Raw genomic sequence first — 72089 nt, forward strand, 5'->3', positions numbered from 1 at the left:
TGCTCTGGTTTCCTCCCACATGCCCGGGCTGGAGTTAGTGAATTGGAGACATGCTATGTTGGTACCAGAAACATGGGGACCCTTGCGGGCTGCCACCAGCACAATCCTCACTGATTTAATTCGAACGACTCGTGCTTACTGTATGTTTCAGTGTAAATGTGACAAATAAATTTCATCTTCATTCACGCTTACTGATGTAGGTTGTGTGAGCTCCTCACTCTATAACTACCAGGGTGTACCCTGAAAGTCAGCTCAGGAAGATACTCAGGAAGGATAGCAAAGGATTTAATGAGGTGAAAATTATTTAAAAAGAGAAAGATTAGTTGTTCGCGAAACGGAGCCTCACACTCCCAACTCTCCAAAATGTCACAAATAAATGCAGGGCCAGAAGAAATGAGATTCTGCAGATGTTGGAAATGCAGAGTTCACTCACAGAATGTTGGAGGAACCCAGCAGGTCAGGCAGCTTCCACGGAGAGGAGTAAACAGTCCACACTTCATCAGGGCTGGGGAAGACCCCAGAACAAGGTGGGCAAAGGGGAAGAGGACAAACTAGAAGGGGGTAGATGAAGCCAGGTGGGTGGGAGAGGGAGGATGAAGTAAGAAGCTAGGAGGCAATAGGTTGAAAAGGAGGTGATAGGCAGGCGAGTAGAAGAGGTAAGAGGTGGGCCAGAATGGTGAATTGAAGAGGGAAGGGGAAGGGGGAATATTTATCAGAAGTTGGAGAAATCGATGTTCATGCCATCAGGTTGGAGACTACCTAGACAGAATATAAAGTGTTGCTCCTCCAACCCGAGAGTGACCTCATCATGGCAGAAGAGCAGGTCTGGACTGACATGTTGGAACGGGAAAGGAGATTGGAATTAAAAAATGGTTGGTCACCAGGAAATGCCACTTTTAGCAGATGGAGTAGCAGGATAAGTTGTATGCTGTTATGGTTCAACCACACCTGGAGTATTCTACTCTGCTCAGGCTGCCTCATTAGAGGAAGGATGTGAAAGCTTCAGAGAGGGTGCAGAGGAAAATTACCAGGTTGCTACCTGGATTAGAGAGCATGTCTTACGAAGATAAGGTTAAGTGATCTGGGCTTTTGTCTTTGGAGCGAAGGGGGATGAGAGATGAATTGATAAAGATGTACAAGATGATAAGAGTAATAGATCGAGTAGATAGCCAAAGACTTTTTCCCAGAGAAAAATTACTAATACAAGGGGGCAGAACTTCAAGATGATTGGAAGGAAGTATAGGGAGGATGTCAGAGGTAGGACTTTTTTACATAGAGAGTGAACAGTGCATGGAACGTCCTGCTGGGGTGGTGGTAGAGACAGATACGGTAAGGACATTTAAAAGACTCTTAGGTAGGCACATGGATGATAGAAAAATGGAAGGATATGTGGGAGAAACGCTTAAAGGTCAGCACAACCCACGGACCATGGGGCCTGCCTGCCCTGTTCTATGTTCTAAAACAGATCCTTACTCTTCACTAATTACTAAGTGGGAATTACTTTCCCTTCACCTGAAAGAGACAGCCAAATTACATTTGTTAAATCAGGTGTACAATTTTATTTTTTCCACTTGAACATAAACTCCTCTATTTTAAAAAAAAAACATTCTCCTTGGTTTCAGCACCCATAAGAACACCAATTCGTGTTATTTAAATTTTGGCGTTTTCATCTTATTTGCATTTATATTAAGCAAAGTGCATTTTTAATTGTCTGGTTTACACATTGCACAATACATAAATAATGCTATAAAATGTCTTCATATTTACAAGTAATATAATATATTTATATATAACATAAAATACACTTTTCTTTTATTAAATCTCATTACTTTTCATTGAAAGCATCTCTCCTTTAATAACACTGCTCTATCGACTATCGAGGAACACCTCCAGCCAACAAGGGCAGCTGGTTATGAACTGTCTTGTGTAACATTGGCCCCAGCCTTTTACAAAACTAATCTGAACACTGAACCCGGACCACGGCTCGTGCGTGAAATCATGGTCATTGGGTCTCTGCAAGGTGTAAGACTTCTCGTAGTCGAAAGCCTTGATGGAATAGCCCGGGAATACTTTGTGCACCAGTAACGTCCTGGAGTCCGGGTTGTCCAGTGTGACCGACTTAATGAAGATTGGGTAGTTGCTGCGATTGTAGACCCACACGCCGTCTGGCTCTTTGCTCAGCTGAATTCCGTAACCGATTTTACTCCGCACTTTGGTCACCAATTGGCTTTTGTTGTCAGAGTTCAACTGTCCAAGGCAGAAACCATTCCCGTGAGGTAGATCATAGAAAATATCCAGGGAGGGTTCCTGGACAGTGTAGAGACGTCCCACTCGTGTCCTCTCCTCCCAGTATGCAACAACGCACCAGTGCGATTGACTTCCCAGCTCCTGACTTATTCGCGATTCTGCAGAAGAAAGGAAAAGGAAAACCTTTAGCCTTTTTACCTTAAACCAACATCCAGAGTCATAGAATTTGCTCGTTATTTACAGAAATAAAACATCATTGAAATAGCCATGCACCAGGGAAGAGGGGAGTGGAGTTGGATAGTCTTCCGGAACCAATGGCAAATCCACTGACCATTAGCACCAAAACCCAACCTAGAGTTATAGAGCACTACTGTACAAAAACAAGCCCTTCGGCCCATCTAATCCATGCCAAACTATTTCTCTGCATAGTCCCATCGACCTACACCTGCACCGTTGACCCCCCCGTACACCTCCCATCCAAGTACCTATCCAAATTTCTCTTAATTGTTGCAATCAAAGCCTCATACACGATTTCCACTGGCAGCTCATTCCACACTCTCACCACCCTCTGAGTGAAGAATTTCCCCCTCAGATTCCTTTTAACCTTTAACCCATGGCCTCTAGTTCTAGTTTCACCCAACCTCAGTAGACAATCCTGCTTGCATTTACCCGATCTATACCCCTCATAATTTTGTGCACCTCTATCAAATCTCCCCTCAATCTCCTCCACTCCAGGGAATAAAGTCCTCACCTATTCAACCTTTCCGTATAACTCAGGTCCTCAAGTTCCTGCAGCATCTTTGTAATCATCACACACCTGAAATCATCAAAACGCTAAAGGCCGTAGATGAAAGAACAGGATCTTCTGAAACTGAGAAGCTACACCACAGAATGCACACCATGCACACGCTCCGCCTCTGGTTTCTGTTCTATCAAGCTAAACTATACCGAGCTATAGTTTTGAAGGTTAGCTTTATGAGCCGCGGGTACATAAACATACAGTGAAATGCATCATTAGCGTTCATTAAATCAGTGACCAGTGCCAACGGAACAAATCCACAACTTGCTAACCCGAACTGGTACTTCTTTGGAATGTGGGAGGAAACTGCAGCACCCAGAGGAAATACACATGGTTACGGGGAGAACGAACAAACTCCTTACAGACAGTAGCAAGAATTGAACCCCGGCCGGTGAATGCTGGCACTGTAAATAGCGTCATGCTAAACACTGCACTCATTAGTATCACCTCCCGCTTTTAGTTAACTGTTCATTACAGATTGTCTCTGAGTCAGAAAGCTTACCAGTACTAAGACAAATACACACCTGTAACTAATTGGAATCTAGGCTAAATTATTAACATCTAGACTGTATGCTGACACGTGAATGTTTTATAAGTGCTGGGTTTGTTTACAGTAGTGATTCTCTCTGCTCTCTCTCTCTCTGTCTTTGGTTAATCCAACAGCCCACAACATTAGCTCTAATATTGTCATCTGAAAATTCGGCAAACTTCTGCAGGTGTGAAGTGGAGAGCGTTCAGAATGCCTGCATCACACCCTGGTACAGAAACCGTAATGCCCTTGAACAGAAAAGACAACAGAAAGCAGTGGATATGGCCCTGTCCATCACAGGGAAAGACCACACAGACCGTGCTCTCTTCTCAATACTGCCCTCTGGAAGGAGGTAGAGTGCCTCAGGACTCACCCCACCAGGCTCAGGAGCAGTTATTACCCCTCAACCATCCGGCCCCCGAACCAGAGGGGATAACTTCACTCACCACAACACTGAACTGGTTCCACAACCTAAGGGCTCTTCATCTAATTTTCTCAATATTTATTATTTATGTATTATTATTTGGGGGTTTTTGTATTTGCACATTTTGTGGTCCTTTGTGCACTGGTTGTTTGTCCATCTCCATTGTGCGCAGTCTCTCATTGATTCTACCGTGTTTCTTTATATTTACTGTGAATGCCCACAAGAAAATGAATCTCGGGGTTGCATACAGTGACATATATGTACTTTGAACTAATACATCTATTTTGAACTTTGAGTCAGGCACTGGTAACTGGCCAGTTCACTCACCTTGCTCAATACTACAAACTTAAAAGTAAATTTGCTATCGATGTATAGGGTATGTTACTATATACTGTACAATCCTGAGGTTCACTGTCTTGCAGGAATAAAGAACTGCAATAGAACTTATGTAAAACTATACATAAACATACAAACAAATGACTGGCAAAAGAGACAAACTGCAAATGATCCCGGGAATGAGAGGGTTAACGTGTGAGCAGCTTGTGATGTCTCTGGGCCTGTACTCACTGGAGTTTAGAAGAATGGGGGCAGGGATATCTCATTTAAACCTATCGAATACTGAAAGGCCTAAATAATGTGAAGAGTATGTTTCCTATTGTGGGGGGGGGGGGGGTCTAGAACCAGAGGCACAGCCTCAGAATCGAGGGACTTCCCTTTAGAACAGAGATGAGTCTGTACCCTCTGGTCCTAGACTCCCCTACTGTAGGACACATCCTCCCTACATCCACTCCAGCAAGGGCCTTTCAATATCTGGTGGTTTTCAACGAGATCCTCACTTATTCTTCCAAACTCCCATGAGTACAGGTTCCAGAGTGAGTATGGGTGACGGGTATGAGGATGTGGGGAAGGACGAGGAAAAGATGGAGCCCAATTTTACAGCCTGAAGGTGCGTAAAATTGCACAAAAAGGCCAACAGTGAGTGTAAAATCTTACAGAGGCACACAGATGTCTACTCCTTTTGACTCTGCCCTCTGCAATATGGCATAGATCTAGGCAGTGGGGGGGGGGTGGTGTGTGTGTGTGTGTGTGTGTGTGTGTGTGTGTGTGTGTGTGTGTGTGTGTGTGTGTGTGTGTGTGTGTGTGTGTGTGTGTGAGATAGAGAGAGAGAGAGAGAGAGAGAGAGAGAACAAAGGGTTTCTGCCATTCACTGTGGTGACTGGAGCCTCAACAATAAAATCCAGCGAAGGAAAGCAAGCCCTGTTCCTTTTGTCTAACAAAACCTGTCTCCTGTGACTGGGGCGGAACAGATTACTGTGCATGGGACAGAGTGCAGATTACTGTGAATGGGACAGAGTGCAGATTACTGTGAATGGGACAGAGCGCAGATTACTGTGAATGGGACAGAGCAAAGATTACTGTGAATGGCTACACAGCGTTTATTCATTGTCAAAAGTTTCTCATCAGCCATGCAAATTATAGGCTGCAACGCTGTCTGCAGCAATTACTGCCTTTGCCATTCAAAGTAAGTGAAGCCCTTAAAGGGAGAGCAGAGGAGTTACAGCATAAAACAATTTATTCCCAGACAGAATGTAATTGTCTTTGGAGTCTTCACATCCTTTATTTTATGATGCGGTACATGTAGATGATTATTTTATGCAGTTAAGAGATTTAAGTATAAATTTAGAAAAGAGGCCAGATATAAATTTCCCACAAAGATACATCCAAATGTTAAAACTAAGATTTAGGAACAGAATTAGGCCATTTGGCCCATCGAGTCTGCTCCACCATTCCATCATAGCTGATTTATTATCCCTCTCAACCCCATTAACCTGCCTTAGACCATAAAACAAAAGGGCAGAATTAGGCCATTCAGCCCATCGAGTCTGCTCCACCATTCCATCATGGCTGATTTATTATCCCTCTCAACCCCATTCTCCTGCCTTCTCCCTGAAATCTTTGATGCCTTGACTAATCAAGAACCTATCAACCTCCACTTTAAATATACCCAATGAGTTGTCCTCCACAGCTGTCTAAGAAATTCCTCCTCATCTCAATTCTAAGTTATTATGCCAAGGATGGCATTTTATCTAAAAGCTAAATCCGTGGTGACACTTGCAGCTGCCCAGCACAACCCTCACTGATCTGATGACACAAACAACGCACTGCACTGTTTGTTCCAATGTCCGTGTGACAAATGAAGCTGATCTACCCTTTACTCTGGGGGGGGGGGGCATAGTCACTCAGTGTGCTGTACCCATATGTGAAAACATATTTAGTACCCCCCATGGTCTTCCAAGTTCAAAGTTCTAAGTAAATTTATTATCAGAGAACAAATGTGCCACAACCCCTGAGATTCCTTTTCTCGTGGGCATACTCAATAAATCAGTAATAAAATCAATGAAAACCCGCACCAACTTGGATGTTCAACCTATGTGCAAAAGACAACAAACTCTGCAAAACAAAATAGTAAATAGATAAGCAATAAATATTGAGAACAAAGTGAGTCCACAGGTTGTGGGAAAGTTCAGTGTTGGGGTGAGTGCAGTTGTCCCCACTGGTCTAAGAGGCTGATGGTTGAGGGGTAATAACTGTTCCTGAACCTGATGGAGCAGGTCCTGAGGCTCTGGTACCTCCTTCCTGATAGCGGCAGCGACAAGAGAGCATGTCCTGGGTGCTGGCAGTCCCTGGTGGTGGGCACTGCTTTCCTGTGACAACATTCCATGTCGATGTGCTCAATGTTGGGGAAGGCTTTACCCGTGATGGACCTGGCCGCATTCACTCATTTGTGTATGATTTTCTGTTTAAGGACGTGTCTGAACCCTCAAGCGTGTGAAGTAATGGAGGGGAGGAGTTATAATAATAAATAAGCAAGCGTGATTTTTTAAAACATGGTCTACAGCCAACTTTTGTTCAAGATCCATAGAATTTGGATGAGGTAATTGAAAGAGAGCACAAGAAAAGTCAGGTAATAAACGTGAGAGATTCTGCAGATGCTGGAAATTCAGAGCAACACACACAAAATGCTGGAGGAACTCAGCAGGTCAGGAGGGAGCATCCATGGAGAGGAATAAGCAGTCGATGTTTTGGGCCGAGACCCTTTATCAGGACTGACTTCTCTAAGAAAGGATGTGCTGGCACTACACAGAATCCAGAGGAGGTCCACGAAAACGATGCTGGGAATGAAGGGTTTAATGTACGAGGAGCATTTGATGGCACTAGGTCGACATTTGCTGAAGTTTAGAAGAATAAATGGGGATCTCGTTGAAATCTCTCAAATGAGGGTGCTGAGTCTGTGGAGTTCATTGCCAAAGGTGGCTATGGAGGACATGTCATTGGGTATACCTAAAGCGAGATTGATGGACTCTTGATTAGTCGGTGCATCAAAGGTTTCAGGAAGAAGGCAGGAGAATGGGGATGGGATGAGAAGGATAATAAATCGTGATGGAATGGCAGTGCAGACTCGATGGGCTGAATGTCATATGATCTCATGTTAATGAAGGCAATAAATTATTTACATGAAAGGCATTAACAGCTTCACTAAAATGACAAGGCAATTATTGTCGGCTGAAAAAGGGCAGGAGGTAGAGATTAAAAACTGTCACTACCGTCAAATCGGCAAAGTAGCTAGACAGGCTTTCGAAGAGGGACAGTTGTGAAAGATTTATTCAGGTAATGGAACTTGTTTCTTTAAACTCACTGATTTTGCCACCATCACAACAGCAGGATTCGAAGCAGGCGGGTGTTCTGATGAAGGATCCTACGCAGGAAAGCTCAGCGATGCCTCTTCTGTTTGAGGAGGCTGGAGAGAGCTGGCCTATGCACCTCCATTCTCACAACCTTCTGCATCACTGTTTGGTACAGAAACTACCCTGCTACGGACAGGAAGCCTCCATAACGGAGAGTCAAAACTGCCCAACGCATCACCAGCACCAGCCTACCCACCATCAACAACATGGAAAAGAGAAAGGGGCCAGTAACATGATGAAGGATCCCACCCACCCTGCTCATGGACTCCCATCAGGGACAAGGCTACGTATTATTCACGCCAGGACCACCAGACTCAAAAACAGTTACTTTCCCCAAGCAGTGAGCACTGCTTTATTATTCCCTGTCAGTCACCCATGTACAGCCTGGCGACACTGGCTATCTTATATATTCTTACTTTTTGTGTATTTGGGATTATTGTGCTCTTCATCTTATTGCGGTTTTCTTTGGTGCTGCATTGGAAACAGAGTAACAATTATTTAGTTCTCCTTCACAATTGAATACTGGAAGTGACATTAGGCAGTCTAGCCTGAACCATTCTCTTGCATTGCCACTGTTGAGTTCCTCCAGCGTATTGTGCGGGAGAAGACTGGTACAGTAATCATTTCACACCGTTACCTCAGTGCCGGTTAGTTCTGATCCACGCCAGTGCATGAGACCAGCTGAAGGCCTCTGATAGATAGAACCAACTCCCTCAGGGTGAGCGAGCTTGGGGCATTCTTTGGTCTCTTCCTGGAGAATTTCGGGAGGCCGCTTCATTTTTATTCAGAGATTTAACGAGTGAAGAGGGCCCAGCAACCCATCAATTTAACTCCAGCCTAATCACAGAACAATTTACAATGACCAAATAACCTACTAACAGGCAAATGCTGGAGGAACTCAACCTACTGACAGGTATGTTGTTAGACTACCGGCGGAAACCCACGCAGTTACGGGGAGAACGTACAAAAGTTCTGACAGAGGGCACCAGAACTGAACTCTGAACTCTGAACTCCAATGCCCCAGCTAATTGCTTCACTACCGTGGAAATGCATACTGACTAAATCATTATAGAACGAGCTCAGAGTAGGTAAAACAGCTTCAGCCCCTCACCTCATCTACCCTCCCCCACCAACACCCAACAACATTTTAAAACATGGAGTACAGCACAGAAACAGGCCTTCAGCCCACAATGTTATGCCAAACCGTAATTAATAATCAAATGGCAACTAATCCCTTCTGCCAATGTCCATATCCTTCAATTTTCCTCACATTCATGTGTCGATCTAAATGTCCCTTAAAAGCCTCTAATGTTCCTGCCTCTATCACCACCCCAGGCAGCGCATTCCAGACATCCACCACTCTCTGGGTAAAAAAACTTGCCCCTCACTTATGTTTTGAAATTACCCCCTCCCACCTTAAATGCATGCATGTCCTTTTTATTAGACATTTCTACATTTCTACCCTGGGAAAAGATATTGTCTACCTAGTCTATTTATGCCTCTCATAATCTTATAAACATCTCTATTTTGAAAGTGCTAAGAAACACCCTGTGGTTATGACAGGCACCACATGAATAAACAGAATCAGGTTTAATATCACCAGCATGTACTGTGAAATTTGTTGTTTCGTGGCAGCAGTACAATGTAATACATAATAATAAAAACTACTGAATTACAGTAAGTACATTTATATTTTAAAGAGTTACATTAAATAAGCAGTGCAAAATAAGGAAAAAAAAGTGAAATCTTCACGGGTTCATTGTCCATTCAGAAATCTGATGGCGGAGGGGAAGAAGTGAGTTTACAACTTTCTGCAGCTTATTTCGAACGTGTGCAGTAGCCGCTCCATACCAGACAATGGTGCAACCCGTTAGAATGCTCTCCACAGTACATCTGTAGAAATTTGCGAGTGTCTTTGGTGACTTACTGTCTTGCCTTCTTTATAGCTGCATCGATAGGCTGCAGTTACAAAGAAGGCATGTTAAAGTGCCTCCATCATCTTACAGAAAGAACTGTCATTTGAAGTAACAAGATAAACGCCAGACATTACCTCTCTATACCTCTCTATCTTTTCATCTCATTTTGCACTGCTTATTTATATTTTATGGCTTTTATTATAATTCATTGTACAGTATATTTGATGTCTTGCAAAGCAACAAATTTCACAACATTCTGAACAGTAAAGCAGTCTTAACTTAGCAGTTGCAACGTTCACCAGCCAGTTTCTACATAGAACAGAAGAGCACATGAACAGGCCCTTCAGTGCCCAGGTCAGGGCTAACCAGAGATAGTTTCATCAAAACAATCTGCAAGGATTAGCCAGGCCAGAACAGCCACTCCTGGAAGGACATACACCCCATATTCCTGGACTTCTTCACCTGGTCAATGTGAATAGAAAAATATTGCACACTCAAGTTTATATTTTACTGGGAACTACGCTGGGTGCTAAGGCCAAAAAGATTAAAGATTAGCTCGTACATTGAAACATCAAAAGTTCACTGAAAGTGTTAAGAAAAGCCCACAACACATTGCTTTGAGTCAACAGTCCAAGGATGTGTTGGAGGCAGACCGTCGAGTGTCACTGCACTTCCCCTGCGAACATAGCATGCCCACAACTTACTAACCCATACATCTTTGGAATATGAGCGGAACCAGGAGCACCCAGAGGAAGCCCACATCACACGGGGAAAACATACAAACTCCTTACAGACAATGCAGTAAATGAGCCCCAGTCACTAGGGCGGTAAAGCATTATGCTAATCGCTACGATCCTGACAACGTAGTTGTATTTCCTGGTTTTTCATTAGGGAGGTGTAAGCATATCTGTCCCTGAGTGTGTAGCAGTGACCCCTTTCCCTCTCCTCACCTTATTCTGGCATCTGCCCCCCTCCTTTGCAGTCCTGTTAAAGGAGTTCAGCCCGAAACAAAGCTGTGAATTGCTCTCCATAGTCGCTGCCTGACCTGCCGAGTTCCTCCAGCACTGTGTGTGTGTGTTACTCTGGATGAATGAAAATGTCAGGCCTGCTCTGGAGAACACACCTCCCCTTCAGCTTCTCTGAAACCAATTCCCTGTCATCTACAGGAATGTTCAGTGTGGGGTTAGGTGAATCAGGTTTTCTCCCAGTTTAGGAGATACTCAAATTCAATATTGTCCTGGGGCAAGTTTCACAATCTAGCTAATTGTTATGCCAGCAGTCTGTGAGATGGAGGTGGATAGGAAGGTGAATTTATTATCAGAGTACATACGTGACACATATACCACTCAGAGAGTCACTGTCTTGAGGGTATTGACAGGGAAATTAGAATCAGCATCCAGTTCAATATCCCTGGTATGTGTCGTGAAATTAGTTGTGCTGTGGCAGCAGTACGCTTCAATACATAGTCATAAAAACTATCAACTACAATGGGTAGATATGAAATAAGTAATGCAAAAATATCCAAATACAATCAAATTTATGAAAAATTACACATAAGCAAAGACTGACAAACAACCAATGTGCAAAAGAAGACAAATTGTGTCAATAAAAATATAAATAATACTGAGACCATGAGTTGTAATGTCTTTGAAAGTGAGTCCGTAGGATGTGGGAACAGTTGAGTGTTGTGTGAGTGAAGTTATCCACAACGGTTCAGAAGCCTGTTCCTGAACCTGGTGGTGTGGGTCCTGGGGCGCCTTGTCGAGAAAAGACCATGTCCTGGATGGTGGAGGTCTCAGATAATGGGTGCTGATTTCTTGTGTCAGTGTTCCTTGTAGATGTAGTCAAAGGTAGGGAGGGCTTTACCCGTGCTGACTGAGCTGCATCCACTACTTTTTGTACCTGAGAATTGGCGTTTCCATACCAGATAAGTTCATTTCCTTAATGAACATGCTTTAACACAGCCAGGCCTGGAAGGACACACCCTACGTACCCGGACCATGTCCCATGGTCAATATGAGGACACACCCCATGTACCCGGACCATGTCCCATGGTCAATATGAGGACACACCCCATGTACCCGGACCATGTCCCATGGTCAATATGAGGACACACCCCATGTACCCGGACCATGTCCCATGGTCAATATGAGGACACACCCCATGTATCTGGACCATGTCCCATGGTCAATATGAGGACACACCCCATGTACCCGGACCATGTCCCATGGTCAATATGAGGACACACCCCATGTATCTGGACCATGTCCCATGGTCAATATGAGGACACACCCCATGTATCTGGACCATGTCCCATGGTCAATATGAGGACACACCCCATGTACCTGGACTGGTTCTCCTGGTCGATGTGAAGTTAAAAACATTACACTCATAAGACCATAAGAAATCAGAGCAGCATTTGACCAGTGAGCCCAATGAACCTGTTCCATCATGATTGATTATCACAGAGACACAGAAAACCCCCAGCACAATACAGGCCCTTCGGCCCACAATGCTGTGCCGAACATATCCTTACTTTAGAAATTACCTAGGGTTATCCATAGCCCTTCTAAGTTCCATGTTCCTATCCAGGAGTCTCTTAAAAGACCCTATCGTATCCACCTCCACCACCGTCATCAGCAGCCCATTCCACGCACTCACCACTCTCTGAGTAAAAAACTTACCCCTGACATCTCCTCTGTACCTACTTCCAAACACCTTAAAACTGTGCCCTCTCGTGCTAGCCATTTCAGCCCTAGGAAAAAGCCTCTGATTATCCACACGATCAATGCCTCTCATCATCTTATACACCTCTATCAGGTCACCTCTCATCCTCTGTCACTCCAAGGAGAAAAGGCCGAGTTCACTCAACCTGTTCTCATAAGGCATGCTCCCCAATCCAGGCAACATCCTTGTAAATCTCCTCTGCACCCTTTCTATGGCTTCCACATCCTTCCCGTAGTGAGGCGACCAGAACTAAGCACAGTACTCCAAGTGGGGTCTGACCAGGGTTCCATATAGCTGCAACATTACCTCTCGGCTCCTAAACTCAATCCCACGATTGATGGCCAATGCACCTTCTTAACCACAGGTTCAACCTGTGCAACAGCTTCAAGTGTCCTATGGACTCAGACACTAAGATCCCTCTGATCCTACACACTGCCAAGTGTCTTACCATTAATACTATATTCTGCCATCGTATTTGACCTACCAAAATGAACCACCTCACACTTATCTGGGTTGAACTCCATCTGCCACTTCTCAGCCCAGTTTTGCATCCTATCAATGACCCACTGTAACCTCTGACAGCCCTCCACACTATCCATAACACCTCCAACCTTTGTGTCATCAACTTCTCAACTCCATTCCCCTGCTTCTCCCCATACTTTTGATGCCCTAACTATAAACAAAAACCTATCAACCTTTGCACTAAATACACCCGATGACTTCACAGCTGTCTGTGGCAATGAATTTCCCTGATTCACCACCCTCTGGCTAAAAAATGCCTCCTCAATTTTGTTCTGAGTGGCTATCTCTGAGGCTGTGCCTCTGCTCCCCACTACAAGAAACATTCTCTCCACACGCCTTCTATTAAGACCTTTCAATATTTGATAGGCATCAATTAGATCCCCCACCCCTACACCCATTCTTCTAAACTCCAGCAAGCACAGGCCCAGAGACATCAAACACTTCTCATACGTCTTTCACTCCTGGGATCATCCTGGTGACCCTCTCCGATATCAGCACATCATTTCTTAGATAAGGAGCTCCCAACTGCTCATTCCAGTCTGACCAGTGCCTTATAAATCCTCAGCATCACATTCCTGCTTTTATATGCCAGTCCTCGAATGCTAACATCACCACCGACTCATTAACCCACAGGAGGACACCAGAACTGCTCACAGCTATGAGGCCAACAAGAGATTCTCTTCTCAGCCGCTCCCCTTGCCCATTCCTTGACCCCTCAACCCGTCCAACCAGCAGCCAGCTTCACAACTCACATGTTTGTGTCCCCATCGCACTTGCGGGGGAAAACAATGCCAGCCGGCAGACTGGAGACGGAGAGCAGCCGGCAAGAGTTAATCATTACTTCTGTCTGGCTGTGTGATCGCATCACTTCTGTTCTTGGTCACGTGGTGCTCCTCCCTAACACAGGCACATGCGAGGTTCCAACTTGTGACACTTGCCAACACCAGCCTCTGGGTAGGTCTCCCGCACCTTCAAAGTGCTTAAGGTTTTTACTTGCCAGTAAGCCAGTTGTCACAGGCACCCCCGTCTCCTGGCCCACACTTATTCCAGCCCCAACAACACACGTACAGCTGTCTGTGTAGAACGGGGTCTCAGCATGCTGCTCTGAAGGACGTAAGCTCACTCTGCATGCTCTATTCCCCCTGCCGTCTAGCTGGAGCCTCGCTCAGAACTGCTAAGTCATTATATCCATGGCCAGGAGACACAATTCATTAACATTAGAAATTCAGCACTAAACAGCAAGCTCAGTCAAAGAATTCACCGCAGTTTCTGAGATGACCCTATGGATATTTTCAAACTTGAAAATGTGGTGGCATTCAACATATCTATCCCCGAGTAAATTAACCGAAAAATGAGAATTCATCAGAGCCGAGTGTGAAAGAGGAAGACGTAGGGAGGGGGAGAGAGGAGAGAGGGGGAGGGGGAGAGAGGAGAGAGAGGGGGAGGGGGAGGGAAACACTTTTTTATTTCCTTGGCACCTGACCACATCACAAAGCACTGCTGAACTCTGATAATGCAATGCCTCTCTTTGCAACCCAGGTAGACCAGGCCCCTGGCCCCTGCTCCCAGAAACACTCCGGTGAGAGCCGGGCAACAGGTTTATATCCAGCATTGGGATATGTTACCAATTAGATCAGAAAATATTCACATACAAGTTACCAATAAGGGTCATTACCAGTTCCTAGAAAGAAGCACTCGAGGAGGAGGTGGGCAAATGAGAACCTGTTAGGCGGTGGTCAGACACACTTGGGAGTAATGTGAGCAGTTTGCAGCCCCTTATCTGAGAAAGGATGTGTTGGCAGTGGAGAGAATTGAGGAGGTTCATGGGAATGATTTTGGGAATGCAAGGATTCACGTAAGAGGAGTGGTTAATGGGTCTGGGCCTGTACTCGCTGGAGTTGAGAAGATCTCATTAAAACCCATGTTCTGCTTAGTATTTGTTTACTTTGCTATTGTTTGTTTTGCATACATTAAATATCCCGCATATATCTACCTCTACCACTAGCCCTGGCAGTGTATTCATTTTAACCAACTCCAAGATCAATCTAACCCTCCTCCAACACAGCTGCCCTCCATTTCCCTATCATCCACGTGCCTATCTAAGAGTCTGTTAAACGTCCCTAACGTATCTGCCTCGACCACCACCCCTGGCAGCACATTCCATACACCCACCACCCCCCATGAAAAAACCTCTGACATCCCCTTCTACTTTCCTCCAATCACCATAAAATTATGCCTCTTCGTACTAGTTATTTTTGCTCTGGGAAAAGGTCTCGGGCTGTCTACTCAACCTGTGCCTGTCACCATACCTCTGTGAAGTCCCCTCTTGACGTCTGATCTCCTGTCTATGGCTGTTCAAATGAACAGAGTCTAATGGAGGGCCACTGAGTGAGTCTAACCCTTGGCCCCTGTGGCAAGTCCCTAACGGTACCGCCTCTAATCCAGTTCCCGCTCTCTCACTACAGTTTCAGCATCTTTCGTTCCCTGGAAAACACTCAGCAATGTGGGAATATTAATTTTTCCTGATCCATTTTTCTCTGAAAAATAGTCAATTCCTGGCGACCTTGGGAGGATTCACAGAATGAGAATAAACCTCAAACTGTCCAACCCCCTCGCTCGCCCCTCGGAGACTTCATTCAGCCAAGTTGGTAAAGAGCCAGCTCCTTCCCAGTTATTAGCTCAAAGTAAACTGTGTCATTAATAACAGCCGTACCCCACCCGTCACAAGTAGAAGCAGCAGCCTGCAGAAACACAATGTGTGAGTCAGGCCGAGAGTTTTGCCTCGTCTCAAACCGGAACATCATCAGCCTTGTAGGATGTCCGTGTGTCAATGTAATCTCATGGGGGAAGTGACACAGAAACCTGAAAAGTCTGTGAGAGAGAGAGAGAGAGAGAGAGGGAGAGGGGGAGGGAGGGAGAGGGGGAGGGGGGGAGAGAGAGAGAGAGAGAGGGAGGGAGGGAGGGAGAGAGGGAAGAGAGAGAGGGAGGGAGGGGGAGGAGAGAGAGGGGGAGGAGAGAGAGAGGAGAGAGGGGGAGAGAGAGAGGAGAGAGGGAGGAAAGGGAGAGAGAGGAGAGAAAGGGAGAGGGAGAGGAGAGAGAGGGAGAGGAGAGAGAGGGAGGAGAGAGAGAGAGAGGAGAGAGAGGGAGAGGGAGAGGAGAGAGAGGGAGAAGAGAGAGAGTGGAAGAGGAGAGAGAGGGAGAGGAGAGAGTGAGGGAGAGAGGGAGAGAGAGAGAGAGGGGGAGAGAGAGAGGGGGAGAGAGAGAGGGAGAGAGAGGGGGAGAGAGAGGGGGAGAGAGGGGGAGAGAGAGGGGGAGAAAGAGGGGGAGAGAGAGGGGGAGAAAGAGGGGGAGAGAGAGGGGGAGAAAGAGGGGGAGAAAGAGGGGGAGAGAGAGGGGGAGAAAGAGGGGGAGAGAGGGGGGAGAGAGGGGGGAGAGAGAGAGAGGGAGGGAGGAGAGAGAGAGAAAAAAAGACAGAGAGAGGGAGGAGAGAGAGACAGAGAGAGAGAGAGAGAGAGAGAAAGAGAGAAGGGAGCAGATAGGGAGAGGGCAAGAGGGTGGGAGGGAGAAAACAAATGCTGAATAGAGGTGAAGAGTCACATAATTCAGTAGAACTCATATGTCTTTAGCTTTCTTTGGGTAAAATGTGAAACAGTGACAGCCTGATGGAATTCGCTGTGACGAGCACTAAAGTGCTCAGGAAGAACCAGGTTGTGGAGGAATTGAGAAAAGGGGTGTAGATCAGGAGGATGAAGTAAGAAGCTGGGAAGTGATAGTTGGAAATGGCAAAGAGCTGAGACGAAGGAGAGGAGAGTGGACCATGGGAGAAAGGGAAAGAGGAGAGGCACCAGAGGGAGGCGATAGCAGGTGATGGGGAAGAGTTAAGAGGCCAGAGTGGAGAATTGAAGAAGGGAGAGAGGGAGAAATTACCAGAAGTTGGAGAAACCAATGTTCATGTCATCAAGTTGGGTTATAGATGAAACATGAGGTGTTGCTCCTCCAACCTGAGAGTGGTCTCATCATGGCAAACATCTCCATTGAAAATGTCACAGCTAAGGTACGCGGCCCTGTTGTATGAGTAAATTATTTCTGTTTGCAACGACAGACTGTAGGACGTGGTTGGAGGAGGTGAAGGTGGATGCAGACTCCACCCAGTACCTCAACCTACCACAGCCAAAGGCTACAGAAGATGGACGCTCCACCACGGACAGTCCCAAGCAAAAGGAAGAGGGTTGGCTGCTGGAGGAACTCAGCAGGTCAGGCAGCATCTGCGGAAAAGAGTCCAGTTGATGTTTCGACAGGATGATCAGTTGTACCCCATCCCCCGAAAGCCCCGTATTACATAAGCTCCAGAGACCTCACTACTGGGATAGAGAGGAACTTCAAAGATATGCTATAGCTGGGGATGATTTGAAAACCTGACCCAGGACAGAGGTCCCTGGTGAACTGTCAGCAGTCTATGCCCCAGTAGGGGCAATGGGCTTCAAAACAAGAAAAAGCCAGTCCACCTTTAAGGAAATCACCACTGCTAAGTCACAGCTACTGAGGCTCTTAAAATTACCAGTCAGCTCTGGAGTTGACCCTCAATTCTGCAAAGCTGTCACTAAATCCTTTGAGTTGAAATGTCTACAGGCAATTGAGAGCAAATGATGCAATTACTAAAACTCGTGTGACAAATATTTTAGCAAACTGTAGGTAGTGTAACTGGCAGGCCTGAATGTGTATGGAGCAAAAGGCAGGCCGTATGGTAAGTGTGACAATTCAGATGAGAGCTGACCTCATAGAGGCTCAGATCCAGTGGACAGTTAGACTTTTTCCCAGGGCAGAAGTGGCAAATACAAGAGGGGTCAGTAGTTTAAGGTGATTGGAGAAAAGTAAAGTGGGGATGTCAGAGGTAAGTGCTTTTTCTACACAGAGAGCGTTGAGTGTGTGAGAAGTCTTGCCAGGGTGGTAGTGGTGGCAGGTATAGTACATCAGAGACACAAGGAACTCTTGGTTGACAGAGAAATGGAGAGCTATGTGGGAGGGAAGGGAGTAGGTTAATGCATTGCAGAAAGGCCCTTACTGTTTTATGTTAGCCATATTAGCTGGTTCCACCCAGGGTAAAGTCTCTAACTGTCCATCTAATCTACGTCTTTTATCATCTTGTACATCTCTAATCCTCCTTTGCTCCAAAGGGAAAAGAGCTCGCTCAACACTCAGCCTTTCCTCATAAGACAGGCTCTCTAATCCAGGAGCACTCTGGTAAATCTCCTCTGCACCCACTCTAATCCAGGAGCACCCTGGTAAATCTCCTCTGCACCCTCTCTAATCCAGGCAGCATCCTGGTAAATCTCCTCTGCACCCTCTCTAATCCAGGCAGCATCCTGTAAATTTCCTCTGCACCCTCTCTAATCCAGACAGCATCCTGGTAAATCTCCTCTGCACCCTCTCTAATCCAGGAGCACCCTGGTAAATCTCCTCTGCACCCTCTCTAATCCAGGCAGCATCCTGGTCAATCTCCTCTGCACCCTCTCTAATCCAGACAGCATACTGGTGAATCTCCTCTGCACCCTCTCTAATCCAGACAGCATCCTGGTAAATCTCCTCTGCACCCTCTCTAATCCAGGCAGCATCCTGGTAAATCTCCTCTGCACCCTCTCTAATCCAGGCAGCATCCTGGTAAATCTCCTCTGCACCCTCTCTAAAGCTTCCACATCATTCCTATAATGAGGCAACCAGAACTGAACTCAGAATTGATACTTTCTTCTTTGAATTAATCTAATTTGCTTTACAAGATTCAACTCGTCTGCTTGACAACCAGTTGTGACAAATATCTCCCGACCTCCAGTGTGTCTTTGCAAACTGCCAATTCAAACTTAAGGTTCAAGACGACAATGAGAATTATTGTTAAAGAAAACTCACTATCAACAATGTCCGGATTTAATAAATTATTGATCCCAAACCTACATACAAGGGAAGTGTTAGACTGATCTTAGAATAGGTTATAAGGTCAGTACAGCCTGTAGTTGTAGTGTTCTATGTATATGAAGCATTTCAGGCAAGAAGTGCCCTTATCACAGCTCCATAATAATCATGGTTCCTTAAGGTTGTTATTACTGGGAGGTGGGGACAAGCTCCCACTACCTATTAAATGCTCCCAATGCTGTGGTTCTCAGCTAGCCTCTGACAACTCCTGGCCTTCACATGTGGCTTAGCTAGGCCCAGCGGAACCGTTTCTACTGACAGGAGAAGGGACAAAGACGGGTTACCGCTGGTTTAAAGTCAGTTGTTCTGGGCAGATGCCCACTCATCTGCTGTGCTTGGCAACTCATCTAGGTGAAGGAAAACTCTGATCTCAAACCTCCACAGCCTTAAGGCTATACCTGCTCATGGGGAAGGCTTCGGGAGTAAACCCGAGGGGAAAATCTGGAGCTGGAGGTCCTAAGGCAATCTCACATTGTGTTCGATGCTGACTGGCGACTCCTGCGATGCTGCTGGTAACAAACTGTATCGGCCCCTTTGGGTTTACTGGATGTGTGGAGACTGTTGAATGGGCAACAGCTTGTGCTGCATATAACACCACCCTGGCTGGTTTATGGGAAGGCAGATAGCTGGGACACAACAGGCGTGGTCGACCCTGACTAATGGAAGGCTTGGTGGAGGGGGGAGGTGTGTTTCTGAAATTTCCCTCAAGAAACAAGCCAGGCTACAACACCTCTAGACAGTGGAATTTAGTGTCAAATACACAGGGTCATTCATTCTGCCTACCAAGAATTTGTTAGACACATCAAATCTGTTGTTGCCAAACACGCAGACAATTGTCAATAATTTATTCCAAGTGGCTCCTGTATATTCTCCACCGACAAAGACATTCCTGCCCCATTGCTCATCGCAAGAGATGATATTTGCCTTCAGAGAGATTGGCGGCTGAAAGTATGCAGCGTTAATACTAAGGTGGGGCTCATTTTAAAGATGTGCTATCTCTGAATGCCAGAAGGACTGACTGTGGTAAATGCCAAGGTCATGTCGAGGTTTCTGTAAACAATGCCCGTCTACAAATGGGCAGACACTTGCACATTCCCAGCTTCGGGTTGGAGATTTATTTCCAGATACAGTGTGGAACAAGCCTGTCCACAGCCCAGCAAGCCACAGCACGGAGCAACAATTTACAATGACCAACTTGTTAGTGCAACGCTATTACAAACTGTGTTCGGAGTTCAATCCTCTGTAAGAAGCTTATCCGTCCTCCCCATGGAATCCCTGGGCCTTCCAGCTTCCTCCCACCATCCAAAGATGTACTGGCAATTGTAAATTGTCGCTGATTAGCCTAGGGTTAAAGTGGTGGGTTGGTGGGTAGCCGGGCTCGAAGGGTCAGAAGGGAGTGTTCCGCACCGTATCTCTAAATGCAATGAAGAAATGAGGCACCGACATTTCTCATCCTCTGCCTGAAGTATTTTCTCACAGCAACACAGCCGCACAAGACGAAGGCAGGCAAAAGAACCAGAATGAGCGTTTTATACACAGAACGTTGAACAGTACAGCAAAGTACAGGCCCTTTCGCCCACAACATGCCGCCATAGCCTACAATTAAAGGCTTTCTGTTGGTCATCCTTAACGAATTTGAACATAAAACACTACAACACAGTACAGGCCCCTCGGTCCGCCATGCTGGGCTGACCTTTGAACCCCTGTATCTAGCCCTTCCCTCCTTTCCTCTGTCATCCACGTGCCTATCCAAGGGTGACTGGATGCAGGTGTCTAAGACGATAAGAGGCACAGATCAAGAATGCGATCTCAGGGTTGTAGGATGTACTTTGACAACAAATTTACTTTGAACTTTGAGTGGACTTTTTCCCAAGGGGAGTAAGACTAATATGAGGAAGCATAATTTTAAAGTGATTGGAGAAAAGTAGAGGAAGTAACGGCAGAGGCAGAGTTTTACACAGAGAGTGGTGGGTGTGTTGAAAGTGCTGCTGGGGTGGTAGGAGGGGTATTTAGGAGACCCTTAGATAGGCACATGGGTGATAGAAAAATGAAGGGGTAAGTGGGAGGGAAGGGGTAGATTGATCTTAGTGTAGGTGAAAAGGTCGGCACAACATCGCAGGCTAGAGAGCTTGTAACTGCTGTAGTATTCCACCATATCTAAACCACAAATGGACATGAAGGTACAGGTGTTAAACTATATTTAATTTTTTTGAGATACAGCATGTAACAAGCCCTTCCGGCCCAACCAGCAGCTCACCTATTTAACCCCAGCCTAATCACAGGGCAATTTACACTGGCCAATTACCCTAACCCGGGCACCCAGGGGAAACCCACACGGTTCAGGGGAGAAAGTGCAAACAGGAAGTTAACTCTGAACTCTGGAACTGCGCGAGCTGTAACAGCATCCCGCTAACTGCTACGTTACCGTGGGTCGGGGAAACAGATTCTTACCACGAGGGCCAGCTCCTCCTCCTGTCATGGAGCCAGCTGCTGGGTCTTTGCGTTGCAACTCACTGAAGACATGACTCTGTTGCTGAGCACTGAGCACAACTGCAGGAAAGCAGTGTCCATCGTCAGGGACCCCCACCTCCCAGGACATGCTCTCTTCTCACTGCTGTCCAGGAGCCTCAGGACCCACATCAGCAGCTTCAGAGACTGTTCTTACCCCACAACCATCACAACTTCACTCAACCTCACTCCCGCAAGCCAGGAGACAGGTGCACGCTTTTCAGATTTTCAGGTGAGACCAAGCCCCATGAGAGTTGGTGAGACAGAGACAGAGAGTGAGCAATTATTAGCCCTCAACCGACAGGCTCTTGAACCAGAGGGGATAACCTCACTTGCCCCACACTGAACTGTTTCCACACTTTTAAGGACTTCATTTTTTGTTTTCGGTATTCATTGTTTATTTGTTTTCTTATTATTTTTGTTTATTTGTATTTACTGTGAATGCCCGCAAGTAAATGATGTCAGGGTTGTATATAGTGACATATCTGTACTTTGATAACAAATTTACTGTGACTTAGACTTTGCTGGGAGGTGAACACTGGGGAACCGAAAGTTCACACATCGACAAGCAGAACAGTTCAGCTGGGGCCGCAAGGCAGGAAGGGAATCTCAGGGTTGAATATGGTGACATCCATGTACTTTGATAATAAATTTACATTTTGAACTTTCAAGAGTGCACCTTATCACATTTTCAGAACGAAAGTGAAGAAATCTGTTGTGTTTTCCTTTCCCCTGCAATCTACGGCCTTTTAAAACCCAGACAGGGCCTCAGCAAATCACACATTGATGATCCAACTGGCCTGCTTTTTTCCAGCAGTCTGTTTGTCTTTGACTGAAGGCGATCAGGACTGGGAATCGGTTGCTGCAGAATGCACTCTCCACCCTAGCACAATATGAATTTAATTGGGGGGCACGAAGGACAGGGAAGGGATCCAGACAAGGGGGCCCGTACATGCTGGAGTTCAGAAGAATCAGTGGGGATTTCATTGAAAGTTATCGAATATTCAAAGATAGACTGGATGTGGAAAGGATGTTTCCTACAGTCGGAGGATACGACCTCAGAACAGAGGGACTCCATCCCTTTAGAACAGAGATGAGAAGGAAATATCTTGCCCAGAGGGCAGTCATTGCTGATGGCTGTGGAGGCAAAGTCACTGGGTTTACTTAAAAGGGAGGTTGAGAGGTTTTTGAATAGTCAGGGTGTCAAAGATTCTTCCCCTCCACCATCAGACTCCCGAATGGATAATGAACCCATGAAGATTACCTCAGTACTTTTCCTCTCTTCTTTGCACTATTATTTAATTGTTTTTAACGTTTCTCATTTTAACTTAGTAAAAAAACACCTATTCAATGTACTGCCACCACAAAACAACAGATTTCGTGACAGTGATGTTACACCTGATTCTGATTGCGGAGAATGGGGAAATAAATCAGCCATGATAGAATGCCAGAGCAGACTCGATGGGCTGAATGGCCTAGTTCTGCTCCTGTGGCTTAATGTGCTCTCCGTTTTATCAGAGTATTTAATTTCAGTGGGGTTGCAAAGGGATCCAGACGAAGGTGTAGAGTTTGAGCTGACGACTCTGGGTGGGGTTCAGTGCGTAAGACCCAGAGGTCTGGGACCCAGCCCAAGCGCAAATCAAAACCAGTCCTCAGCCAAAAGCTTCCTTGGCTCCAGAGCCGGGCAGGAAGCTGCAAGAGGAATGAAATATCGACAAACAAGAAGCAGGCGACCACATCCCTCTGGGCACTGCTCATGGCCCTAGTCAAATGAAAGAGAAACGTTACCATCCCACCATCAGGAGGCAAAGAAAAAATATTAAATAAATACAACACAGTACGTTCATTGTTTGTTTTCCTCTCCCATTGTGCCGTGAAAATTTCTCTCGTCTGCCCGCTTTCTTCACTTTCTCTTTGCTTTATTTTCCTTTTTTCCTTGGTACAGTGGTTCAGATTTCTTCTCACACTCTCACCGCAGCTTTGAAGCTGCCCGGGCAGTTGGCCCAGTATATTCTGCCCAACATTCCTCCCTGCACCAATTAAACACATTAACTGATTCATTCCGTGGATGCTTACGGGAGAACTGGCGTGCAGAAAATTGTTACTGCAGATGAATACTAGCAAAGGGCAGCAGCAAATCAAAGTTGTTCCTGCAGACCTGCCCAACAGAAGCAATAAAACAATAAGACTTTATTCTGTGTGAGGCCTCTGAGATTTAATGATTCATTGGTTAACCAGCAGGGTTTTTCAGCCCTATACCTCTTCCACCTATCCCCTCCCCCTCACCTATAATACATCTGAGCAGAATTAGGCCATTCAGCCCATCAAGTTTGTTCCATCATGGCTCATTCATTATCCCTCAACCCCAGTCTCCTGCCTTCTCCCCAAAACTTTTGATGCCCAGACCAGTCAAGGAATGTCAACCTCCACTGTAAATATACCCAGTGACCTGCCCTCCACAGCTGAATGTGGCAATGAATTCCACAGATTCACCACCCCCTATTCTGAGGCTGTGTCTCCAGTCCTGCCAAAGGGTTTCAGCCCGAAACGTCGACTGTACTTTTTTTCCGGAGGAGCTGCCTGGTCTGCTGTGTTCCTCCAGCAATATGTATGTGTGGTTCGGATTTCCAGCACCTGCAGATTTTCTCTTGTCTGGGCCCTCTGGTCCGAGACTCCCCCACTACAAGAAAAATCCTCTCCATGTCCACTCTGTCTAGGTCCTTCAATATTCAATAGTTTTTAATGAGATTCCTCCCCCCCCCCAGTATTCTTCTAAAATCCACTCCAGACAAGCCCAGGGCTATCAAATGTTCCTGATACATTAACCCTTTCATTCCTGAAATCATGCTGGAAAACCTCTTCTGGACCTTTTCCCAATGCCAGCACATCATTTCTTCGATGACAGGCCCTAAACTACTCACAATACTGCTAGTGTGGTTTCACCTGGTCTCACCTATCACCTGCCAGCTCGTACAGCTCCCCCCCCTCACCCATTTTTCTCATTCTGGCTTCCTCCCCCTCCCTTTCCAGTCCTGAAGAAGGGTGTCAGTCCAAAACGTCATCTCCACAGATGCTGCCTGGCCTGCTGAGTTTCTCCAGCATCGCCTGCGTGTTGTTGCAAAGTTATATTGAATTAGATTTTCAAGTTTTAAGCAAGTCCAGTGTGAAAGATGAAATGTTTAAGGGAAAGCTCTGTGGGCCAAAAGGCCTGTACTGTTCTATGTTCAATAACACACACACATCAAAGGAAGCATCTCCATGACAGCAGACTGGGAGCCAATTTAGTGGCTGTGGGGTCATTTAATCCTGAGTCCTGCCAGAGACAGCACAGAGTTAGTTATCTTTTACACAGAGAAGCACAAAGGTCAGTACGAGACGGCACCAGCAGGAATTTCAATGTCCTCTTGGTGTAAGGCAAATGCTGATAAGTGTTCTCCGACGCCCCACTCTCCCTTCCCCCACCTCAAACACTCCTCAGTCAAGAGGTCAGCCAATGCCTATTCTCAAGCAAAAGCCACAGGGCCCAGCCACCCTCACATTTGTTGGAGAGGCAGGGTCTCCACTGACTGTTGGCTCAGCGCAGAGTCTGTCTCATGCTTCTCCTGACCTCTCTACCACTAGGCAGAATGCCAAGTGTAAAGGAAGCCAGACACACGTGCCCTCTCAAGACACAAGTCAAAGTCCAGTGAGCTTTAGACATTTCTTCAGAAAATTGCAGATGAATTGGCAGCAAAACCCAGAATACAGATTAAAACAGATAACTACTGCTTCAAGAAAGCTGCACCCAACACCCAAGAACCCCCTCTATCCAGGACAGAATCAGAATCAATTATATATATCATGAAATATGTTGTTATGCAGCAGCAGTACAGTGTCATACATCGTAATAAAAACTATAAATTACAGTAAGTATATATAAAAATAAATAAGTACTGCAAAAAAAGAGGGGAAAAATACTGAGGTATTGTCCATGGGTTCTTTGTCCATTCAGAAAGCTGATGGTAGAGGGGAAAGCGAAGAACATTCGTCACGATACATCTATAGAAATTTACATTATAGCCTGCCATGCCTTCTTTGTAATTGCATCAATATGTTAGGTCCAGATTAGATCTTCAGAGATGTTGACACCCAGGAACCTGAAACTGCTCATTCTTTCCACTGCTGATCCTCCGATGAGCACTGGTCTGCGCTCCCTCGATGAGCACTGGTCTGCGCTCCCTCGATGAGCACTGGTCTGCGCTCCCTCGATGAGCACTGGTCTGCGCTCCCTCGATGAGCTCTGGTCTGCGCTCCCTCGATGAGCTCTGGTCTGCGCTCCCTCGATGAGCACTGGTCTGCGCTCCCTCGATGAGCACTGGTCTGCGCTCCCTCGATGAGCTCTGGTCTGCGCTCCCTCGATGAGCACTGGTCTGCGCTCCCTCGATGAGCACTGGTCTGCGCTCCCTCGATGAGCTCTGGTCTGCGCTCCCTCGATGAGCTCTGGTCTGCGCTCCCTCGATGAGCACTGGTCTGCGCTCCCTCGATGAGCACTGGTCTGCGCTCCCTCGATGAGCTCTGGTCTGCGCTCCCTCGATGAGCACTGGTCTGCGCTCCCCCGATGAGCACTGGTCTGGGTTCCCTCGATGAGCACTGGTCTGGGTTCCCTCGATGAGCACTGGTCTGGGCTCCCTCGATGAGCACTGGTCTGTGCTCCCTCGATGAGCACTGGTCTGCGCTCCCCCGATGAGCACTGGTCTGGGCTCCCTCGATTTCCATCTCTGAAAGACCACTTCCTTTGGTCTTGCAGCCTCCCCTTCTTTGGCCTCACTGACATTTGCTGCAGCACCAATCCACCAGCTGGGCGCCCTCACTCTTGTACACCTCCTCACCGCCATCTGAAATCACTCTTCTACACCTCCTCACCGCCATCTGAAATTCCGCAACAATAGTCCCGTCACTAGCAAATTTAAAGATGGTTTGATCTGTGTCTAGCCAAACAGTTGTGGGTGTAGAGAGTAGAGCAGTGGGCTAAGCACACATCCCTGAGGCGCACCAGTGACATGGTAATGTTATTATAATCAGCAGAGACTGTGGTCTTCTGGTGAGGAAGTCAAGGATCCAGTTGCAGAGGGAAATACAAGACATGTTCTCTTCTCTGCTGCAACAGGGAAGAGGTACAGGAGTCTCAGGGTCAGGAACAGTTAGTACCATCAGGCTGTCAAACTGAATCAGAAGGGACAACTTCACTCACTCCAACACTGAACTGTTCCCACAACTCATGGACTCACTTCCAAGAACCCTTCATCTTACGTTCTCGATATTTATTATGCTTTTTTTGTTGTTTATTTACATTTAGTGTGAATACCCACAAGAAAACAAATCTCAGGTATAAGTATATATGACATATATGTACTTTGATAATAAATTTACTTTGACAGAAAGTTGTTCAGTAGAGCTCTGCTTGAAGGGAGAAGTCTAAGAGTTGTCGGCAGATTGCAGAGTTAAGAGTTCCATGTGGGCAGGAGGAATGAGTTCTGAAGATCTCCTGGGTTCGTGGAACAGAGAGACAAGAGTTTGAGGCCTAACGTTTGGGGTGTCACAACAGTGCTACACCTGTCTCCGCGGCTGTGGCCTGCAGCCATCAGGCTCCTGAACCGGCTCCATGGCTATGGGCACCGCAGTTCATGTTCTCGGTGTTACTTGTTTACTGTTTTTCATTGTTTGCATGATTTGTTCTTTTTCATACACTGGATGTTTTGTAGTGTGTTTTTGTGTGCATTGTCTTGTGTTTCTTTGTTTTGTGGCTACCTACAAGATGATGAATTTCAAGGTTATGTATGGTCTCCATAGTTTGATAATAAATGTACTTCGAACTTTGAAATCTGGAGTTTGAGGCCTAGTCTCTGGTGATTGGTACGTCCAGGGTTCAGTACTGAGAATTGAGGTCCGAAGGTTGAACCAGGAGCCTGGAAAGCAAGACCCGTTGACACGGAGACAAGTCTGTGAATCTCTGGGGATCTGCTGCGGACGTCGAAGGCTGGTGTCTGCAGGCCTGATGGAGACTGAAGGCCTGTGCTAGGGTTGAAAGATGGAAGTATGTTCATGGGTGGCAGGGAGGGAGGAACATGGCCTGATTTGGTTGCTTGTTGTGTTCTGCTGAGCATTGTGGGAATGCCATGTTGGTGCCAGAGTGTGTGGTGACCCTTGCAGGCTGCCCCCAGCACACAGTCAAATGTCTTGGTCATCAACACAAACCTCTCACTTCACTGTATGTTTCAATGTACATGAATCTAAAATCTTAATCCAATAAATATTCCACCTCACCAAGGGCTACAAAAAGCCATTTGAAGCACACTTTCTTCAGCCTTCCAGCTCTGGTAGGCCTCACTATAGGCCTGGTTCTAGCCCAGACCTTGTGACCCCAGTGAGGCCCCCACAATGGAAGGATGAGCACACTGTATCATTAAAACCATAAAAATAGGAGTGAAATCAGGCTATTTGCCCCATTGAGTCTGCTCTGCCATTCGATCATAGCTGATAAATTATCCCTCTCAACCCCATTCTCCCACCTTCTAACCGTAACCTTTGACACTCTGACTAATCAAGAACTGATCAACCTCTGCCTTAAATATACTCATTGACCTGGCCTGCATAGCCGCCTGTGGCAACAAATTCCACAGATTCACCACCCTCTGGCAAAAGAAATTCCTCCTCATTTTTGTAGCTTGCATGCTGAGGTTGTGCTCACTGGTCCTGGACTCTCTCAGTACTGGAAACATCTCCGCGATCGAGCCAGTCGTTACGCCAGCGGTCTGTCAGATGGGGAGGAAAGGAAGTAAACGGGGCAACAGTTCACAGCAAAGGACTAGAGAGCATTCTTATACCGTACAAAACAGTGAAAACACAAGGTTCTCTTCAAATGTCAGGCTGCTGTCCTTCCCGATTTCAAAGAAAAAGCCCACCCTCTTGGCAGCCGAGGGGGCTTTAAGGCAGAAGAGGAACGTGCAAGGAGAGGGCTGGGGGTGGGGAGGTATAGAGAGCCAACAGCCACAGGCAGACGATGCCAAGTCCCAGGCACCAGACTTTGCTGGCTGATGCAGTTTGTACTAGTCATGTGATGTGCGAGAGGCTAGCTACAAGGCTCCCAGCCTGGCAGACAGCCGAGAAAGCAATAGAGAGAGGCTCCTCGTGGCCAAGTTAACCCTTTGGTGACTTCCTGCAGGCTGTGAGTTCCAACAAGCAGAAGCAAAGCAGCCAGTCCTCGCATGCACAGCCGCTCGGCTTCAAGCAGCCGAAATGTTACCTCCTCACCCAGACACAGGAGCACAATTACTCCATTCAGCCCATCGAAGTTACACTACACCCTCAGCAATACAGCTTTTACCCCTCTGACATCCAGTTTCTGAATGGGCATTGAATCCATGAACAGTACCTCAGTACTTCATTTTATTTCTGTTTTTGCACTACTTATTTAACATAAAACAGATAATTTTTTACAGTAATTCACAGCTTTGTCCCTATATTTATCATGTATTGCATTGTACTGCTGCCACAAAGTTAACAAATTTCACGACGTATGCCGGAGATATTAAACCCCACTCTGTGGACTGATTTATTAACCCTCTCAACCCCGTTCTTCTGCCTTCTCCTCGTAACCTTTGAAACCCTGACTAATCACTTAAAAACAGTTCTTTATATAAAAAGCCTTCCTCTCCAGCTTTCCACAATCAAAAGAGCTCTCTTTGGGAGGCAAGAAAGCAAAGTGTGGACCCAGTACGGCCAGGCCAGTCCGTCTGCTTTACCCTTGGAAAAGCAGAGCAACCCCGGAAGGGAACTCACCAAACTGAAGCGCCTCAAATATTTACAGACAAGACATTGATTTTTTTTTTAAGTCAAGTATCAGTAGATTCAGGCAAACTTAGTGAGATCCTGAATATTGCAGAAATGACTGCAGAGAAAAATAAAATGCTTTCAAAGCTTTCATCCCTCTTTTTGTTTAAAAGCAGATCAATTCCAGTCGTCTCCCAGCCAGTTTGCAGCTCCCAAGGGACAGGCTTCTGATATTCCTGTTTCTTCAATACTCTCTCCTGGTCAAAGTTAGCTCCTCCTCTCCGACGTTTTAACCCCACCGACTGCCCTCACTCCCTCACCTTCCGCCCCCTCTCCTTCCCCACCAATGGGCTGCATGGCAAGATCTCGCAACACATCCCGCCGGGCAGCGCTTTAGAAGCCAGATCCTAGGCAATGTGCTCACTCACTCCAGCACAAACCCCATTCCCAGGAGAACAGAATTGGCCTTTCCAGAAATCTGTACAGTTTTCAGGAAACGTGATTGATTTTCAGGTGAGACCCAGTCCCATTAGAGGTAGCAAGACAGAGATGGAGAGTGAGCAGTTATTACCCCTCAACAATCAGGCACTTGAACCAGGGTGCATAACTTTACTCGTCCCATCACTGAACTGTTCCCAAAACCTATGGGCTCACTTTCAATGACTCCTCATCTTGTTCTCAATATTTATTGCTTATTTATTATTTTTTCTTTTTGTATCTGCACAGTTTGGTGTCATGCATATTGTTTGTCCGACCTGTTGTGTGCAGTCTTTCATTGGTTATATTGTGTGTCTTTTATTTACCGTGAATGCCCGCAAGAAAATGAACGCTCACCATTCCCCTTTTGCTCGATATATTTTGTAACTTTTAGTCCTCCTGTGCACCGCTGGCACAAAACAACAAGTTTCACATGTCAAGTATCTTCAAAGCAAAGGTTGGTAGGTTCTTGGACACCCTAACTAATCAAGATCAGTCATGATAGAATGGCAGAACATTATCAATGGGCCAAATGGCCTAATTCTGCTCCTAGGTCTTGTGATCTTCAACGTCAGTGATAATAAACCTGATTCTGATTCTATTGGCCCCCATTGCGCAGGTTAACACTGGTCAGTAAAACTGATTGTTACTCGTCTTCAACGACTTCCTACAATGTAGTACCACTGTCTAAAATTAACTTGTTGGATGCTAACCAGACCATTAGTCACTGAAATATTAACTCATAGATTCTATTTGAGAGGGAAAGCTAACAATACAACTGACTCAGGAAGAGATTCTACTTTACATCTTTACTTGCTTCCTCTTTATGAAAACCACAATAATCACAGCTTTCAAAATTCCTCACTGCTGTTTCCCAATCAACTGTCTACACGCAGTGTGGGCGCAATTAAAAATTGCGCAAAGGACCTGTGATTGTTCAAGAACATTGACGCATATATCTGTACCTCAGGAGTGGTCGTATCACAGTCCAAGCAGAAACCCTGGCTGAACGCTGAGGTGTGCTCCACAACTCAGTCTGGTGAGCGAACCGCTCTCCGAGCAGCCGCCAGACTCAGGCATCAAGAGGGCAAAGGCCACCTACACTCAAAAAAATTCAGGAACACCACTACTTTATCATTTCCTGTCAGAGTCACCATACGTACAGACACTCCTGTGCCTGGCATTACTTTATGGATATACAATCTACCCAAGTCCATAAGCTATCTAATATACAGGCAGTTCCCGGGTTACAAACGTCCAACTTATGGACAACCTGTACTTACGAACGGCCTGCCATAAAGCCTATTATATTGAAAGTTTGATTTAAATACAATGGTCCGTAATAACGAACGGACGCACTACGTTGTGACGCTCATGAAAACACTGCGCGGCTTCAGCGGTTCGTCAACTCGAGGAAGGAGAACGCCGTCTGCCATTTTAATGAAGACCTTATGGAACTAGAGCTGCAGACCAGAACATTTGAGGAAGAAGACTGGGACCTAGGAACTCCAGAACCGAAAAAGTTTGTGACAAAAGAGATAGCTGAAGCCATTCATCTCACTGAAGTAGGGATGGTAAAGTTAGAGGAGCAAGATCCTAATACAGAGAGGTTCACCACAGTTTACCGTGCAGTTACCGAGGACCTCAGCTGCTACAAGGCCATTTATGATAGAAAAAGAAAAGCTCTGTACAAGCCTCCCTTGATGCCTACTTCAAGAAATTGACTCCAGTAGTAAACCCACCCTCCCCAGCAGCAGAATCGAACCCTGACTCTCTAGCACCAGGTCCATCATAATGTTACCTCACGAATGCCCCTTCCGGTATGCAAAACATCGATCCAACCATATGTAGTTACTTTTATTATTACTGTATTATTATTATTCTGTACTGTATTATTATGTTTAAGATGTTTCAGTGTATTTGGAAGTGTTTCTTAAGTGTTATATTTGCATAGAAAGGTAAAATATACACGATATACTAAGACAATCGTTTGACTAACTGATGCTAAATAAGACCGGATGTACCTGTTCCAACTTACATACAAATCCGACTTAAAGACGGACTTAGGAACGGATCTCGTTCGTAACCTGGGGGCTGCCTGTATTTATATTTATTGTATGTTTTAGATTATTATTGTGATTTTTTGTGCTGCGTTGAATCTGGGGTTACAATTATTTTGTTCTCCTTTACACTTGGGTACTGGAAATGACAATAAACAATTTTAAATCTTTGCATTTGCAGAGTAAAATATGTATTTGTAAAATCGTATTTGCAGATAAAACAAGAGCTTCCGCTGATGCTGGAAATCTGGAGAAAGACACACAAAATGCTGGAGGAACTCAGCAGGTCAGACAGCACCTATGGAAATGAATATTCCTATGTAGGGAAATAAACAATCTTGAATCTTGATGTAGAAATCAGACGCCAGCTCTTCTGGCCTGAGAGCCTTCTCCACCAGTTACTATTCACCCAATAACAGATTAGGAAAATTGGAAGGTAGGAGCAGGGTGGGGGGGGTTGTTTAACCAAGGACATGGCCACCACCATTTTAAAGTGATTTTTGCCCAGTTGACATATTTTACAACACATACATGATACAAAGTTGCCTCAAGTTTTACAAAAAGAATGCAAGACAGAAACACAACAACAGCCCGACCCTGCCGGGACAGAGACACAGCAGCCCGACCCTGCTGGGACAGACACAACAACAGCCCGACCCTGCTGGGACAGAGACACAGCAGCCCGAGTCTGCTGGGACAGACACAACAGCAGCCCGAGTCTGCCGGGACAGACACAACAACAGCCCGACCCTGCTGGGACAGACACAACAGCAGCCCGAGTCTGCTGGGACAGACACAACAGCAGCCCGAGTCTGCCGGGACAGACACAACAACAGCCCGACCCTGCCGGGACAGACACAACAACAGCCCAACCCTGCCGGGACAGAGACACAGCAGCCCGAGTCTGCTGGGACAGACACAACAACAGCCCGACCCTGCCGGGACAGAGACACAACAACAGCCCGAGTCTGCCGGGACAGAGACACAACAGCCCGACCCTGCTGGCACAGAGACACAACAGCCCGAGTCTGCCGGGACAGACACAACAACAGCCCGACCCTGCCGGGACAGACACAACAACAGCCCAACCCTGCCGGGACAGACACAACAACAGCCCGAGTCTGCCGGGACAGACACAACAACAGCCCAACCCTGCCGGGACAGACACAACAACAGCCCGACCCTGCCGGGACAGACACAACAACAGCCCAACCCTGCCGGGACAGAGACACAACAACAGCCCGAGTCTGCCGGGACAGAGACACAACAGCCCGACCCTGCTGGCACAGAGACACAACAGCCCGACCCTGCCGGGACAGACACACAACAGCAGCCTAAACCTGGTGAGGTGGAAGTGAGAAACCACTATATTTTATTGTTATTTACAGATACAACACAGAACAGGCCCTTCTGACCCAATAAGCCACATCACCCAGAAAACCACTGATGTAACCCTAGCTTCATCATGGGACAATTTACAATGACCCAGTAACCGCTAGGTCTTTGGACTGTGGGAGGAAACCAGAGCACCAGGAGGAAGCCTGCACGCACACGGGAAGGAACGTACAAACTCGATTAAAGAGAATGCCAGGAATGATCTCAGACGCAGTAATAGGTCGTGCAAACTGCTACACTATTGTGGCACCAGAGCACACTTCACTACAAGAGTACGATGGTTATTGGTTCCCAATTTGAAATTGGCTACTTCACAGTTCACAGATAAAAAAAACATGTTCTAAAAAGAAATGCTTAGAAACATCAAAGTTCAGCAGCACAGATTCGGCAAGGAAGTCCGTTACTTTAGGGGTTAAAGTCACTCTTCATTGCAGTCAGCATTAAATACTGTCCCAGGTAGGGGTTAAATTGATAGGGAACATGCAAGCCTCCATATCCCACCAACACACCTTATTATTTAAATGTGAAAACTCTCTCAACAGTTGCAAATAAAACACTCAGCGGCCACTTTATTCGGGACAACTGTATGGCTGTTCATTAATGCACGTATCTAAACAGCCAATCAGACATTACAGCACCCTGAGCTAGGATGATTAATGACAGTTAATCCAAACACCTTGCCAAAGCATCCCGATGCAAAGTCTTCACAACAGGCCCAGTTCTTGCTTGCACATTGCACATTTAAGGGTGCAAAGGATCTAATTTCTAGACACCTATAACTTTCTACAAAGTTCAGTCAAATTCAAAGTAAATTTATTATCAAAGCACCATACACAACCATAAGACTTTTTGACCCACTGAGTCCGCTCAAGATTTCATCGCGGCTGATCCATTCTTCTTCCCCTGACATTCATTTCTTTTGGGCATTTTAGGTGGTATATTTAGATTTTCAAAAGGCTTTTGACAAGGTCCCACACAGGAGATTAGTGTGCAAACCTAAAGCACACGGTATTGGGGGTATGGTATTGATGTGGATAGAGAATTGGTTGGCAGACAGGAAGCAAAGAGTGGGAGTAAACGGGACCTTTTCAGAATGGCAGGCAGTGACTAGTGGGGTACCGCAAGGCTCAGTGCTGGGACCCCAGTTGTTTACAATATATATTAATGATTTAGACGAGGGAATTAAATGCAGCATCTCCAAGTTTGCGGATGACACGAAGCTGGGCGGCAGTGTTAGCTGTGAGGAGGATGCTAAGAGGACGCAGGGTGACTTGGATAGGTTAGGTGAGTGGGCAAATTCATGGCAGATGCAATTTAATGTGGATAAATGTGAGGTTATCCACTTTGGTTGCAAGAACAGGGAAACAGATTATTATCTGAATGGTGGCCGATTAGGAAAAGGGGAGATGCAACGAGACCTGGGTGTCATTGTACACCAGTCATTGAAGGTGGGCATGCAGGTACAGCAGGCTGTGAAAAAGGCAAATGGTACGTTGGCATTCATAGCAAAAGGATTTGAGTACAGGAGTAGGGCTAGGTTCTACTGCAGTTGTACAAGGCCTTGGTGTGACTGGACCTAGAATATTGTGTGCAGTTTTGGTCTCCTAATCTGAGGAAAGACATTCTTGCCATAGAGGGAGTACAGAGAAGGTTCACCAGATTGATTCCTGGGATGGCAGGACTTTCATATAAAGAAAGACTGGATCGACTAGGCTTATACTCACTGGAATTTAGAAGATTGAGGGGGGATCTTATTGAAACGTATAAAATTCTAAAGGGATTGGACAGGCTAGATGCAGGAAGATTGTTTCCGATGTTGGGGAAGTCCAGAACGAGGGGTCACAGTTTAAGGATAAAGGGGAAGCCTTTTAGGACTGAGATGAGGAAAAACTTCTTCACACAGAGAGTGGTGAATCTGTGGAATTCACTGCCACAGGAAACAGTTGGGGCCGGTTCATTGGCTATATTTAAGAGGAAGTTAGATATGGCCCTTGTGGCTAAAGGGATCAGGGGGTATGGAGAGAAAGCAGGTACAGGGTTCTGAGTTGGATGATCAGCCATGATCATACTGAATGACGGTGCAGGCTCGAAGGGCCGAATGGCCTACTCCTGCACCTATTTTCTATGTTTCTATGCATTCACAGTAAATACAAAGAAATACAATAAAATCAATGAAAACCTGTACACAAACAGCCAATGTGCAGAAGACAACAAACTGCAAATACAAAAAGAAAAACAAAATAATTCTAAATAATGAACAGAGTTGAGAACATGAGTTGTAGAGCATTGAGATGTAGAATCATTTCAGTGTTGGGGTTGAGTGGCGGTGGATTCTGTTTTCAATCCAAGGGTCTTTTGGAAGTCAGGAATGAGGCACGAAACTTGTTGCTTCACAATTGTTTTATGAAGTGTTAATTAAACAAAGAGAGTTTGAAACGGTCAGTAACAGGAGCAGAGGCTAGCAGCAGAAGGTGAGATGCCGAGCTTCTTGGCCAGCTTTTTTACACCCAGAGAGAAGAAATACTCCATTCAAATGTGCAGATAAGTCAACCAATCAGATTATCCCCTATTCAAATAAAGCAGCAACAGAGAAACTTCCAGCAGTTTCCAGAATGAAGTGGTAAATGAGGGCTCACTTTTAACATTTAAGAAAAACTTGGACAGTTACATGGATGAGAGGTGTATGGAGGGATATGGGCCAGGTGCAGGTCAGTGGGACTAGGCAGAAAAATGGGTTGGCACAGCCAAGAAGGGCCAAAAGGCCTGTTTCTGTGCTATAATGTTCTTTGGTTCTAATGTGCAAAGTCCTAGGCACTCACACGTATATGTAAATATAGCTAAAATGCACAAGGCTGTACTGAAGAAATTTTATGCATTGCATTGTACTGCTACCATTAAAAAAAACAAATTTCATGACATATGTGAGTGATGATAAACCTGATTATGAAATGGGAGTGGGAAGGGCAGAGAGGAAAAGGGATGGCACCAGAGAGACATTCTATAATGATCAATAAACCAATTGTTTGGAATCAAATGATGGTGTCTCAGGGCTGGGTGTATCTGCACCCGCGCCACTCCCCACCCCTGGCACTACTTCTCTGCCATCTGTCCAACATTTCTCCAGCGGCGCTCCGCTCTCGCCATTCCCAACATCCTTTGCTCCCACCATATTTATCAAGTTGCTCTCTGCCCAATGGGAGCATGGGACCTAAGGTTTCTATATCATAGTGTACCACAATACTACTACTTCGAACTCTACAGCACACAAGCCAACTAAATAACCATCTTATTACCACTTAACCATTATGCTCTTGAACCAGAGGGGGTAACTTTAGTCAACTTCAGTCACCACTATCACTGAACTGTTCCCAAAACCTATAGACTCATTTTCAAGGACTCCTCATCTCATGTTCTTGATATTTATTGCTTTTTCAAATAAGTTTTTTTTCTTTTTGTATTTGCACAATTGTTGTCCACGGCATTTTGGATGTTTGTCCTATTGTGTGATCTTTCACTGACTCTGTGTTCTTTGTAGTTACTGTGAATGTTCACAAGAAAATGCATCTCAGGGTTGGATAAAGTGACGTATATGTTCCAAATTGACTTTGAACTGTCACAGAGGGGACAGAATTTTGAATTTCAACAGAATGAAAGTGCAACTCGAGTTACCACATCATAGACACAGCAGCGATGAGGAATCCTCCCTGGAATCTCAAGCCTTCCCACACCAATAATCCTTCACTAAATAAAGACGTATTTAATTGTGAACATCCTGTTTTAACACTCAGGAGGAATCACTGGCTGGGAATATTACAAAGACATTCTTACCTGAAAGCCCCCCAGGGGCCATATAACGAGAGCCCCCAGTTTCAGCTGAGAGAGAAACCGAGTCTGGCAAAACTGCTGAAAGCAGAAGGAAAAATATACATTAAAGACACAACATTTTATTTCCTGACATCCTTTGAGTCATTCAATCTGAATGTCACATGGAATTCTGTAGTCTCTGCAGTTAATAGGCTTAGCAACACTGATTGAAGAGCGCTGTCGCAGGAAAGCAGCACCATCAGTGACCCCTCCACCCAGGTCATGCTCTCTTCTCACTGCTGCCATCAGGAAGGAGATACAGGAGCCTCAGAACCCACACCACCGGGTTCAGGAACAGTTATTACCCCTCACCCATCAGGAAGGAGATACAGGAGCCTCAGGACCCACACCACCGGGTTCAGGAACAGTTATTACCCCTCACCCATCAGGAAGGAGATACAGGGGCCTCAGGACCCACACCACCGGGTTCAGGAACAGTTATTACCCCTCACCCATCAGGAAGGAAGTACAGGAGCCTCAGGACCCATACCACCAGGTTCAGGAACAGTTATTACCTCTCAACCATCAGGAAGGAGATACAGGGGCCTCAGGACCCACACCACCGGGTTCAGGAACAGTTATTACCCCTCACCCACCAGTTTCCTGAACCAGAGGGGATAACTTCACACACCCCAACACTGAAATGTTCCCACAACCTATGGACTCACTTCTAAAGATTCTACAACTCATGGTCTCAATATTATTATTTGTTTTGTCAGTCTTTCCTTGTAAATAGGTTTCCACTGATTCTACTCTCTTTCTATGAATGCCTGAAAATTAATCTCAGGGTTGTAATGGTGACATATACATAGTTTATCAATAAATTCACTTTGAACTTTGACTAGGGACAGTCAATTCAACAAGATAGCAGAGTTACCAGTGTGGGTGAAATGATGACACTCAACAAGGCTTCATCACCAGGATATTTCATATTTCATCCAAAAGAGCAGGGAAGTAGAGCAACTACAGAGGTGTATACATTTTAGAGGGGGTGCAGAGGCAATTTACCAGAATGCTTTCTGTATTAGAGAGAGGGTGCAGAGGAGATTTACCAGGATGCTGCCTGGATTAGAGAGGGTGCAGAGGAGATTTACCAGGGTGCTGCCTGGATTAGAGGGGGTGCAGAGGAGATTTACCAGGATGCTGCCTGGATTAGAGAGGGTGCAGAGGAGATTTACCAGGATGCTGCCTGGATTAGAGAGGGTGCAGAGGAGATTTACCAGGATGCTGCCTGGATTAGAGAGGGTGCAGAGGAGATTTACCAGGATGCTGCCTGGATTAGAGAGGGTGCAGAGGAGATTTACCAGGATGCTGTCTGGATTAGAGAGGGTGCAGAGGAGATTTACCAGGATGCTGCCTGGATTAGAGAGGGTGCAGAGGAGATTTACCAGGATGCTGCTTGGATTAGAGAGGGTGCAGAGGAGATTTACCAGGATGCTGTCTGGATTAGAGAGGGTGCAGAGGAGATTCACCAGGATGCTGCCTGGATTAGAGAGGGTGCAGAGGAGATTGACCAGGAAGCTGTCTGGATTAGACAGCATGTTTTAGGAAGATATGTTGAGTCAGCTAGTGCCTTTCTCTTTAGTGGAGGAGAATGAGATGTGGCTTGATAGAGGTCTACATGATGATAAGAGACATTGATCCAGTAGACAGACAGGTATGTCTTCAGGACAGAAAAGGCTAATATGAGAGGGCAGAATTTTCAAGGTGATTAGAGGAAAGTATAAGGGGGATGTCAGAGGTAAGTTTTGTTACACAGGGAGTGGTGGGTGCGTGGAACATCCTGCCATGCAGACACATTAGGGACATTTAAGAAACTCTTTAAGATAGGAACATGGATAATAGAAAAATGGAGGGAAGGGTTAAGATTGATTTTAGGAGTAGGTTAATCTTTTAACCCTTCTTAGGGCCTGGATTGTTACATGCTCTAACTGGAAGAATGATCCCATCTAATATCCCGAACACAGGAGAGTCTGCAGAGAAACACGCACAAGCTGCAGGACGGACAGCATCTATGGAGAGGAATACAGGGGTTTTTTTTTGGCTAAGATCCAGCCCTTTATTCCTCTCCATAGTCGCTCCATGAGTTTCTCCAGCAGTTTATGTGTATTAATATTAATTTTGCTCCTAGCATAACTGCTGTTAAGTCTGCTATACATGCAGAAGTTCCAGACTTACTGAAACACTGTGGCTAAGCTGTACTGCAGAGGCCACATCAGTGAGAGTGGAACACAATACATCTCACAAAGCCACATTACAACAGCCCGTGGGGTGAGAGTTCAGATCCACGGACAGCATTGGAGCTGGTTGTACCCCGCAGTGGTGCGGCCCTCTGCACAGAATCGGAAAAGGCTGCAGAAAGTTGTAAACTCAGTCAGCTCCATCATGGGCATTACCCTCCCCAGCACCGAGGACATCTTCAATAGGCACTGCCTCAAAAGACAGCTTCCATCGTTAAGGACCCCCATCACCCAGGAGATGCCTATTCTCATCACTACCATCAGGGAGAAGATACAGGAGCCTGAAGACACACACTCAATGTTTCAGGAACAGCTTCTTCCCTTCCACCACCAAAATTCTGAATGGACAATAAACCTGTGCACACTACAGTTTTTCTTTGCCTTCTTTTTGTCCTACGTATTTAATTTTATATTTTGTACATATTGTAATTTATAGCTTTTTAAAATTATCTATTGCAAAGTACTGCTGCTGCAAAACAACAACTGTTGCAACACGTGCCAGGGATAATAAATCTGATTGTGGTTCTGATCCTTCCAGCCCTCAATGAGTTAACCTCCATTTCTGAAAGCCGTCTGCTAAAGATTTTCAGCCTTGTTTTTCATGCCTCAGCTCAGCATTGAGAGCTGGATAGTGAGGGAGTGAGGTGTCCCGTTTTCTTTGGCTCCTTTCCAAGGTATGTCCATTTCCTACCCAGCCATGCTGAAATGCCTCAAATTCGACATTAGAGCCCAAAGCTGTCTGCCTTTTGGGCAGACCAATCCCAGATAAGACTGAGCAGAGTTACAGTGTGACTGCACACATCCTTTCCGCTGTCTGGACTGGGGAATGTTTGCTGATTCAGACTCGGCCACGGACAGTCCCAAGCCCGGCTGGGTTGGACATGGGGCACAGAAACGCCAAGACGACAGGCTACACCTCGGGACAACAAGAAAGACTGGTCCAGGACAGAGTCTCTGCAGAGCTGCCGTCAGTATGAGTGATGGGCTGAAATAAGCAAGTCCTCTTGCACTGATACATGTTCAACCTCTTTAGTTATCAACTGAGAAACTGACAAAAGAAATGGACAAAAAACTACTTTAACCCATTGCGGCACAGAAAATGATGGAACTCAAGCAGCATACGTTTCCCTCTCAGCCCCAGTCTCCTGCCTTCTCCCCGTATCCCTTCTTGCCCTGACCAATCAAGAATCTATCAACCTCTGCTTTAAATATACACAATGCTTGTGACAATGAATTCCAGATTCACCACCCTCTGGGTAAAGAAATCCCTCCTCATCTCCGTTCTAAATGGACGCCTGTCTATTCTGAGGCTGTGTCCTCTGATATGAGGCTCCCTCACCACAGGAAACATCCAATTCCCCACTCTCACCCAAATATCACCTCCCCCTGGTGCCTCTCCTTTCCCTTCTCCCATGGTCCACTCTCCTCTCCAATCAGATCCCTTCTTCTCCAGCCCTTTACCCTTTCCACCTATCACCTCCCAGCTTCTTACTTCATCCCCACCTCCCCCACCCACCTGGCATCACTTACCACCTTCTAGCTTGTCCTCCTTCCCCTCCCTCCCGCCTTCCCCCTTCCTTCTCAGTCCTGATGAAGAGACCGTTTAAACCATCAACTGCTCATTCCTTTTCATCGATGTTGCCCGGCCTGCTGAGTCGCTCAGGACTCCCATCATCTGCAGAATTTGTGTTTATGATCTATAGTACTGTGCAGAAGTACTAGTGTCCAGGATTCAAGCAAGAAAGCTTCAATGAGAGTTAAGCTTCTGATTCTAAAACCAGCTTATGATGTTTAAAGTACTTCACAATGCCCACTTTTCTCCCTGTCAGAGCAACTTACCACTAACACTAATGTTACTGCGACGCTCGGGCAACTTGTGGGGCAAACTGGGCTAACCCCCGGCCCACTGACACTGTTTCACGAAAAGGGAGCTCTCAGCAGATTTCTAAGTGCAAGGTAGATTTATTAGCAAAGTACTATCATCTGAGACTCATTTTCCTGTGGGCAGTCACAGTAAATGCAGGAAACACAATAGAATCAATGAAAGGCTGCACACAACAGGACAGACAGACAGCCAACACACAAAGGACAACAAACTCTGCAAATACACAAAAAAGAGAATAATGATAATAAATCAAAACTAAATATCAAGGACACCAATACTGAGATATCAAGGCAGATACATTAGGGACATTTATGAAACTGTTAGATAGGCACATGGATGCTAGAAAAATGGAGAGTAATGTGTGGAGCTGGTTAAAGGGTCAGCACAATATTGAGGGCCAAAGGCCAGCACTGTGCTATATCCATGAAGGAAACGCAACATGATTACAGCACCATGGAAAAGTCTAGGGGTGTGTGTGTGTGTGTGTGTGTGTGTGTGTGTGTGTGTGTGTGTGTGTGTGTGTGTGTGTGTGTGTGTGTGTGTGTGTGTGTGTGTGTGTGTGTGTGTGTGTGTGTGTGTGTGTGTGTGTGTGTGTGTGTGTGTATACACATAGCGCCCAAGACTTTTGCACAGTACTGTATTTGTCAACGTGGAGTACAGAGTGAGTTTGTACATCTGGCAGGAGCAAAGGATGCTGGGTATAGTTATAGTGAGGGTGGTGTGCCACGGGAGGGGTGTGGGACAGGTGGCAGAGCATTGCCACGGACAGGTGCAGACACACCCAGCCAGCCCCGATACACCAGGCAGGTCAATTGATTCCAAACAACGGATTTATTGATCATTATAGAATGTCTGGTGCTTCCCACTCCCTCTCCCCTCTCCCTTCCCCTTTTCCCAACCATGATTCCACTCTCCCTGCCTCCCTACAGTACTGCGTAGAAGTCGATATACATGCTTAAGATTTTTGCACAGTATTTGTGGGGGGGAAAGGCAGTATATAAACTGTGCATTTATACGACATGATTCACAGCAGCATCCTTGAAGTCCCTTTAAGACGCTATTTGACAAAAGACCATAGACCTAGGAGCAGAATTAGGCCATTTGGCCCATCGAGTCTGCTCCATCATGGCTGATTATCATTCCTCTCTACCCCATTCTCCTGCCTTCTCCCCGTAACCTTTGACACCCTGACTAATGAAGAACCTATCAAGCTCTACTCTAATGATTTGCCCTCTACAGCAGTCTGTGGCAATGAATTCCACAGGTTCATCACCCTCTGGCTAAAGAAACTCCCCCTCCATCTCTGTTCCAAATGGATGTACCTCTTTTGAGGCTGTGTCCTCTGGTCTTAGCCACCCCCTCAACAGGAAACATCTTCTCTACATCCACTCTAAACCTTTCAATATTGGACAGGTTTCAATGAGATCTGCCTTCATTCTTCAAAACTCCGGCGAGTACAGGCCCAGAGCTCCTCATACATTAACCCTTAACCCTGTGGTGACTGATTTATTTACTTTAGCGATACAGCCCTTCCGGCCCCTTGAGCCACGCCACCCCCATTAACCCCAACCCAATCTCAGGACAATTTACAATGACCAATTAACCTAACCGGTACGCCTTCGGACTGTGGAAGGAAACCGGAGAAAACCCACAAACACCGCGGGAAAAACATACAAACTCCTTTTCCGAACGGCGCCAAAATTGAACGCCAAACTCCGGAACACCTCGAGCTGTAACTGCACAATCATAACACCACAGCCAGTTTCCATGCAGAAAGACTTCTCCAACTACAAAGAGCATTGGTTAAAGGACTAATATTTGCCAGGGCACCAGGGACAATCTTGGCTTACCTCCCTTCCAAACACAACACTGCCTGATAGTACACCAAACGTCTGGCACTGCACTACAGTGCCAGTTGGGATTTTCAGTTCAAATCTCTGGACTGCCTCTTCAATCCACAACTTTCTGACTCAGAAGGCTACCACACAGCCACAACTCACAACATGAAAAGAATTCTTGTGTTTAAAATAATTATTGACCTATTTCCACAGATACACATCCTAGCCCACCTCACCCAAAGAGACATTGCTGCCAACTTTCCTGTCTTTTTTTTTCCAACAAGGAGCAATGTGCACCATCAGGCAGCTCACTTCAAACAACCACAGCTCCAACAAACCACTGTGCTAAAACAAATCTGAACTCTCTTACGTCAGCCACTTGTGTAGAGACAACACACTGTTAAAGTCAAGATCCTTCACCGTGTTGGTGAAGTCAAGTTCGTAGCTCCCTGGAAGTGGCTACACAGGTCGAAAGGTTGGTTAAGAAGGTATGTGGCATGCTTGCCTTTATTAGTCAAGATACTGAGTTCAAAAGTCGGGAAGTTATGTTGCAACTTTATCAAACTATGGTTAAGTCATACAGTATCTGGAGTATTGCATACAGTCTTGGTTGCTGAGGCTTTGAAGGAGGTGCTGAAGAGGTTTACTAGGATGCTGCCTGGATTAGAGGGCATGTGCTATAATGAGAGGCTGGACAAATTTGGGTTGTTCTCTCTGGAGCAACAAGGACTCAGGGGAGATCTGATAGAGGTTTATAAGATTATGAGAGGCTTGGGTAGAGTAAGACACACGGTGCCTAGGGTGGTAGAGGCAGATACTTTAAGAGGTATTTAGAAAGGCACAAGGATATGAGGAAAATGGAAGGGTATGGATATTGTGGAGGCAGAAGAGGTTAGTTTAGTTGGCCATTTGATTGCTAATTTATTTGATTTGGCAGCAGGGCCTGTTCTGTCCTATGAATGTTATTGGGAGAGTAACATTCCTCAACATGGGAGCCTAAGGCTGAAGGAATATGGCTTTTCTAGTGTGGGAAGTGTGCTGGGCAGGGGGGAGCATTAAGGTTCCACACAGCCAAGCACAAAGTTTGAAAGATACAGCCTCCCTAAAGGATGATTTAATCAGTCATATCAAAATGTCTGGACTAAAAAAATAATAAAGGACTTAGATAAAGGAAGAGATTTCTTCCCTAAATACACAAAATTTCAAGGGCAGTCTTGAGTTTTGAGTTTGGGGTCCCATCATCAGCAAGTACAGGGTCAATACCAAGCATTGGGGCCCCAAGGCCTGGGATATTCATTGTAGTACATTTCACAGGGTGTTTCGATGCAATACGTCATAGACAAATCTAAATCAGCTATGTATTGCTGCTCAATACTAACTGTCGCCCGATCATCCCAGCCGCACTACACACCGAAGGAATCTGAATCAGGTTTAATGACACCGACATATGTTGTGAAATGTGTTGTTTTGTGGCAGCAGTACATTGCAATAAACAATCATTAAAACCATATATTACACTAAGTATGCATGGAAAATATTAAATCAAACAATAAGCACACGAGATGCTGGAAATCAGGAGTAACACACACAAAATGCTGGAGGAACTCAGCAGGCCAGGCAGCATCTATGGAGAGGAATAAGCAGTCGACATATTGGGCCGAGACCCTTTATCAGGACCTGATGTAGGTTCCTGTCCTACATCCTGATGAAGGGCCATGGCCAGAAACATCAACTCTTTATCCATCTCCTTGAACAAGTTGTGCAGAAAGAGAGCAAAATAAAAGGTTAAAAAGTAGTGGGGTAATGTTTAGAGGTTCATTGCCCACCCAGAGGGCAAGAGCCTGCAGCAGCACCAAAGACCAGCACCCTTCACAAGAACAACAGTTTTCCTTAAAACTTGTCAAGAGCTGAAGTGCCTGATGTGATGCCCAGTCTGTGTGAAGTCTTTTGTCCACATAGCAGGGCTGTGAACTAGTGCAAAGTACAGTGAAAGTCCTGCCTTCGGAGATGAAACTTAATCAACAGACATTCTTTCTTATCATCCAACTGATAACATTATAACTGAACACCATGGAGCACATCCACACAGTGCACTGTCACAGGAAAGCAGCATCCGTCATCAGGGACCCCCACTGCCCAGGCCATGCTCTCTTCTCGCTGCTGCCGTTGAGGAGGAGGTCTCACACTACCAGGTTAAGGGTGAAAGGTGAAATGTTTCCGGGGAACACGAGGGTGTGGAATGAGCTGCCAGAGGATGTGGTACACGTGGGTTCGATTTCACCATTTAAGAGAAGTTTAGATAGATAGATAGATAGATACTTTATTCATCCCCATGGGGAAATTCAACAATTTTTCCAATGTCCCATACACTTGTTGTAGCAAAACTAATTACATACAATACTTAACTCAGTAAAAAATATGATATGCATCTAAATCACTCTCTCAAAAAGCATTAATAATAGCTTTAATGGATACATGGGTGGGAGGGGTATGCAAGACTACATTCTAGCTTGTTCTCCCTCCCCTCTTCCCACCTTCCTATTCTGGCATCTTCCCCTTTTATTGCCAATCCTGAAGGGTCTCAGCCCAAAACATTGACTGTTTAATTCCCCTCCACAAATGCTGTCTGACCTGTTGAGTTCCTCCAGCATTTAGTATGTCCTGATCCAGGGGCAGGATAGTTTGACATGAGCGAGAGATGGGCTGAAAGGCCTGTTTACTTGCTTTGTGACTCTATGCAACAGTTGAATGTGCACACCATGCCTCAAAGATGTGTTCTACAGTTAGGATGTGAATGGTCCCTCGCGCCTGGACTACGCTAACGTTCACAATTTCTCCTTTACTGGCCACCAGTTCACACCGACAACCCCGCGAGGGAACCACTTTCAAACTAGCACCTGAATCAATTCTGCTGGGTGGGAGTAGGGGAAGGAGGCCCCCCCGTGGAAGTCTCTTTGAGCGGGAGGCCATTGAGGATCTGGGGTGGAAGTTGTTTCACAAGGTAGCACCGTCAAGTCAGTTCACTGATTTCCCGTCCACCTGTCCATTCTATGGCCGGGAGGAGTCAGTGCAACACTTTGAAATGCAGTCCCCATTTGAATATCCGAAGGGGTTGCACTTCGGCCCGGCGCTCCTGATACACGGGCACCCAGTACGGGGAGGGGGGTGTCACTCGGAGGATCTACTAGTGGAGTCCGAGGGGAAGGGGTCTTGCTCCTGATCCTGGCCAAGATGGACATTCACGGGTCCCGGCCCGAACTGCCCTCTTCCGGGGTTACGTTTGTACCCGGGTGCCCTCGGAGAAAGATGCAGTTCCGAGAACGGTGCCTATACGGACTGAATTTTACAGACAGTAGTAGTCATGTTTTAATTTGAAATTGTTGTACGTTTTGTAAATCCTCGATGTCTGTACCTGTGTGTGAATACACTTCTGTCAAAATAAATTCTGCTTCTTACGGAAACATCGCCCCTCCCCTTTGCCCGGGTTTAACCCAACAGAAACGCCCGTTGCATAAAATGGGTTTTTATATAAAAACTATTACAAGTCTTTTCTACAAATATACATCTTCAGAATATGTTTTCTGCGCCTGGGGAGAACACTTGCTATTTAAATAACCACACATCATGAATAAGGAAGCCGAGACTTACCGGGCTGTTTAATTGAGTCCATTGGAAGTCTGGAATAAGGAGGCGGGGGTGACTCTGGGAACATAAAAAGGGTAAAAGCCGTGATAAGCGATAGAAACTCCAGATAACACTGTCAGGCATTCTTTGGTAAACTGTTTGTCCTACTCTGGGGGCTGGAGGCAGAACTGCAAAGGCGGCGATCGCCTTGATAGTTAACAGTCACATAAACAGGAGTCAGCCTGGCGCCAGTCTCGCTGATATCCAACTTGTGTGTCTAATCGCCCTTCCTTGCCTCACGTAAACCACTTCTGCTCTGGAAATTACCACTGAATCACTCCCACTGGGTGAGGATCGCACCGCGCCATCTAACTGAAAAAAAATCAGCCATTTACCGCGGCGACAAGTCGCCCAACTATTTAGACAGAGAAAAAACTTTTATCTACTTGATGGATACAAAGGATTTAAAGCAAGTTTGAACTTCCGCCCTCAAAAGGAACGCGAATTTAAAGAATAAATACTCGATATTCTGTCAATTCCAAGAAATACTAAAGATATGAATTACCCCACCCACGTACACCTCTGCCCGCTCCTAACATTTTTTAACTCAGTTAACAATTATGGATATTAAACTTATACATATTTACATCTCTACAAAGAAAAGTTCCCAGCAATGTCTGGTCTTAGGATAGTTTTAAATCAGCGCACAGGCAGATCCAAGTTTTCGCTAACTAATCCCCCCCCCCAACCCCCGAACCAGTTTGGGATCAAAACTTTCTCTTAAATTGATTCTCCGGGAATTAAATGTTAATATTGGGACAACCTACGTTGTCGGAAAAGGCATATAATTTAAAACAACCATGTTACGTTTAAAAAAAAATTGAGGCAAATATAAAATTATTAAATTATACTGACCATAAGATCCACAAAACCGAGCGCTCTTACGGTAACGCAAAATGAGCGGAACAAGTTTGTAAAGGACTAGTTAATGCTTATCTAATTAAAAATTGAAGTTAACATTAACTGAAAAGACCAACTCCCCCCCCCCCCCCCATACACGACTCTCCCGTTCACATGGGTGGCCCAGGTGATGGCAACGAGACCGATGAAAACCTCTTACGAAACATTACGGTATTGATGTCTGCTTTAAAGTGAAAACCAAAGAAAAACAGCGTCAAACAACGCCGGCTTCGCTTACCGAATTCACAGAGCCTGCTAAGGTGGTGTGGGTTACAACAGACCGAATCCGGGTTGTTGGTTCCGTAAGATTCACAACAATAAAGTCTTTTCAATTCCGAAGAGTTTCTCAGGTCAGGCCAGCGGAAGACTTTACATATCAGTACCGGTAGGGAGTAAGTTTGTTTGCTGAGTTTCGGCTCAATCATCTTGGGTAAGAGGAGGCAGCCGGTGCGGGCTCCCCCTTTACTATCTACCGCTTGAAGCAGTAACTCCAATTGTTTCTCCTTGAGTTTCTTTAGCAGCGAGTGAGTTAGGGTTTTCAATTCTGGGTCGGAGTTCGTGTATTTGGACCCTTTACCCCCACAACATCCACCGCCGCCGCCTCCCCCTCCTCCTCCTCCGCGGTTTGCATCGCCCTCGCTGTCCGTCTGCCCGTCTGCCTCTCCCAACGTGCGGCTTCTCCAAAGTCGCCGGACCAGACCCGATCGTTTCGTCCTGAACATGCGAGATGGAAATCCGCCAGAGAGAAATGTGCTAAAATCCAGCCAGATACAGCAAAGACATCTCCGTAAAACATGAATCCAGCCTGTTCTCGATAGCAACACAGTAACAGCCGTACAGATCTGTAGCATACGCCACCTCCTCTCTCTTTCAAATGAAAGGATAAGAGCCGGGAAAATGGTTTGATGAAGACTGAATTAAATATATATATAAGCGGGGGATGGGGATGGGTTAGTGCGGCTCCTCGAAGATACAATCATGCATTGTAACCCACCGATACAAAGTAGAAAAAATGTAGCCAAGAATATGTACCCATTGAAATGTAACCCAAACGTTCTCTTGTTCCTTCCTTGGCTTTCGGATAGATTAATCCAACCCCATAATCCGGCTCCTTTAATGACTGTAGAGATCGTTTGCTCTTCCTTTCCGCGTTTATAGATACACACAGGCAGGGGTTTTAATATGTTCCTGCTTTCTCTCTCTCTCTCTTCAGCTTGACTTGAACGTGCTTTGACTCCCTCTCTCCCGCTTTCCTCGTTACCTCAATCTTCCTTTTTTTAACCATAAAAAAACACGATGTACAAAGACCAAATCACAGAGAGTTGTCGCCGTTTCCAGCCCGTGGGTTTACTAAGCGCTCCGGACTCGCGGCTGAAACTGACACAAGGCTTGAAATTTACAAGCCCTCGGCTTGGCTGCGCATTGGCGCGGTCGGTCACGTGTGCGTCTAGACACTTTGTCGCGGCCCCCCGGTTTAAAGTGATTGTTACGCAAACAAGCGATCACATTACTAACAGACCTTCTTTACTTCTAAACCGTTCCCCCTTCAACGCACCATTACAGAACATTAAACCACTATTAATAATGTAAACATTTAATATATTTATAGTGAGGTGTTGGGGGAGGAAAACGATCATTGGAATTTTGGAAAGTGGAACTTGCTTTAGTTTCTTGTACATTAAAAAAACATTTTGTCTCCATCCACACCCCCCAACCACACTACTTTATCATTTCCTGTCAGTCACCTTATGTACAGACACTCCTGAGCCTGGTGTCACGTTATGGACATACAATCAATCGGTGTGTATAAACTATTTTGTGTATTTATATTTATGTTTTTATTAATGTGTTAATTATGTTTTATTGGTGCTGCATCGGATCCGGAGTAACAACTATTTTACATTTGTGTGTTGGAAATGAGATTAAATACTCTTGAACCTTCTCTGGAATCCTGTGCACAGCACGGAACCAGGTAACGGCGCCGAGGTGTGGAGTGGGGACGGAGGTTACGTCTAGAGACACGGTGAATTAGGTATGAATCGGATCCTCTCAAACGGTCGATATGTGCATTTTAGATAGTTAGGTCAACGTTAAATCTGTTTCTTTGCAGTCTTTAAATTAATTTTGATTATATGCCCACAAGGTTCCTTAAGATTGTTATAGTCGGGGGTGGTAATGGGGACAAGCTCCCGCTACCTATTAAATGCTCCCAGTGGCGTGCGTTTCAAACAACCTCTGACAACCAATTCCATCTCCTGGCCTTCATGTGTGGCTCAGCTTAAACCCAGCGGAACCGCTCCTACTGACAGGCGAAGGGGCAAAGGCGGGCGACTGACGCCTTCAAACCAGTCGCTTCAGGCAGATGGGGTTCATCAGTCGGAGTTGGCAGCTCACCTAGGAGAAGGGAAACTCCGATCTCAGACCTCCGCTGCCTTACGGCTTCGGGATTAAACCCCCGAGTGAAAATCCGGAGTTGGAGTCCCTAAGGAAATCCTACATTGAATTCAAAGCTGACTGGGAACTCCTGCGACACGGCTGGTGCCAAACTGTATCAGTCTCTGCCGTTCCTGCTGTGTGGGAGAGGAGGGAGCCTGTTGTAAGAGGGAACAGCTTCCTGCGAGTACGTAGACAGCTAGGATCCCGACCGTAAGGAACTTCGAGGCTTCCACAGAGGTGCTGTGTCGTTTTGCGTCCCTGACGACAGAAAACATTTCTAGGTGATGTTATTGCTGGTTCGAGACCATGATGAAGCTGACACACACAAAATGCTGGAGGAACTCAGCAGGCTAGGCAGCATCAATGGGAGCGAGTACAGGTGACGTCATCGCCATAAGATTAGGATAAAGACAGGACCGAGCGCCAAACCCCGCAACATTCACAAAATGCTGGAACTCAACAGGCCAGGCAGCATCCGTGGAAATGAACAAAGAGTCGAGGCCCTTCTTCCGAAACGTCGACTGATTATTCATTTCCATAGATGCTGGGTTCCTCCAACATCTTGTGCGTGTTGCTCTGCAGAATCCCTCACGCTAACCCTCGCTTGTCTGGGATCAAGGCGACAAGGCAATAGCTGGGAATTAATCCGAAATGCAACGAGTGGATAATTCACAGGAAAAAAAATAGGCTGCATCACCGTCTGGTTCGGGAATTGCAAAGCACCTGACCACACTGGCTGACTGGCAGGACGCAAAGAGTTTTCTGGTGGGCTGCTGTGTGTTCCGTAGCCGTCTGTGCTGGGACCGATTCTTGTTACGTTATATGCCAATGATTTGGATGATGGAGTTGAAGGCTTTGTTGCAAAATTTGCAGAATATATGAAGATAAGCGGAGGGGCAGGCAGTTTTGAGGAAGTGGTGAGGCTACTGAAGAATTTAGATTAGGAGATTGGGCAAAGAAGTGGCAGATGGAATACAGTGCCGGGAAGTGTATGGTCACGCACTTTGGTAGAAGAAATAAAAGCATAGACTATTTTCTAAATGGAGAGAACATTTGGAAGAAATGGGATTTGGGAGTCCTAGTGCAGGATTCCCTAAAGGTTAACTTGCAGGTAGAACCGGCGGTGACGTGCTAGCATTTATTTTGAGAGGATGAGAATATAAAAGCAAGTACCTAATATTGAGGCTTTATGAGGCACTGGTGAGGCCTCATTTGGAGTTTTGTGAACAGTTTGGGGTATTTAGAAGAATGGGGGGGGGGGGGGATCTCATTGAAACCTCTTGGATGTTGAAAGGCCTAGATGTTTCCTGTAGTGTGGGAATCTAGTGCCAGAAAGCATTGCCTCAAAATAGAGGGATGCCCATTTAAGATGGAGATGAGGAGAAATTTCTTTAGCCAGACGGTAGTGAATGTGCCACCACAGGTGGCTTGGAGGCCAGGTCATAGGGTGCATTTAAGGAGGAGATTCATAGATTCTTGATTAATCAGAGTGTGAAAGCTTATGCGGAGGAGGCAGGAGAATGAAATGGATCAGCCATGATGAAATAGCAGAGCAGTCTCGATGGGCCAAATGGCCTAATTCTGCTCTTATGACTTATGGTCTTAATTTAAAAATTCAAGGCCCTACAAAGGATTGCAAGAATGGTTGAGATGATCAATCCGAGATATTTATCAGGAGCACTGCATACGCATGATCAATGAGCCCCCTCATCCATCCAGCACTTTCTTTAACCCCCTTCCCACCTAATCCAGACAGCATGCTGGTAAATCTCCTCTGCACCCTGTCTAATCCAGACAGCACGCTGGTAAATCTCCTCTGCACCCTCTCTAATCCAGGCAGCATCCTGGTAAATCTCCTCTGCACCCTCTCTAATCCAGACAGCACCCTGGTAAATCTCCTCTGCACCCTCTCAAATCCAGACAGCACGCTGGTAAATCTCCTCTGCACCCTCTCTAATCCAGACAGCACCCTGGTAAATCTCCTCTGCACCCTCTCTAATCCAGACAGCACCCTGGTAAATCTCCTCTGCACCCTCTCAAATCCAGACAGCACCCTGGTAAATCTCCTCTGCACCCTCTCTAATCCAGACAGCACGCTGGTAAATCTCCTCTGCACCCTCTCTAATCCAGACAGCACGCTGGTAAATCTCCTCTGAACCCTCTCTAACCCAGGCAGCATCCTGGTAAATCTCCTCTGCACCCTCTCTAATCCAGGCAGCATCCTGGTAAATCTCCTCTGCACCCTCTCTAATCCAGACAGCATCCTGGTAAATCTCCTCTGCACCCTCTCAAATCCAGACAGCATGCTGGTAAATCTCCTCTGCACCCTCTCAAATCCAGACAGCATGCTGGTAAATCTCCTCTGCACCCTCTCTAATCCAGACAGCACGCTGGTAAATCTCCACTGCACCCTCTCTAATCCAGACAGCACGCTGGTAAATCTCCTCTGAACCCTCTCTAACCCAGACAGCATCCTGGTAAATCTCCTCTGCACCCTCTCTAATCCAGACAGCATCCTGGTCAATCTCCTCTACACCCTCTCTAATCCAGGCAGCATCCTGGTAAATCTCCTCTGCACCCTCTCTAATCCAGGCAGCTTCCTGGTCAATCTCCTCTGCACCCTCTCTAATCCAGGCAGCATCCTGGTAAATCTCCTCTGCACCCTCTCTAATCCAGACAGCATCCTGGTGAATCTCCTCTGCACCCTCTCTAATCCAGACAGCTTCCTGGTCAATCTCCTCTGCACCCTCTCTAATCCAGACAGCATCCTGGTGAATCTCCTCTGCACCCTCTCTAATCCAGACAGCATCCTGGTGAATCTCCTCTGCACCCTCTCTAACCCAGACAGCATCCTGGTAAATCTCCTCTGCACCCTCTCTAATCCAGGCAGCATCCTGGTAAATCTCCTCTGCACCCTCTCTAATCCAGACAGCATCCTGGTGAATCTCCTCTGCACCCTCTCTAATCCAGACAGCATCCTGGTGAATCTCCTCTGCACCCACTCTAATCCAGACAGCATCCTGGTGAATCTCCTCTGCACCCTCTCTAATCCAGACAGCATCCTGGTGAATCTCCTCTGCACCCTCTCTAATCCAGACAGCATCCTGGTAAATCTCCTCTGCACCCTCTCTAATCCAGACAGCATCCTGGTGAATCTCCTCTGCACCCTCTCTAATCCAGGCAGCATCCTGGTCAATCTCCTCTGCACCCTCTCTAATCCAGGCAGCATCCTGGTCAATCTCCTCTGCACCCTCTCTAATCCAGGCAGCATCCTGGTCAATCTCCTCTGCACCCTCTCTAATCCAGGCAGCATCCTGGTGAATCTCCTCTGCACCCTCTCTAATCCAGACAGCATCCTGGTAAATCTCCTCTGCACCCTCTCTAATCCAGACAGCTTCCTGGTAAATCTCCTCTGCACCCTCTCTAATCCAGGCAGCATCCTGGTAAATCTCCTCTGCACCCTCTCTAATCCAGACAGCATCCTGGTAAATCTCCTCTGCACCCTCTCAAATCCAGGCAGCATCCTGGTCAATCTCCTCTGCACCCTCTCTAATCCAGACAGCTTCCTGGTAAATCTCCTCTGCATCCTCTCTAATCCAGACAGCTTCCTGGTAAATCTCCTCTGCACCCTCTCTAATCCAGGCAGCATCCTGGTCAATCTCCTCTGCACCCTCTCTAATCCAGGCAGCATCCTGGTCAATCTCCTCTGCACCCTCTCTAATCCAGGCAGCATCCTGGTGAATCTCCTCTGCACCCTCTCTAAGGTTTCCACAACAACAATGTGGTGACCAGAACTGAACACAATATTCCAAGTGTGGTATAACCAGGCTTTTATAGAGCTGCAACATTACTTCACTTTCCTGGAACTGAACCCGCTAACTAATGAAGGCCTTCTTGACCATCCTATCAACCTGCATGGCAAGTCTGATGGATCCATGAACCTGGAGCCACAGATCACTCTGTTCATCCACACTGCTAAGAATCCTGCCATTAACCCTATATTCTACCTTTAATTTCAATCTTCCAAAGCTCAAAGTAAATTTATTACCAAAGTATGTATATGTCACCATATTCTACCCTGGCATTCATTTTCCTGCAATCAATTACAGTAGAACAGAGAAGTACAATAGAATCGCTGAATAATTATACTGCCGTGGTCCCAATGGAACAGCGGCAGGCAGCCAGGTTCTGGTCTCCAATTCCCCAGAGTACGGTTAGCTGTCATTGTCTCTTTAAAACTCTGACTGCCAGTTATTGCCTGCACATTTGTTCATGGAAAATGTGTTGTGCTGAGCACTCGGTGCTCAATGGTAGGAGTTCCATTTCTAGTACTACTGTTTGTGATTGTGCCTTTGGGCTTCATTTGTGTCGTCTTGTTTATTTGGTCTGAGTCAATTCTGGACCTTACTCTGTACCTGGGTTCACCTCCATCCATAGTTCTCTTGTAATATACACACAACGACTGTCAACGACCAATGTACGAAAGAAGACAATGTGTGCAAATAATAAATAAATAAATACATAAATAAATGAATAAATAAATAAATAAATAAATAGATACATACATACATACATACATACATACATACATACATACATACATACATACACAGACAGATAGATAGATAGATCGATAGTACTGAGAACGTGAGCAATAGAGACCTTGAAATTAAGTCTAGAGGTTGTGGAATCAGTTGTGTTGACGTGAGTGAAGTTATCCACGCAGGTCCAGGAAGCTGATGGTTGAAGGGTAATAACTGTTCATGAACCTGGTGATGTAGGCTCTACGGCTTCTGTACCTCCTTCCCGATGGCAGCAGCAAGAAGGAAGCTGGCTTGGATGGTGGGGGTCCCTGATGATGGATACTGCTTTCCTGTAAGAGGGCTCTATGTAGAGGGTGGGGAGGGCTTTTTCCATGATGGACTGGGCTGTATCCAGCAGACTCTATAGACTGTCCATTCCTGGCCATTGCTGTGATGAAACCAATCAGGATTCTCTCTACTGTGCAGCTATAGAAGTTTTATACAACATGACAAATCCGTGCAAACCTCAAACAGTAGAATCGTTGCTGTGCTCTCTGTGCAATGGCACTTACGTCCTGGTCCCAGGACAGATCTTCTGATCCAACTGAACTCCATTTTAACCAGATTAAACTCCATCTGCCCATCCTGTCAACATCCCGCTGTAACCCCCGACAACCGCTTCATATGGAGGCAAATGCACGTCTCCAGGCTCAATGAACTGCAGTTGATCTAAGGGCTGTGGAGCTGGTGAGGGAAAAACGATCCATTATACCATGGACCCTTACCGAGAGGTGGGGAACCTCTGCATTAAACCATTCCCACACAGTCACTTGATTAACACAATTACACTGTGGCAGGGACATGGCTACCTGTGTGGGGAAGAGAATTAACTCAGAAAGGAACCCACAAGATATGGTAAGGGCACCATGGGTTAGCCTGATGCTATTGCAGCTTGGGGCGTTAGAGTTCAGAGTTCATTTCTGACATCATCTGTCGGGTATTTGCGCATCTTCCTTGTGGAATGTGTGTGTTTCCCTCGGGTGCTCCGATTTTCTCCCACAGACCAATTGCATACCGTTAGTAGGTTAACTGATCATTGTAAATTATGCAGTGATTAGGCTCAGGTTAAATCTGGGGTTGCTGGGCACAACTGCTCGAAGGGCTGGAAGAGGCTGCTCCATGCTGTATCTCTAAATAAATAAGTTTCACTGACCTCCCTGTAAAGTATCCACAGCTGTGAAACAGCCCAGAAAACATTTACTTCATGGAATAATTCAGTTTATGCAATTATTTTCAAATAAATCACAGTTTTAGCTCCCCTTAAAGGTCATTTGGCACAAGGACTGCCCATGTGATGGATCTAGGAAAAAAAACTGTGAATGTCAGTACAATGTTTAACTAACTGTGGCATTCCAAGTAAGGCAGGTTGTGTTTTCAAAGTTCAAAGTCAATTTATTATCAAAGTATGTGTATGTCACCATATACCACCCTGAAATTTATTTTCTTGCAGGCATTCACAGTAGAACAAAGAAATGCGATAGAATCAATGAAAAACCACACACAGACGGACAAGAAGGCACACTGTGCAAAGGCAAGAGAAAACAAATAATAATAATCCTTGTTGTCTGTCGTATCCAACAACAATGGAAGCTTGGGTGGAAACACTTTTCAAAGTGGGAAACCTGTATCACTGGGACAGTTCTGCACTCTTCACCTCCGATGTCTGGGTCCAGTGTTACGAATAGTCGTCACAACTGGGGTCTTCCTTGGTGGCAGTGGATGACTGTGACTTCCTCCATGCCTCGAAACGGAGAATTGTAGAACCTCCTTTCTGGCCTGTTGATCTCATCCGCCCAGTCCATCATTCCCACTCCGATCTGTCATTCCATGAGGCCGCTGTCAGGGTGGAGGAGTGACACCACGTATTCCACCTCGGCAGCCTTCAACCTGATGGCATGAATATCAATTTCTCCTTCTGGTAATATTTTACTGTTTTTTTCTTTAACCACCTCCCTCCCACCCTCCTCCTCTTTATGGACTCTCCACCCAGGACTTCTACCCGCCCTGGATCTGTTTATCTCTAATTGCCGTCGGGACATTAACCGTCTCGACTTCACCACCCCTTGCTCTCCAATTCCAACCTTACCCCCTCTGAACGCTCTGCTCTGCATTCCCTCCGCAACAATCCCAACCTTACCATTAAACCCTCTGATAAGGGGGGTGCTGGTGTCGTCTGGCGCACCGACCTGTACATAGCGGAGGCACGACGACAACTCGCTGACACCTCCTCTTATCTACCCCTGGACAATGACCCCACTAGGGAGCACCAGTCCATTGTCTCCCAAACCATTTCCGATCTCATCAGCTCGGGAGATCTCCCATCCACGGCCACCAAACTTATAGTTCCCACACCCCACACTTCCCGTTTCTACCTCCTACCCAAGATCCACAAACCTGCCTGTCCAGGCAGACCCATTGTCTCAGCTTGCTCCTGCCCCACCGAACTCATTTCTGCCTATCTCGACTCTGTTTTATCTCCCCTTCTTCAATCCCTTCCCACCTATGTCCGTGATACTTCCCATGCTTTACATCTCTTCACAGATTTCAAGTTCCCTGGCCCCCACCACCTCATTTTCACCATGGACGTCCAGTCCCTATATACCTCTATCCCCCACCAGGAAGGTCTCAAAGCTCTCCGTTTCTTCCTGGATTCCAGACCCAGCCAGTCACCCTCTACCACCACTCTTCTCCGCCTCGCGGAATTAGTCCTCACCCTTAACAATTTCTCCTTTGGCTCCTCCCACTTCTTCCAAACTAAAGGTGTAGCCATGGGCACTCGCATGGGTCCTAACTATGCCTGCCTTTTTGTCGTCCATGTGGAGCAATCTATGTTCCAAGCCTACACTGGTATCTGTCCTCCGCTTTTCTTGCGTTATATCGACGACTGCATCGGCACTGCTTCCTGCACACATGCTGAGCTCGTCGACTTCATTAACTTCACCTCCAACTTTCAACCCGCCCTCAAATTCACCTGGTCTATTTCCGACACCTCCCTCCCCTTTCTAAATCTTTCTGTTTCTATCTCTGGAGACAGCCTATCCACCGATGTCTACTACAAACCTACTAACTCCCACAGCTACCTAGACTATTCCTCCTCCCACCCTGTCTCCTGCAAAAATGCTATCCCATTCTCTCAATTCCTCCGCCTCCGCCGCATCTGCTCTCAGGATGAGGCCTTTCATTCTAGGACAAAGGAGATGTCTTCCTTTTTTAAAGAAAGGGGCTTCCCTTCATCCACTATCAACTCTGCCCTCCATCGCGTCTCAGGTATTTCACGCACCTCTGCCCTCACTCCATCCCCCCGCCAGCCCACCAGGGATAGAGTCCCCCTGGTCCTCGCCTATCACCCTACCAGCCTACAGATCCGACGTATAATCCTCCGTAACTTCCGCCACCTCCTACGTGATCCCACCACCAGCCACATCTTCCCCTCGCCCCCACTCTTGGCTTTCTGCAGGGATCACTCCTTACGCGACTCCCTTGTCCATTCATCCCCCCATCCCTCCCCACGGACCTCCCTCTGGGCACTCATCCCTGCAAACGGAAGAAGTGCTACACCTGCCCCCACACTTCTTCCCTCACCACCATCCCAGGCCCCAGACAGTCCTTTCAGGTGAGGCACCACCTCACCTGCGAGTCAACTGGGGTGATATACTGTATCCGGTGCTCCCAATGTGGCCATTTATACATTGGGGAGACCCGCCGCGGACAGGGAGACCGTTTCGCCAAACACCAGCGCTCAGTCCTCCAGCAGTGGCGGGATCTCCCTGTGGCCACACACTTCAATTCCACAGACCACTCCCACTCCGACATGTCTGTCCATGGCCTCCTCTACCGTCAAGATGAGGCCACATGCAGGTCGATGGAGCAATATCTTATCTCCTGCCTAGGTAGCCTCCTACCTGCCGGCATGAACATCCAACTCACGGACCTCCGTTGATACCCCTGCCCCCCCCCCCCTTACCCCCATCCCTATCTATTATTTTAGTCTGGTTCTCTTTCTCTCTCTTTTCCCCCCTCACTATAATCTCCCCCCAGCCCTACCTTTCTTTCTCTTTTATTTCCCATAATTCTCCACCTTCCCCCTAGCCCATTTCCCTCCAGCCTATCACTTCCTAGCTCCCTACTTTATCCCTCCCCCCACTTCTTATCCCCCCTCGACCATCCCATGAAGGGTTTCGGCCCGAAATGTTTTCACTACCTCCTTCCATAGATGCTGTCTGGCCTGCTGAGTTCTGCCAGCATTTTGTGTTTTTTTTTTAGGAAATCCCAACTGTTGTGGTGGACTGAATGGAGGTGCTCCCACCACCTTCTGTGAAAAAACCTGCCCCTCACAGCTCCTTTGGGTAAGAGTTTGGTTTGGACTAGGTGAGCCAAAGAACCTGTTTCTCTGCTGTAGTGCCCTGTGACTGTACAACTCCCCTTAAACTGTGTCTTTTAGTTATAGATTCCCCCATCCTCCCTTTATCGTTCTCTGCTGTAGTGCCCTGTGACTGTACAACTCCCCTTAAACTGTGTCTTTTAGTTATAGATTCCCCCATCCTCCCTTTATCGTTCTCTGCTGTAGTGCCCTGTGACTGTACAACTCCCCTTAAACTGTGTCTTTTAGTTATAGATTCCCCCATCCTCCCTTTATCGTTCTCTGCTGTAGTGCCCTGTGACTGTACAACTCCCCTTAAACTGTGTCTTTTAGTTATAGATTCCCCCATCCTCCCTTTATCGTTCTCTGCTGTAGTGCCCTGTGACTGTACAACTCCCCTTAAACTGTGTCTTTTAGTTATAGATTCCCCCATCCTCCCTTTATCGTTCTCTGCTGTAGTGCCCTGTGACTGTACAACTCCCCTTAAACTGTGTCTTTTAGTTATAGATTCCCCCATCCTCCCTTTATCGTTCTCTGCTGTAGTGCCCTGTGACTGTACAACTCCCCTTAAACTGTGTCTTTTAGTTATAGATTCCCCCATCCTCCCTTTATCGTTCTCTGCTGTAGTGCCCTGTGACTGTACAACTCCCCTTAAACTGTGTCTTTTAGTTATAGATTCCCCCATCCTCCCTTTATCGTTCTCTGCTGTAGTGCCCTGTGACTGTACAACTCCCCTTAAACTGTGTCTTTTAGTTATAGATTCCCCCATCCTCCCTTTATCGTTCTCTGCTGTAGTGCCCTGTGACTGTACAACTCCCCTTAAACTGTGTCTTTTAGTTATAGATTCCCCCATCCTCCCTTTATCGTTCTCTGCTGTAGTGCCCTGTGACTGTACAACTCCCCTTAAACTGTGTCTTTTAGTTATAGATTCCCCCATCCTCCCTTTATCGTTCTCTGCTGTAGTGCCCTGTGACTGTACAACTCCCCTTAAACTGTGTCTTTTAGTTATAGATTCCCCCATCCTCCCTTTATCGTTCTCTGCTGTAGTGCCCTGTGACTGTACAACTCCCCTTAAACTGTGTCTTTTAGTTATAGATTCCCCCATCCTCCCTTTATCGTTTTCTGCTGTAGTGCCCTGTGACTGTACAACTCCCCTTAAACTGTGTCTTTTAGTTATAGATTCCCCCATCCTCCCTTTATCGTTCTCTGCTGTAGTGCCCTGTGACTGTACAACTCCCCTTAAACTGTGTCTTTTAGTTATAGATTCCCCCATCCTCCCTTTATCGTTTTCTGCTGTAGTGCCCTGTGACTGTACAACTCCCCTTAAACTGTGTCTTTTAGTTATAGATTCCCCCATACTCCCTTTATCGTTTTCTGAACCTCTGTAAGGTCCAATAACCTGAGTTATAGGTTGAGATTGAATAGGTAAGGAGTTTATTCCCTGTTACGTACGAGAATAGGGGACTTTTGATCGAGGTATACAAAATAATGAGGGATATAGGCAGAGTAAATGCGAGCAGGCTTTTTCCGCTCAGGCTGGGTGAGGATAGAACAAGGGATCTTAGGTTAAGAGTGAAAGGTGAAATATTTAAGTGGAATCTAAGAGGGGACTTCTTCACTCACAGGGCGGTGAGAGTGTGGGACGAGCTTCACTCAGAGGGTGGGGAGAGTGTGGAACGAGCTTCACTCAGAGGGCGAGAGTGTGGAATGAGCTTCACTCAGAGGGTGGTGAGAGTGTGGAACGAGCTTCACTCAGAGGGTGAGAGTGTGGGACGAGCTTCACTCAGAGGGCGGTGAGAGTGTGGAATGAGCTTCACTCAGAGGGTGGGGAGAGTGTGGAACGAGCTTCACTCAGAGGGTGGGGAGAGTGTGGAACGAGCTTCACTCAGAGGGCGGTGAGAGTGTGGAATGAGCTTCACTCAGAGGGTGGGGAGAGTGTGGAATGAGCTTCACTCAGAGGGCGGTGAGAGTGTGGAACGAGCTTCCCTCAGAGGGTGAGAGTGTGGAACGAGCTTCACTCAGAGGGTGGGGAGAGTGTGGGACGAGCTTCACTCAGAGGGTTGTGAGAGTGTGGAACGAGCTTCACTCAGAGGGTGGGGAGAGTGTGGAACGAGCTTCACTCAGAGGGTGAGAGTGTGGGACGAGCTTCACTCAGAGGAAGGTGAGAGTGTGGAACGAGCTTCACTCAGAGGATGGGGAGAGTGTGGAACGAGCTTCACTCAGAGGGTGGGGAGAGTGTGGGACGAGCTTCACTCAGAGGGTGAGAGTGTGGAACGAGCTTCCCTCAGAGGGCGGTGAGAGTGTGGGACGAGCTTCACTCAGAGGGTGGGGAGAGTGTGGGACGAGCTTCACTCAGAGGGTGGGAAGAGTGTGGAACGAGCTTCACTCAGAGGGTGGGGAGAGTGTGGGACGAGCTTCACTCAGGGTGGTGAGAGTGTGGGACGAGCTTCACTCAGAGGGTGAGAGTGTGGAACGAGCTTCACTCAGAGGGTGGGGAGAGTGTGGGACGAGCTGCCCTCAGAGGGTGGGGAGAGTGTGGAACGAGCTTCACTCAGAGGGTGGGGAGAGTGTGGAACGAGCTTCACTCAGAGGGTGAGAGTGTGGGACGAGCTTCACTCAGAGGGTGGTGAGAGTGTGGAACGAGCTTCACTCAGAGGGTGAGAGTGTGGAACGAGCTTCACTCAGAGGGTGGTGAGAGTGTGGGACGAGCTGCCCTCAGAGGGTGGGGAGAGTGTGGAACGAGCTTCACTCAGAGGGTGGTGAGAGTGTGGAACGAGCTTCACTCAGAGGGTGAGAGTGTGGAACGAGCTTCACTCAGAGGGTGGTGAGAGTGTGGAACGAGCTTCACTCAGAGGGTGGGGAGAGTGTGGAACGAGCTTCACTCAGAGGATGGGGAGAGTGTGGAACGAGCTTCACTCAGAGGATGGGAAGAGTGTGGAACGAGCTTCACTCAGAGGGTGGGAAGAGTGTGGGACAAGCTTCACTCAGAGGGCGGTGAGAGTGTGGAACAAGCTTCACTCAGAGGGTGGGGAGAGTGTGGAATGAGCTTCCCTCAGAGGGCGGTGAGAGTGTGGGACGAGCTTCACTCAGAGGGTGAGAGTGTGGGACGAGCTTCACTCAGGGTGGGGAGAGTGTGGAACGAGCTTCACTCAGAGGGTGAGAGTGTGGAATGAGCTTCACTCAGAGGGTGGTGAGAGTGTGGGACGAGCTTCACTCAGAGGGTGGGGAGAGTGTGGAACGAGCTTCACTCAGAGGGTGGGGAGAGTGTGGAACAAGCTTCACTCAGAGGGTGGGGAGAGTGTGGAACGAGCTTCACTCAGAGGGTGGTGAGAGTGTGGGACGAGCTGCCCTCAGAGGGTGGTGAGAGTGTGGAACGAGCTTCACTCAGAGGGCGAGAGTGTGGAACGAGCTTCACTCAGAGGATGGGGAGAGTGTGGAACGAGCTTCACTCAGAGGGTGAGAGTGTGGAACGAGCTTCACTCAGAGGATGGGAAGAGTGTGGAACGAGCTTCACTCAGAGGATGGGGAGAGTGTGGAACGAGCTTCACTCAGAGGGTGAGAGTGTGGAACGAGCTTCACTCAGAGGGTGGGAATAGTGTGGGACAAGCTTCACTCAGAGGGCGGTGAGAGTGTGGGACGAGCTTCACTCAGAGGGTGAGAGTGTGGGACGAGCTTCACTCAGAGGGTGAGATTGTGGGACGAGCTTCACTCAGGGTGGGGAGAGTGTGGAACGAGCTTCACTCAGAGGGTGAGAGTGTGGAATGAGCTTCACTCAGAGGGTGGGGAGAGTGTGGAACAAGCTTCACTCAGAGGGTGGGGAGAGTGTGGAACGAGCTTCACTCAGAGGGTGGTGAGAGTGTGGGACGAGCTGCCCTCAGAGGGTGGTGAGAGTGTGGGACGAGCTGCCCTCAGAGGGTGGGGAGAGTTTGGGTCGAGCTGCCAGCGGAAGTGGTGGATGCAGGTTCGATTTCAATGTTTTAAGGGAAGTCAGGATGAGTTCGTGAATGGGAAGAGTACAGATGGCTATGGTGGGTGGATGAGACATGGCAGAATAACAGTTCGGCATGGGCTAGATGGGCCAAATGGCCTTTCTCAGCTGTAGTGTTCTATGACTCTATGACTCATTTTAAAACTGTGTCCTCTAGTTATGGACTCCCCACCCCATGAAAAAGCCACCAATTATCTACTCTACCAGAGGGCTTCATAAACATATAAACTTCTATAAGGTCATCTGCAGAGAGTAAGAGTTAATCTTTCAAGCTGATGACTTTTTACCTGAGCTAATGTTTCTACTGATAATATTTTATCCCAAGTGTCAGGTGTATGTTGACCATGAAGTCTCGTGTTTACTGCAATACACTCCAGTAAGAGGGACTGAATACTCGTGGGAAACTGACACACAGACACACACACTGTCTCCAAATACCGGACAGACTCACACCGGCCAGTACACTCCAGTAAGAGGGACTGAATACAAGTTTACCTGCTGAATCAGGAGGATGGATCTCAAATGACCCATAGAGACAAGTCACTTAGAATGATCAGAATCCGGTTTATTACCACTCATATATGTCATGAAACTAGAACAAAAGTATATTCAAATGGAAATTAATGAACAGCTGACGTTTCAGGCCTCCTTGTCATTGGGTTTGGAGGCTTGCGTGCCTCAATGATCCAGAGAGCTATGTTGTTTGGAATCAGAGCTTTATGCTGTGGCTCTTGGTAGGGTCACCCATCCGAACAGGTCAAAGGGCAGAGGCCAGACCAAGAGTGGTTCACCCCCCAGTTCGGAGGTTCAGCTTAGGACTAACAACCCTGGCTGGTCAAACAAAATTGTTATGGAAACAGTATTGAAGAATCCTTCTACATCCGAGTGTGACGGTATTCCTGAGTCTCCACCCGTGACTCGCATGGCTGACAGTGGTGAAAACCAAGAAGAAGCTACTGGCACGATGAACGAAGCTCTAAGCACCACCAGAGATATTGCTGCCCTCAACACCAGCGACATAACTGGCAGTAAGTGAAATTTCAAGCCAAGACCCTTCATCAGTCCCGATGCAGGGTCTTGGCCAGGAAACGTTGTTTCCTCATTTCCATCGATGCTGCCTGACCTGCTGAGTTCCTCCAGCATTGTGTGTGTGTGTTGCTCTGGACTTCCAGCATCTGCAGAGTCTCTTGTGTTCCAGTCTTTCCCTCCCTGAGAGCAAAGATCCAAATAGTGGATTGCACTGCGCTAATGTTTTGAAGTGAATGGCAGTGTTTACTTCAATTGTTGTGTATTAATATTTTTAAAAATTAAAGAATGCATATCTAACGCATGGTCAGTGCATGGAACGTCCTGCCAGGGGTGGTGGTAGAGGCAGATACATTAGGAACTTTTAAGAGACTGTTAGATAGGCACATGGATGACAGAAAAATGGAGGGCCATGTAGGAGGGAAGGATTAGATTGATCTTAGAGTAGGTTAAAGGGTTGGCACAACATAAGACCGTAAGATATAGGAGCAGAATTAGGCCATTTGGCCCATTGAGTCTGTTCTGGCATTTCATCATGACTGATCCAATTTTCATCTCAGCCCCAATCTCCTGCCTCTCCCCGTATCCTTTCATGCCTTGATTAATCAACAGTCTATCAACCTCTGCCTTAAATATACCCAAAGACTGTGGCAATGAATTCCACAGAGTCACCACTCTCTGGCTAAAGAAATTACTCCTCAACTCCATTGTAAAAGCACACCCCTCAATTCTGAGGCTGTGTCCTCTGGCCTTAGACTCTCCCACCACAGGAAACATCCTCTCCACATCCACTCTATCAAGGCCTTGCAACATTCGATAGGTTTCAATGAGATCACCCCCTCATACTTCTGAATTCCAGTGAGTACAGGCCCACAGCCATCAGACGCTCCTCAAGTGAACTCTTTTAATCCCGGAATCATTTTCATGAAACTCATGTGTCAGCACATTCTTTTGTAGATAAGGAGCCCAAAATTGTTCAGATACTCCAAATGAAGCCTCAGCTTTACATGCTTGCTGTCATCGTGGGCCGAAATGCCTGTACTGGGCTGTTGCTTGCTGTCATCGTGGGCCAAAATGCCTATACTGGGCTGTATGCTCTTACATTATGCCTGAATGTTCTTCCTTCACATGTCAGGAATTTAGTGCCAGTATGTGTGAATGGTTTGAGAGCTGGACCATTGGAATTCTTCACTGCAGTCAGAATTACCGGTATGTTTGGATTAAGTATGCATTTACATGGAGTAGAATGTGCTATTGTGTTCATCACACTTGCACGCCCACAGGCAATTTGGACGGGCTCCGTTAAGGCACACACTCAACAATTCAGGAACAGCTTCTTCCTCTCCACCATCAGATTTCTGAATGGACATTGAACCCATGAACACTACCTCACTATTTTTCTTATTTCTTTTTCTATTGCACTACTTATTTAATTTAACTATTTTACATATATACAGTGGCATGCAAAAGTTTGGGCACCCCTGGTCAAAATTGCTGTTACTGTGAATAGCTAAGTGAGTAAAAGATTAACTGATTTCCAAAAGGCATAAAGTTAAAGATGACACATTTCTTTAATATTTTAAGCAAGATTACTTTTTTATTTCCATCTTTTACAGTTTCAAAATAACAAAAAGGAAAAGGGCCCGAAGCAAAAGTTTGGACACCCTGCATGGTCAGTACTTAGTAACACCCCCTTTGGCAAGTGTCACAGCTTGTAAATGCTTTCTGTAGCCAGCTAAGAGTCTTTCAATTCTTGTTTGGGGGATTTTCACCCATTCTTCCTTGCAAAAGGCTTCTAGTTCTGTGAGATTCTTGCATCCACAGATTTTCGATGATGTTTAGGTTGGGGACTGTGAGGACTATGGCAAAACCTTCAGCTTGCACCTCTTGGTAGTCCATTGTGGATTTTGAGGTATGTTTAGGATCATTATCCTGTTGTAGAAGCCATCCTCTTTTCATCTTCAGCTTTTTTACAGACTGTGTGATGTTTGCTTCCAAAATTTGTTGGTATTTAATTGAATCCATTCTTCCCTCTACCAGTGAAATGTTCCCCGTGCCACTGGCTGCAACACAAGCCCAAAGCACAATCAATCCACCCTGTGCTTAGCAGTTGGAGAGGTGTTCTTTTCATGAAATTCTGCACCCTTTTTTTCTCCAAACATACCTTTGCTCACTGCAGCCAGAAAATTCTATTTTATCTTCATCAGTCCACAGGACTTGTTTCCAAAATACATCAGGCTTGTTTAGATGTTCCACTGCAAACCTCTGACGCTGAATTTTGTGGTGAGGACGCAGGAAAGGTTTCCTTCTGATGACTCTTCCATGAAGGTCATATTTGTGCAGGTGTCACTGCACAGTAGAACAGTGCACCACCACTCCGGACGGAGTCTGCTAAATCTTCCTGAAGGTCTTTTGCAGTCAAACGAGGGTTTTGATTTGCCTTTCTAGCAATCCTATGAGCAGTTCTGTCGGAAAGTTTTCTTGGTCTTCCAGACCTCAACTTGACCTCCACCGTTCCAATGTTATTTCTTAATTAAATTATGAACTGAAAACGCTTTGCTTTCTTCTTATAGCCTTCTCCTGCTTTGTGGGCATCATTTATTTTAATTTTCAGAGTGCTAGGAAGCTGCTTAGAGGAGTCCATGGCTGCTGATTGTTGGTACAAGGTTTGAGGAGTCAGGGTATTTATAAAGCTTTGAAATTTGCATCACCTGGCCTTTCCTATGAACAAGCCATAGCCCTAACAAGGTAATTAAGGTCTGAGACCTTGGTAAAAGTTATCTGAGAGCTCAATTCTCTTGGGGTGCCCAAACTTTTGCATGGTGCTCCTTTCCTTTTTTTGACTCTAAAATTGCTGTAATTGATAGCTTTTTTCTCTCTCTGCATTGTCCTGCAGCCACAACGTTAACACATTTCAGGACATTGATATTGAACCTGATCCTGATTCTGATTTATATGTCAGAATCTATCCTGTGGTATACGAATTAAGTGTGATTTGCTCTCCCTTCTCTTCCTTGAACTAATTGGAATCAGCTCAACCCTATAGTATGGGAGACTGCTTGAGGTGTTTGAAATACGATGATGATTTAGTGGGATAGAGCAGAATATGTGGTGAAGTTTGTTATTTTTGCGGCAGGAGTACATAAAGAATACTGTACACTACAATAAGAAATATTCAGTGGATTCCAGTTAATTGGGACACATCAGGACCAGTATATTTTGGCCCAATTAGGCTGAAGTTTCATGGAAATAGTTAAAAAGTATAAAAAAAGATAAATTACTATTTAACAGTAACAAATTATGTATTTAACTGGAATACAGAATGAACTAGAACATTACCGATACTGCTGCAGTACTACAAAACTAGCTTCCTGGATTAATTTCCATCAGACACCCCACTGCCCAACTGCACGCTGATCTACAGCTCTCTGTATCCATCGGCAACCATCCTCGCTCTCTACATCTCCATCCATCTTCACAAAGTTCATAAACTTGTAACACTATCACCCCAATCGAATGATTTGTATATAACAAACATCTTGGAACCAATCCCTGAGGTACACCATTGGTAGTACTTCCAGTTAGAAAAACAGCCCTCCACCACTACCCTCTGCTACCCTTTCACCAAGCTACTTTTGGATCTAGTTTGCCAAACACCTTGGATCCCTATTCCCTATTTGTTTTTGCACCAGCTCACCATGCAGGAGCTTGTTAGAAACCCTGCTACGATCTATGTATGTCATGTCTACCTGCTTACCTCCAACAACTCTTCTAGTAGCCAGTTTAGAAGCCTCAATCAAATTTGCAAGGCAGGAATTCCATGCACAAACTATGCTGACTTCCCCCCGCCCCCCCCAACTCCCACCTCCAATCAATCCCTGCCTTTCCAAGTGATCATGAATCCTATCACTAAGAAGCTTCTCCAATAGTTTCCCACTTCTTGGAGGCACATGATAAAATAGGCCCCAGTCAACATAGTTTCCTCAAGGGAAATTCTTGCCTGACAAATTTGTTGGAATTCTTTTCCAGAAAATTAATCTCAGGGTTGTATATAGTGACATAAATGTACTTTGAACTTTGAATTGATGTTGTCAGTAATTGGTCCTAGGACAAGGTTCTGAAGAGGACAGGCAAAGCAGCGACACACATCCATTCAAAATGCTGAAGAAACTTGGCAAAGCAGGTAGCATCTCCCACTGCTCTCTGCAAGGAGTTTGTATGTTCTGCCTATGACTGTGTGGGTTTCCTCTGGGTGCTGTGCTTTCCTCCTACATTCCTAAGCACTACAGGTTGGTAAGAGTTGATAGCTTGTTGTCACAAGAAGCATTATGACATTTTCGGGGGACCTCCAGCATATCCTCGGACTGTATTGGTCATTGATGCAAATGACACATTTCGCTGTGTTTCAATGTTTTCAATGTACGTGACAAATAAAGCTAATCTTTAATCTTGAATATGCAGTTGACATTTTGGGCCAAGAACCTTCATCAGGATTTATGGGTCATTAATGTATTAAAAATGTATTGATCTCTGCCATGAAATGTACAGCAACTCCACTGCCCTCCTGGGTAAAGAATGTCAAAGGTTCACTACCTTCCCTCCCCACATCTGCTTTCAACAGCTGACCCTTTATTTTAAGACTGCAAATCTATTTCTTGTCAATCAAACAATATCATTCCTACTTCTACCATGTCAGATGCTGGTAGGTTTTTTTAGGTTCATAGAACCTAGAACACAGAACATAGAATGCAGAACATAGAACACAGAACCTAAAACACAGAACATAGAACACGGAACACAGAACCTAGAACATAGAACATAGAACACAGAACCTAGAACACAGAACATAGAACACTGAACCTAGAACACAGAACATAGAACACTGAACCTAGAACACAGAATCAATTTCCTCCAATCACATTAAATTTATGCCCCCTCGTATTAGGCAATTGGGCTTGGGAAAAAGTCTCTGGCTCTTCACCCTGTGAATGCCTCATACCGTCTTGTACACTTCTACCAAGTCAGCTGTCATCTTTCTTCACTTCAAAGAGAAAAACCCTACCTCACTCTTCATAAGACATGCTCTCTGGATCCTGGACACTGCATCCTGGTAAATCTCCTCTGCTTCAATATATCTCCTCTCAGTCTTCTGAACGCAAGAGAGTGTAGTACTCATCAATATACTCTCCTCCCTCATCCCAGGCGTCAGTCTAGTGAACCTTAGCTGCACACCCTCTATCACGTGTATTGCCTTCCTGAAGTAGGGAGGCCAGGCCTCTACACAACTTACCAGATGTGCTCACATCAGAACACTATGTACTTGAAGGAAGGTTTCAGTATTCTACTTAAATCACCTTGTATTAAAAAATAGAAATTAATGGAGTTGGTTTATTATTATGATTAGAATATAACAGCAAGGTTGAGATGCTGAGGCTTTATAAGGCATTGGTCAGACTGCATATGGAGTATTGTAAGCAGTTTTGGGCCCATTATGAAAGAATGTATTAGCAATGAACTATTGGAAAGAATTCACAAGAAATATCCTGGCAGTGAAAGAGTTAAATTATGAGATGTGTTTGATGCTTCTGGGCCTGTACACACTGCAATTCAGTAGAATGGAGGGGGGGAATCTCATTAATACCTATCAAATATTGAAAGGCCTAGACAGAGTGGATGTGGAGGGGATGTTTCCTATAGTGGGAAAATCTAGGATCAGCGGGCACAGCCTCAGAATAGAAGGTCGTCCCTTTAGAACAGGAATGAGGAGGAGTTTCTTGAGCCAAAGAGTAATGATTCTGTGGAACTCATTGCCACAGACAGCTGTGGAGGTCAAATCATTGGTTGTATTTAAAACGGAGGTAGACAGGTTCTTGATTTTCTGGGCATCAAAGGTTATGGGGAGAAGGCAGGAGAATGGGGTTGAGAGGGATAGTAAATCAGCCATGATAGAATGGCAGAGCAGACTCAGTGGGCTGAATGGCCTAATTCCTGCTCCTAAGTCTTGTGGTCTTATACAAATAAAACATAATGCATCCTCCTGTACGGGTCTTTTAGTAATCTTCTACTGAGGCTGCTTTCAGAATTCTTTGAATAAATAACAAGCAGGGTGGACAAGGGAGAATCAGTGGATGTTGTGCACTTGGATTTTCAAAAGGCCTTTGACAAGGTGCCACACAAGAGGCTGCTAAACAAGGCACGAACTCATGGTATTACATGAAAGATATAAGCATGGATAGAGCATTAGCTGATTGGCAGGAGGCAAAAAGGGATCCTTTTAGATTGGCTGCCAGCAACTGGAGCTTTCTATGTTTCCTTTGGTGAGAGAGTTTAGGATCATAGGGCACAGTCTCAAAATAGAGAGATGCCCTTAATAGAAAAGAAATGATGAGGAATTACTTTAGCCAGAGGGTGGTAAATCTGTGGAATTCATTAAGGAAGAGGTTGATAGGTTTTTGATAGGTGTGCGAGGTTACGGGGGGAAGGCAGGAGATTGGGGTAGAGGTAACCATGATGAAATGGTGGAGAAGACTCAGTGGGCCAAATGGCCTAATTCAGCTCCGATGTCTTACGGTCTTATATATTGCCTGTTTATTTATTTGTTTTTCTTTTTGTATTTGCACAGTTTGTTATCTTTACACATTGGCTCTTTGTTTTTATTGTGTGCAGTTTTCCATTGATTCTATCGTGTTTCTTTGTGTTTACTGTGAATGCCCACAAGAAAATGAATCTCGATGACATATGTGTACTTTGATAATAAACTTGCTTTGAACTTTGAACACTGACAAGCTCTTGGTCCATGTTCAGTAATGACAGCTTCTGTTTCAGGTTTGTTGTCACTGACAGGTCATGAAATTGATGCTTGTAATGAGAAGAGGGCATCCGGGGGGACGAGGGTCCTTAATGATGACGTCACATTTTGAAGATGTCCTCGATGTCGGAGAGGCTAGTGCCCGTGATGGAGCTGGCTGCAGCTTTTTCCGATCCTGTGGAGTGGCCCTTCCGTACATTTTTACTTCATTTAGTTATTACAATTTCCTGATTTTCTGGTTGAGTCTTCTTTACGATGATTTCAGTATGATTCATTGCGGTTACAGTTTACAGAACTTCAGATCTTGACCACAACCTTCTAGAGAGCAGACCTTCACTATACGTTCAAGGTGGTTGTCCATCGCATCTGATGGTGACAGGAAGGCTGTACGGGGGAGTTTTTAAAGCAGAAAAGCAGGAAGCAAGGGGCAGTTCCACTCTCTCAACCTCAGAAGGCCAGGTCCAGTGACATGGGTGGTTATCACAAACTGGGGTCTTCCTTGGTTCCAGTGGATGACTGTGACGTCTTCTGTGCCTCATCATACCCTTCACATTCCACAATGCTTTGCAGAACCATCACCTTGGCCTTTGGTTCTCACCGGAGATCTCATCTGCCTGGTTTCCGTGAGCTGACTTCACATGCTAGGACAGGCATGCTCTTACCTAACTGGGGTATGAGACCCGCTGGCTTGGTTTAGCCCACCTGTCAAGGCAGTGTGCGGGGTGTGGCCGCTGTCACATGCAAACAGATACCCGGGGCCGCAGGTGAGAGCCGAGGGTCCGGTGGGGAGCTGCCTCAGAGTAGAGCTCCTTAATAAGCACCTTCACCAGAGGTGATACCCTCTCCCTGGGCACCCCATGCACCCCTGCAATAGCCACTACCTTTCAAAACCACAGGAGATGGGGTGAATGGTGTCTCTGCGTCTGGGACTAAGTGAAGTGTGTGCAGCAGAACAGAATGCTTTCAGACTTAATGTTATTTTTGCAATGGTTATTTTGCTGGCACTTACTGTTGTTTGCCAACACTAATAAGACCACAAGACCATGAGACATAGGAGCGGAATTAGGCCATTTGGCCCATTGACTCTGCTCTGCCATTCAGTCATGGCTGATCCTGCTTTTCCCCTCCTCAGCCTCACTCCCCGACCTTCTCCCAGTAACCTCTGATGCCATGTCCAATCAAGAACCAATCGAGCTCTGCCCTGGCCTCTCAGCTGGCTACGGTAAATTCCACAAATTCACCAGCTTCTGGCTGAAGAAATTTCTCCGCATCTCTGTTTTAAATGGACGTCCCTCTATCCTGAGGCTGTGCCTTCTTGTCCTAGGCTTCCCTCACAGTGGGAAGCATCCTTTCC

At 46.2% G+C, this 72089-nt stretch overlaps 1 protein-coding gene and 1 long non-coding RNA gene across 3 annotated transcripts; one reads left to right on the plus strand and one right to left on the minus strand.

Moving 5' to 3' along the window:
• Nucleotides 1-1535: 1535 nt before the first annotated feature.
• On the minus strand, nucleotides 1536-48949 carry smad7 (SMAD family member 7). Of its 2 annotated transcripts, none has more exons than XM_073064063.1 (4): nucleotides 47773-48949; nucleotides 46599-46652; nucleotides 36952-37023; nucleotides 1536-2405 (listed from the first exon to the last, which is right to left on the minus strand). In XM_073064063.1, the coding sequence occupies exons 1-4, from the start codon at nucleotides 48383-48385 to the stop codon at nucleotides 1867-1869; spliced, it is 1278 nt and encodes a 425-aa protein (XP_072920164.1). In that variant the 5' UTR covers nucleotides 48386-48949; the 3' UTR covers nucleotides 1536-1866. The 2 variants fall into 2 exon arrangements, with proteins under 2 accessions (XP_072920164.1, XP_072920162.1); XM_073064061.1 differs by having other exon boundaries at nucleotides 36952-37026; nucleotides 47773-48947.
• Nucleotides 48950-49444: 495 nt separating this feature from the next.
• On the plus strand, nucleotides 49445-58867 carry LOC140737601 (uncharacterized). The gene is made up of 3 exons (XR_012101197.1): nucleotides 49445-49566; nucleotides 56004-56471; nucleotides 58817-58867. It is a non-coding gene; the product is annotated as an uncharacterized lncRNA (long non-coding RNA).
• Nucleotides 58868-72089: the final 13222 nt, after the last annotated feature.

This window comes from Hemitrygon akajei, chromosome 13 (genome assembly GCF_048418815.1).
Source record: "Hemitrygon akajei chromosome 13, sHemAka1.3, whole genome shotgun sequence".
NCBI classification, from domain to species: domain Eukaryota; kingdom Metazoa; phylum Chordata; class Chondrichthyes; order Myliobatiformes; family Dasyatidae; genus Hemitrygon; species Hemitrygon akajei.

Coding starts and splice junctions, on each gene's coding strand:
- smad7 (XM_073064061.1), bottom strand. CDS start 48,385: ATGCTACAGATCTGTACGGCTGTTACTGTGTTGCTATCGAGAACAGGC. Junction 46,653..47,772: donor TAGCAGGCTCTGTGAATTCG/GTAAGCGAAGCC, acceptor TTATGTTCCCAG/AGTCACCCCCGCCTCCTTAT. Junction 2,406..36,951: donor GGCCCCTGGGGGGCTTTCAG/GTAAGAATGTCT, acceptor TTTCTTCTGCAG/AATCGCGAATAAGTCAGGAG.